At 37.2% G+C, this 72,089-nt stretch overlaps 1 protein-coding gene, 1 long non-coding RNA gene and 1 pseudogene across 2 annotated transcripts; 2 read left to right on the forward strand and 1 right to left on the reverse strand.

Annotated features, from left to right (window-relative positions):
* Positions 1 to 2,683: 2,683 nt before the first annotated feature.
* On the reverse strand, positions 2,684 to 7,833 carry LOC138175796 (class E basic helix-loop-helix protein 41-like). The gene is made up of 5 exons (XM_069106287.1): positions 7,102 to 7,833; positions 6,901 to 6,964; positions 6,492 to 6,599; positions 6,050 to 6,161; positions 2,684 to 5,610 (listed from the first exon to the last, which is right to left on the reverse strand). Exons 1-5 carry the CDS (start codon positions 7,161 to 7,163, stop codon positions 4,433 to 4,435), a joined length of 1,524 nt encoding a protein of 507 aa, XP_068962388.1. The 5' UTR covers positions 7,164 to 7,833; the 3' UTR covers positions 2,684 to 4,432.
* Positions 4,714 to 18,908, forward strand: LOC138175797 (uncharacterized). Its single transcript, XR_011172094.1, has 3 exons — positions 4,714 to 4,845; positions 11,375 to 11,463; positions 18,173 to 18,908. It is a non-coding gene; the product is annotated as an uncharacterized lncRNA (long non-coding RNA).
* A 5,803-nt stretch (positions 18,909 to 24,711) lies between these two features.
* On the forward strand, positions 24,712 to 24,812 carry LOC138175915 (U6 spliceosomal RNA; annotated as a pseudogene).
* The last annotated feature ends 47,277 nt before the right edge of the window (positions 24,813 to 72,089 follow it).

Consider the following 72,089-nt stretch of genomic DNA (forward strand, 5'->3'; position numbering starts at 1 on the left):
ACGAATAGGCCCCAAGCTTACTTTATGTAGGGCTATATAAAGGTATGTTTTACACATAAATGATGCCATATGGATTCCAATTAGCAGCAAATATTAATCTGTTGAATATTACTAGCTACTTGATTATCTCTTATGATTCCAGTTAGCATAAGTGTTTTAATTCAAAACACTCTAAGAACTTTTTTTTTAAAAGTCCACTTATCAATAGTCTCTTTACTGGGAGAATTAAACTATTTCCCTTAAAGACCCAATAAAAATGATCTCTATTTTGGTCAGTGTAGGTACTCCAGCCACTGGTGCAGCTCTCAACTCAATAGTCTTTGAGAATTCCTGTAGCCAAAATAATCATTCTGTGACTGATTTTGTGATTAAGTATACATTGGCCAACTTTAGTGAAGAAATGTTTCTGGACTTAGCTAGGCTGCTTCTCCAACATGAGACATATATTCCCTAGGTACATGCTAAAACCTTCAGTTCTAAAATGATATTCTATTGAACTCATTCAAAATATTAAATGTCTCAATAAGTTTTGATAGAATGCTTTCCCCATGTTGCTTTGATTCTTAGTTTTTATTTACATCCTTTATTTTGATGGCTTCTTTATGTTTCCCATTTTATACAGTCCCATTAATGTCATAAATCAGGACTCTAAGTTCTGGAAAGACTAAGTTTTGTGAGTCAGTCATTGCAAAGTCGGCAGGGGGAGCACTTTTTCTATAAAGCATATAAGTACTAGCCATCATCTGAAATGCTTCTTCTTCCTCTTCTTTTTTAAGATGAGGTTATGAAGTACTTGATTAAAATTAAGAGTTGGTATATCCCCTAAAACAGTTTGGGTCCAATTATGTTGAATCTATGCTTGCAACACTATCTTATAATATGACAAGTAGATATGATGTATTTAAAAATTTTTATAGAAACTAAAGCAATATGTATTATTCCTATAACTCTAATTCTATGTTAAGACCATGTTATAGCATATTTTTATTTTAAGAGAAGATCAAGGAACTAAAATATTCTAGAATTGAAGACAGATATAGAGTGCTGGACTGAAAGGCAGGAAAACATGAGTTCAAATCTGACCTTAGAAATTGTTTGACCTTGGGTAAGTGAATTAATCTCTGTTTGCCTCAGTTTCTACACAGTAAAATGGAGATAGTAATTGCACCTACTTTCCTGGGTTGTTGGGAAGATCAAATAATATTTTAATGCAATTAGCTTTAATAAATACTAATATCATTGTCATTATTATTATTGGTCCCACATTAATAATCAACTAACTCTGTGACCTAGGGCAAGTCACTTACTTCTCTGATCCTCAGTTTCCTCCTCTGTAAATTGCAAATAAGACTAATACTTCTTATTTCACAAGATTTTTGTAAGCAAATAATGTGCAAACTATCAATTATTTTATCAATGTGAATTACTATCATGTGCTAGGGCAGCTAGGTGGCATAGTGGATGGAACATTGGGCTTGGAATCAGGAAGATTCATCTCCAAGAGTTCATATCCAGCTTCAGACACTTACTAGCTGTGTGACCATTGGCAAGTCACTTCACCCTGTTTGCCTCAGTTTCCTCATCTGTAAAATGAGCTGGAGAAGCTAATGTAAAGGCCTGGGTTCAAGTTCTGCCTCTGACATATCCTGGCTATGACTGTGGGTTTAACCCTTCAGTGGCTTGAAGCTCTATAAGACATATGTCTATAGAGCTGAGGCTATATAACACATAACTCTTAGGACTATGTTATATATGAAATGCCTTCTGGCTAGGTAGAGGGAGTTTCTATACTGGGAGTTTTCCCACAATAATCATTCACTGGCACATATATGTTCTAAAATTCTACTTCTCTGCCTTACTGTGGTATGGTGTCTGAATCTCCAAGGGTAACTCTAGTATTTCTTACCAAGCTGGACAGTTTCAAGGATGGACCCAACAACAAAATCAGACCAGCTATGTTTGGAGACATATTTTACCAGATAGTTGGCTACCAAATGATTTCTTTTTCATTAAACTAACTCATAAACTATTTGCTAAGTAATAAACTACATTGGTGAGTTGAGTACTTACAGTATTGAATATATATTGAGTATAGATCTTTTGAAGCATTATGATTATAGAAAACTCTTTGGATTCTTAGAATGTTAAATTGGGATAGGATCCTGATATCAATTGGTCTAGCATCCCTTATACTACAGATGAGGAAACTGAGGCTCAGAAAGGTGAAATTACTTTCTCTACTTCATAGGTCAAGTGGCAAAACCCAGGTCTCCTGATGACCAGTCTCATGATCTTTCTGGATTCATATATAGTAGCAGATATTTGCATGCCTTCATGTGAAAAAAAAAAACACCAAACTCCATGAACATAGGTTGTCTACCCAGTGTAAGACATCCATATAAAAATTCAACTAATTGTCCAAATATCAGGTAATTTAGCACCATACAGACAAACAACCAGGGGATTGATGAAAATTTCTATTTTTTATCCAGATATGTCACTGTCAGGTGGGCACATACCCAAGAAGGTAGTTTTAATAGAAAAGAATGCTAACAAGCAAACTTGAAGCAGTTGTATAATTGAAAAGTCATTATGACTTTTATTTGTGTAATGATATTAGTACTAGTTGTACATTCCTTATGATTTATTAAGATAGGATTTTTAATTATTAGACAACCTCATGTTGCATATTAAATTTTTTATTACTTAGTAAGAATTTTAAAATCACAAAATAGTGTGGAAATATTTAAGTAATAGAATTTATGGAGTGCTGGAAAATACTGGAATATAAAGATCAATTTTTAGTATGCCACATACTAAACTGTTCTAAAACAGCTGGTTTCTTGCAGACAGTATTTATTTTTTTTAATAATTTAAGACAGCATAAGCTTGTACCAAGCATAAGCATTGTAACAAAGTGCAACTTTTCAGCAAATCCTCCCCAAAAGATATTAACTCAAAATATCATTAGCACATATTTTCTCCCTACAAAAATAGCATGTCAGACATCATTAATTGGATGTATTAACAACTATTTACATACAGCCAACTTGTCGGCTAGTAAGATTTAACGTTGTTTAAACACAGCGTTTGAGGCAAACAGTAGCAACAGCAGCAGCAAATGCACCAAACTGACTAAAAGACCCAGATATTTTCTTCACTTATAGTCAGACTGTTGTGTCTCACCTCTTACATAACATTCAAGTGAGATTTCTCACAGTGCTACCTTGGCAACAAACTAAAAATATCTAGACAAGGTCTTGGTTTAAACCTTATTTTAAAAGCTTTCTTTGTGATAATCCAGTATCTGGTATGGTCTCCAGAAAGGGAAATCATAGTAGCTGGAGATAGAAAGGCCTCATGGGGATTTATGCCACACCTTCATAGCATTTTCAATCAACACTGACTAGTTCAAATGTCTCTACCAGCTTTTGGATTGTATACAATTTTAATTTAGGATAATTTTTTTAAGAATAGTAATTTTTTAGGATTTAGCTTTTTCTTAGTTCAGTGCACACAGACTTTTTTTTTTTTAACAGCAAGATTAAAAAACCCAGGAACATAATGATTTAAAACAACAACAGTGTGGGTACAAATGCACTTGCCATATATATTTCTATCATGTCTAAGAGGAAATTAAGGTAAGTCAATTGATTCAAGGTCCATTTCTCAATAAAGTGCTAACAAATTGTACTAAGGGTGCTTCTTGCTTTCTTCAACACACCTTCCCCAAAGTCAAGTGCAAGTCAAGAAGTGGAACCTAGAAACACTATATATATCTATATCTATATATAAAACCACTTAAAACAAAGTGCGACATTTAATTTGTAGAGAAATTGTATCTTTGCTTCTCTTAAAACAAAACTACCCAACAACAGACAAATGTATGGATTCAATAAAGCTAAACATTATATACTGAGTAGCAAATTAAGTCTAAAAGATTCTCATTCCCGATTTGTGGACACCCCACTCAGAGCAAGCAGGAGCTATTTGGGGACAGATACAGTGTATTAATTACCGGATTCTGTAACCTGGCTCCAAGTACCTTTTTCTTTTTTGAGTGTATACCCTCTGTTACAGTTACCTCCATTGAATTCCAGCGGATACTACAGAACTGCTAGAAGTGAAACTTTTCAGCTATGTTAACCCTGCCTTACTCATAAACAATGTTCAACATTTTAAAACTGTCACTGTCCAAATGGAGGTAAAACTTAGTTGTTTTTTTTTAAGACAGTAAACAAAACAAAACAAAAATAAAAACACACCCACAGCTCAGGATCTTTACAGCACCCTGGTTGGGGAAAGGGGGGGGCGGGGGACTGAGGACACACAAGAACTTGAAATCACGCAAACAAAAAAGGGTACTTTTAAGTATTACTGTTAATATTATTATGATTTAACCACCCATCCTTCTTGCGAAATCGGAAAGCTTTCAAGGGTTTTCCTTTCCAGGCTGGGAGGAATCCCCCTGAGAAGACGTCTCCAGGTCCGAGCTCAGCCCAGGCTCTCTGGAGGAAGCTGCGAAGGGGAGGTGGGCGAGGGGGTGAAGGGGTAGAGGAAAGTGCTGGTGGGGGGCCGCAGGAGAAGCCAGTTCCGGAGGCAGGATGGTTGGAGCGGCAGCGCTCGCCTTCTCAGGAGGGGGCGAGAGTACTGAGGACAGGCAGGGGAAGGCAGCAGCGGCCGCGGCAGCTGCAGCAGCCGCCGCAGCAGCCTGGGCTGGAATGCCTGGGTAGAGCAGGGGGATGGGGGCTGCCGCAGCAGGGTACAGATATTTTTCCAGGTTGCTTTTATCCAAGAAAGGCTGCATGTAAGCAGCTGCTGCCGAAGGGGAGATGAAGTAGAAAGGTAGGCAGAAGGGGGCCGCCGCTGCCGCCGCCGAGGGTTGCCCAAAGGGAGTCCCCCCGCCTCCTCCAAAGGCCACCAGGGAGCTGAGCAGTGCCGCGTCGGGTCTCAGCAGGGCAGCGGCCGGATTTGGCCCCAACAGAGCTGCGGCTGCGCTGCCTCCAGGACTGCTGCTGTCGCTGCAGTCCAATTTCAACCTCTTGGGCTCTGGGGAGTCTTCCCCAGGGGGCTCCTGCTTAATGGTGACACGACTTCCTCCAGGGGCATGGTATTTCTCCCCGTCAGGCCGGGCCTCGCCCTCCCCACCATAGCCGCTGTCAGTGTCCGTGTCATTCTCTCCAGCGAGTTCAGAGCTGGGTTGAGTCCTCTGAATCACAGGGACACAGTTTGTCTGGGGCTCCAGCTTCTGCACGGTACAATCCAGAGAGGCGTTCACAGACAAGAAGGAGGAGGGGGGTGTTTCGATGGAAAAGGAGGAGGAGGAGGAGGAAGAGGAGGAGGAGGGAGAAGTAGTGGTGGTGGTGGAGGAGGAGGAGGAGGAAGTGTTTCCTTTGCTCACAGGGACCTGTTGAGTCAACAGCTGGGGGCTGGGTAAGAACTGAGTGGAAACGGAGTGCAAGTGGTTGATTAGCTGGGCACATCTCTGCTCCCTAGGCGTCCAGCTTTCAAACCGGGAAAGGTATTGCATGACTTCTTTGGCGCACGTTTGAAATCCCGAATGGAAAGAATCCAAGTCGGCCTGAATGGGAGATTTCATAGATCGCTCCCCTAGGATGAGGAAGAGAGGATCGGGAATGGGAGGCAGTGGATGAGGGAAGAAAAATGGCAGAAAAGAAAAACACTAATGTTAAAGCATCTGGCTATTACGTGGGCACTGGGCATTGACTACTGTACTGTATGTCTGTCTTCAATAATCAATAACCTGCTAGGTCCACCAGTTGCTATGATATTGGGGGGAAGGGTGTCATTGTGCTGGAATAAAGAGAGAAACCAGGGTGAAGCTCTGACCACTATTTAAAATAAAAATCTGCGTCTTAGGAATTTTGAAATCTTTAATACCAATAAATCATAACTTCTAGTGAAGAAGTTACTCTTTTAAAAAAGTAAGCTTGCTATTCCACGGGAGGGGGGGGGAATCTTCATAATTGCACCTCTATGGGTAAAGAACAAATAAATCCCTGTGTTGTCATTCTTTAGACTGACTTACCATTTTGTAAAGCAATTATCTTCTGATGCTGCTGCTCTGTCAAGGCTGTCAACGCCTTTAAATGTTTCAAAGTTAATTCCAAAACTACTGCTTTCTCCAGATGCCCTAGAGTCTGCAGTGGGGCAAAGAAGAAAGGGGCTCATGATTATTTAACAAAATATATTTGGCTCCAAAGGGTTTCCATTCATCACTGAAACTTAAACTCCCTTTGAAAGAAGTATTTTAAACCTGGCTTACTTATACAAGGCAGGTTAAAAATGAGTTTCCTTTCTTTCTTTCTTTTTTGTGAGCATACATCATTCAGCTGAGTTTGTGGTAAACTTTAACAATAAAACATAAGTTGCTGTCAGACATCAAATATTTACATATATTCTTAAATCTGGAGGAGTTTCTTTACCAGGCTGTTACAAATCCCCATAGGGTAGAAAGGAATCTTCCTTACCGTCAATTTCAGATGTTCTGGCAATAAATCTTTAAGCTGAGCAATGCATTCATTAATTCTATCTCGTCTTTTCTTTTCTATCAATCTGTGTGGTAGTTTGTAGGTCTCCTTAATATATAAAAAATTGAGAAAGAAAAAGAGATCAACATTATATTCAGTCCACCAAGAGCACATACTGTATGACAAGGCAAACCAGATACCCCTTTCTACTGGTCTGTACTGAACTGCAATTAAAATGCAGGTGTTTAACCTTTCCTTATGCAACTTATCTGTCAAGCTACTTAAAATTCATAGTTAGGAGAAGCCAAAAAATTGAAGTATTGTTGCAGTGTAGCCCTTTGCTTTGAAGTGAAGTACCTTAATTAACTATCCAGGCAGGTTATGAAGATCATCAGAAACTTATTCTTACCTTGCTTTCGTCTCTCTTCATTCCTCTTTTGGGCTTACACATATACAAGGATGAATAGTCCAGTCTGCAAAACAGAAATAAGCATCAAATACCAAGTCTGGGAGGATCTTTGCTTTCTCTGGCTTCTCACCACTTTCTGGAGAAGATAAGAGAAAAAAACAGAAGGCGAGACAGATATTCGTAAGGGTGCGTGCACCTTACCCTATAAAATCTCTATGTTCCATTAACTGTCTCTCTTGCAAACGAGAAATTCCTTCGTCCATGTTTGGCAACAGCTGCTGGTTTCTTTTTTGTTGCAATTTTTGGGGTTTCGTTTTCTAATTTGTGGGACGGTGCTCTTGGGAGATCTTGGGGAAAATCTGTGCGCCTCCAGCTCTTTCTCTCCCTCTCCAGTGCAGCAGTGTTTAAAGTGTGAAGCAGTTGGTCTCCCTCTAGCCTGACTCAAATCAATCTCTCTCTCTCTCTCTCTCTCTCTCTCTCACACACACACACACACACACTCACACGCACCCGCGCGCGCGCACACACACACACACACACACACACACTGCTGGTAGTTTGCACTCCTCTGTTCAGTGTTTGGCCACAGGGCACGCGCGTCGCCAGCCAGACCAGCACCCAGCTCACGTGCGGAACGTACCATCCGAGGTCCAGACTGGGGGGAGGGGAGGGGGAGGAAGAAGGAGAGAGGAAGGGCAAAGAAGATGAGGAAGGAGGGGGAAACTGTAGAGAGAAGGAGGGCGAGGAAAGATTGAGAGAAGAGGCTGGAGAGAAGAGGCTGGATTAGGGCCACCATAAAAGAAAAATAACTTTGGCCAAGCTATGCGAGGTGAAGGCAGGAGGAGGCGGGTGGAGAGGACGCGGTACGGGAGAGTTAGGGCTTCCTCCCTCACGGGAATACGACTCCTCTGGCCCGTCATTACGGTGCATTAACATGGCTTGAACTGTTCCACCGCCTGGTGGAACTCTGCTCTCTGGACCTAAGAGCGAGAATTGACGAAGGGTAAACTTCGGCCCTGAAGGGGATTTTTGAGAATTGTTTGCTTAAAGCCCAGAGGTGACAGAGGAAGGGGGAGGCGAGAGGAGACCCTTTGGCTCCGATGGCCTTTCGCTGCCACAGGAACCATTTGTAATCTGTTCCTTTTAGAAATAAAAAATAATAATTAACATTGTAGTCACAGTGTCCGAATGTCGTAATCCAAATGTCTTTCCGCAATATCGTGGCCCTATGCCACCTAAACTTCCCCTAGCACCCGGAATTGCGGAACCCCTAATCACGATAGCCAAATGAGACTAGGTGGCTTGAGTCCCTTTTCTGCTTTTAGTTCCCTGGAGAACACGGGGTGGGGAGGGAGGGGGAACTGGAGGATGCCACGGTGAGGGAAGATACCACAGAAAATCCGCAGAATTAATAATCCTAAACTCTGCTGCCTTTCAGGGACTGGGCTGTAGTTGTGTGCCTCAGCCCTTCTCCCATCTTCTGCTCATGAACACTGGAAGTGTGCACAGCCCACGTTTTACAACCTCTGGCACCTAAAAAGCCTCTTTCCTTAAGCCTGTCTCAAACTGGTACAAGCACAGGGCTAGCAACGTGATCCGACCGGCTGCTGCCACATCACTGTACTGGGAGCCCGTGCTGGGCTCGCCTCCGTTGCCGTCGCTGTGCTGCCACCGCCTCCTCTGCTGTACTCCAGAGAGAGGGGCGGAAAAAAGAAAGCCTAGAGCGCCTAAACACAAGCCGGATTACCTTTTCCCTAGAGCGATCCCCAAGAAAATGACTCACTGCTAGTGAAAGTAAACTGGGATTTGCGTTTAGTTGAGCATTATCTAAGCCTCAGATGCAGCGCAGCGGCTATTTGGAAGGGGGCGAGTAGGTAAAGAGAGGACATCTCGGAGTTGGGGGCGGGGGCTCCAAAATGAAATCACCCATTATGAATCCTGAGGCCAGTAACTGTATGAAAGCCAGTCAAGGAGTCTTCCTTCTTGCTTCCAGTGTGATGTTTACATTCTCCCCAGTCGATCTCCGAAGAAATTAATCATTGCCTGGGAAGCAGGATGAAAGCTAATGTAGGAATAAGCGGAAGGAGCGAGGTCTATTGCTACGTCCCGACCCTGCTCTGTGTATGGGTGGCAGGGACAAGATCTGGGTCGCTGGAAGCCGCGTCTGGATGGAAATCACGTGCCTGCAGCAACTTTTTTTTTTCACCTCAAGGAGCCGCCGCTGCCATCGAATCAGCCTGTCCTGCTGCAGTCACCCAGCCTCAGTAAAAAAAAAAAAACAGCTGGCTTGATAACCAGGGTGGCAATAGGGCTGTAACCAAGGCTCATCCTTGTTTGAGAAAATTCTTTAATGAATCCTGTTAATTTGTCCTAAGGGGTTTTTTTTTTTTATTCTAAGGTTTCATAAAAAAAAAACACTATAGTGGAGAAACTTTTTAACCCTTTCATTCACCGGCCATGCCTCCCTCCCCAAATCCTAGGTGGTTTGGTGATAAATTATATTTTGGGGGAGAGGGCTAGTTGGGACTTCAGTTAGCATTCTTTTGTCATCTCAATTCACTACAAAGTAAGAGAAACTGGAGTATTGCATACATTTTCCTCACAAAATAAAATCATTGGCAAAGCCTTTTAAGGCAAATATTTCTGAATCAACTCAAAGGTTCAGGTTAGAGAGCACAGTGAATTTATGTTTGGAAATTTATTGCATGGAAGTGAATCCCAGAGTATACAGTAAAAAATAATTTAAGGGCTGGATTACTGAATCCTTTTCATGAATGGAGAAGCCAAATACATAAATATAAATGTCCATAGTAATGAACAATAAATGAAAGTTTGTTTTTTAAAATAAGATGAAAAGAAGCTGAATTAATACATATGAGTTTAGCTGAGGGAGGAGTTGAGGAGAGAATAATTGAGTACATAAAGTATTCTATTCAGAAGCACATGGCTGCATACAGGACTTTTGTTCAGAAACCTCTGGCTGTATACCTGGTTTTTCACTCTGGTATCCTTCCTTCCTCCTCAGTAAATGGGTCTTTTATTTTTTTTTTCCAAATTCTTATTGCTCCTTGACCACTTCCATTTATCCTTTTAAATTTCTAGCATCACCTGCTTCAGTGTTATTTTTCTGAATGGAGAGAGAGGGCCACGAACTGCTGAGCTAACTTCAGGAAGGGGAAAATACAAGAAAAAAATAGTTAGGAACAGGTTCTTATCAATCTCAAGCTCCTTGTAAATGATGGAAGGATAATTTATGAAGTCATACACTTTGATTTGGAAGAGAAATACCTCATTTTTACAAATGAGGAACCTGAGATGCATAAAGGTTAAATGAGTTCTTCAATGTGGATTAGTAATGACAGCTAGAACTCCAATTTGACTTCTGATTTGCAGTCTGGGATTAATAATAAAATGGAGATAAGTTGTCAGAGGATCCTTTGTCAGATATATTGTATAGGTGATTTAATTAAGGCTTTCATCTAATTCAATTTCATAAAATACCTACTATAACTGTTGTGGTATAAAAAATGATGAACAGATGGACTTCAGAAAAACCTCATAAAGACTTTTATGAACTGATGCTGAGTGAAGTGAGCAGAACCAGGAGAACTTTGTATACAACAACAGCCATGGTGTTCGATAACTGATTTTGATAGACTTAGCCCTCTTCAGCAATGCAAGGGCATAAAGCATTTCCAGAGGGCTCATCCACATCCAGAGAAAGAAATACGGGAGTTGGAATTCAGAGCAAAGCAGACTATTTTCTTTTTTGTTTTCTTTCTCATGGTTTCTCCCATTCATTATAATTCTTCTATACAACATGACTAATGTAAAAATGTGTTCAATAGGAATGTATGTGTAGAGCCTATATCAGATTGCATGCCATCTTTGACAGGGAGGAGGAAGGGAGGGAGGGGGAGAAAATTTAAAATTTATGGAAGTGAATGTTGAAAACAAAATAAATAAATAAATTTTAAAAAATGCCTACTGTGTATAAGACATAGGAGAAAAGCACATTTTAAAACAACACTATGCCTGAACTATAGGAGCTTATACCTACTTAAGGGGTAAATAATTTTCAGTTATGTCCTATCCTTTGGACCTAATTTGGGGTTTTCTTGGCAAAGATACTGTAGTCATTTGCCATTTCTTTCCCCAGCTCATTTTGCAGATGAGAAAATTGAGGCAAACAGGGTTAAGTGACTTGCCCTGGGTCACATAGCTGGTAAGTGTCTGTGGTAAGATTTGAACTCACTAAGATGGATCTTCCCAGCCCAGGACACTATATCAATGGTGCCACCTGGCTGCCTGTATAAGACTTACAGTTAAATATTGTATTTACCTTATATTAACCAGGTAGAAGGTGATGGGGTCAAAAGAGATAATCAGACAAAGTTCTCGAGGAATTTTTGAGGAGATAAAGAACACTTTCGGCTTGGTGGTATCCAGTAATGTTTGTTTTTTTTTTTTTCAGAAGAAGCATCTGATCTGAGCCTTGAAGGAAGAAAATGATCCCAATAGGTAGAGATGAAGTAGAAGTGAATTCCAAGCATGGCATGGAAGGTATGCTTGGAGGGGCGGGGGGGAACAGTAATCTGAATTCCCTGGAACTAGAATGTGAAAGGGAATGAAGAGGGTGATGAGTTTGTATTTTATCCTGTCAACTTTTGGTTTCCAAAATAGGGGCCAGGACACCTTGAGGGGAGTGATAGTAACTCCCTACATAATGTCATAAACCAATTGGAGGGTAGAAAGACCAGTTGAATATAATCCTCAATTCAATAGTTATTTCTTGGCCTTGTCTACAACACAATCATACCAACTCTTATAACTCAATTCTCTCTTCTCTACTGTGAAAGCTTTTAACCTTCCTATTCTGAGTAGGGGCAGATATAACCTAAACTAACCCCTACCCACAACAGTTCTGCCTTCACTCCATAACTTTAATATCACTTTAAGACTGCAACAGGCACCCTTTCAGTGAGAGACAGAAGCATACAGAATGAGTCAGCATGAATGGGTTATGACCTATGTCAGAGATACCATTACATTATCTATTTCTTCAAATCCACCTATTTTTCAAGGCATCACTATCCTTAGTCATATAGATTTACATACCTCATTGCCATTTTCAACTCCTCACAATCCTTCACTCCATCTCCCTCTATCAGTTGCCAAATCTTTTTATGTAACCCTCACCTCTCTTGCCCCTGTCTACAATCTGTTCACAAAGCTGCCACCTAAATCAGACCTTCTTTACCTTTTGTCTAGATTATCTTCCTATTTGGTCTCCCTGCTTCTAGTCTCTCCCCATTCTAGTCCATCTCCAACATAACCACAGTGGTTTTTCTAAAGCACAGGTGTGATAATGCCACTTTTCTCCCCTTCCTGCCCTCCCCCCCCCCACATTCAGTAAACTACAGGAGCTTCTTATTGCCATTAGGGTTAAATATTATTTCATCCTCATCTTATCCTGCTAACATTTTTTTCTGTGCAAGTTTTTAAATGCACATAATCATTAGTATAGTGATATATGCATGCAATTTGTAAATAAGTAAATATACACATCTTCAGTTTCATGCTCAACAACCTTTTGATGAAAGAGATGCATTTTTTAAAAGTTTGGAGACCACTTTATAGGTAATAGGAAGCTACATGAAGGCATCTGTTTAGGAAGGTGACATGATTCGACCTGTGCATTAGGAGATTGTTTTGGCAGCAGAGTAGAAGATAGACTCTGTGAGTCTATACACATCATCTCTCTTTCTTTTTTTGAGGGGAGAGGGCAGGGCAATTGGGGTTAAGTGACTTGCCCAAGGTCACACAGCTAATAAGTATTAAGTGTCTGAGACTGGAGTTGAACTCAGGTCCTCCTGACTCCAGGGTCAGTGCTCTATTCACTGTGCCACCTAGCTGCCCTACCACCCCAAGGCTACAATTGAGCATAGATTTATTTATATATAGGTATTGATATATACATATGCATACACATGTATACACATACATACATATATATACACATACATACATACATAAACATATACTTTCCCTAAGAGATTCTACTCCTTGTTTTTATGTTTATGTATATCTCTTTTTTCCTATCTCTCCCAACTCCTCTACTTTACTTCTACCTACTACCTTGTCCTCTTATTATTTAACCTACCCCCCACTCCAGATATGTCTCCTTTACCCTCCCATTCCCCTATATCTAAACACCTTTTTGTACACCCTTTGACCTATTCCATCCCCCTCACCTCTAAAGCTCCCTCCCTTATCCTCCCATTCCTCTAAATCTAAACACCTTTCTATACCCCTCTTTTAACCTATTTCCTCACCCTCCCCTCTAAAGATCCCTCCTTTATCCTCTCCCCTCTCCCTATCCCCTAGAGTTTTATTTCTTTTTTGCTTTTTTTTTTGGAGGGGCAGTTGGGGTTAAGTGACTTGCCCAAGGTCACACAGCTAGTTTTTGTGTTAAGTATCCGAGGACGGATTTGAACTCAGGTCCTCCTGACTCTAGGGCTGGTGCTCTATTCACTGTGATACCTGGCTGCCCCAAGAGCTTTATTTCTTTTTTAAATTTAGAAGACGTTTTTACTCTTCTAGACCTATATGTATTTTTCCCTCTTAAGCCCATTCCTGATGAAAGTAGGTTTCCAGAACTAACAGTCCCCCTCCCCCATCTAATTCCTCTGTATTGGTTCTTCCTCTTGTACTTCATTTGTATAAGATAATTACTCTTTCAACTGTTCTTGAATGGTTTTACTTTTTAACGTCATATACTCAGGTCTACTCCAATCATTCTTATAAGCTACCTAATTACTAGTAGCACTCTTAGACATAGGTTTTACATTTTCCATACATAAAAAGTAAACATTCTAACCTTATTTAGTCCCTTGAAATTGGTCATTAGTATGCACATTATATTTCTCTTGACTTTTATATGTCAAATCTTCTACAGAGCTCAAAATATGTAAATTCTTTATCAGTTGAGGAAGATCTGCTGAAAGCAAAGGGGTTACAAAATGGGCCCCTGCTAGCCTACAATTAGATAACTGTGTGATGCTTTGCTTTTGATTAAAAATTCTCAGCTTCGTTCTTTTAATAATTGAGAGGAAATGGTTTCCACTTGTTTTTCTATGGTTCAGTAGTGAAATTACTACCTAAGAAGAATCTAATGAAATGGAATCTTTCCCCCAAGTTCCTCCCCCTCCCCCAACTTGTGTATTCTTCTAAATCATACAGTCATTATATTTATCTTGCAACTTTTGGAAGAATCTATATTGTTTTATTGTTAAGTCTTAGATTCTCAAATGAGCAGAGAATGGCTAAGTTACTGGAACTCCTGAGGGACTCTATTTGCTTTCTTGGGTGTGGCCAGTTCTCCTGGAGAGTAGATTTAGGACCTGGGTCCAGACCTGAACTACCAAAGCAGCCTGAGAAGTATTCAAGCCTCTGGCCTTCCTATTTGGGATATGGTGTCCTATGCCAGCACCATATGACTGGCATTCAGGAAAATAAAACACCATGAAGTGAAGTATACCTGGATGGTACTTTTTTATTTTTGTTAAGTATGAAGATTGGAGTTATGATAATTTTCTTAGTATGCATTTATTATTCTTAAATGCAGGAATATTGGGAAAATTTCACAGAAGTCTTTTTCAAGTTGATTTTTAGTGCTCAAATCAAACCATGGATAGAAATAAAATAGACAAAAATCAGGAACTGACTGGTGAACTCTGCATCATTACAAAAAATTGTCATAAGAACATGGTTCCAGTCAGGTTTTTGTCCTCTACCTCTGTCTCTCCTCGGATCTCCTTGTCTTCCTCAAGACCCACTGCACTGGGTGGGGAAGGTTTCTTGTCATGAGGAGTACCACAGTAGGGTGATTGATGGAAGGTCAAGAAGCAGAACAGATCACCAGGAACTGTATATAATTTAAAAATCCTCAAGTCATTGTTTGTTGAAAGTACTAGGTTAATATGCAAAATAAGGGCTTCAGGTTCCCCATTGTATACTCAACAAAACGGTAGTACAGCACAAGTAGTACAGACTTCTCTATTTCATTTGTGGCTTTGCAAAGGCTGCTAATTATCATGTTTGCTAAATATCATTTAATGGAATAATTCTTTGTACTTAGCTTTATAGTACTCTGCAAATATTTTACATATTTTTTAATCATCACATAAGAACAAGGGGTATTCATACTCAAAACATATTCTTTTATATTTAAATCATTAAGATTCATAATGTAGACTGTAAGATCCTTAGGGCACCTTCTATCTTTTGCTTTTTATTTTTTTATCCCCAGGGCTTAGCACAGGACTTGGCATATAGTAGGTGCTTAATAAAGGTTTATTGATCTAAGCACAGGGTAAAAAAGAAATGCAAAACTCTTCCCTCCTTGGGGAAGATGGGGTAGTCATGAAGGAGACAACATACAAATAACTACGTGTATTATATGTATATATATATATTTGTATATATATACACACTCTCATAATTGGAGATAATATCAAAGGAAAGGCACTAATAGTGTGGCTTGAAGGCATGAGATAAATAAAATCTTTTTCTAGGGAGATCTCTTATTAGACCCTGGAAGCTTGTAGACCAATAACTTCTCCACAGCATTCCCAACAAGTGATCACCCAGCCTTGATAGCTCTGATTGTTAGAAAGTTTTCCCTTCTTTTGAACCTAAAATACATAATTAATATATTACAGAGGTACAAAGATTATTAAATAGTATCTGAATGAAGTTTGTTAATAACAGGGGAAATCAGAAAGGTCCTCATGGAGAGTGTGCCATTTGAGTAAGGCATGAATTCAGTAGAGGGAGAGAGGCCTAGAGAGCAGTATAAGTACAGGGAAAGTAAGAGAGCCATATTATGAACTTAGGAGCAAAGCTCAATCTATTGAACAGATCAGAAGTTTATAACCAGAGGACTGTGAACTTTTAAAAATATTTTGACAATTATATCTCAATATAATGAATTTCCCTTGTAATATTTTGCAGTACATTTATAAACATTATTTTGAGAAGGAACCCATAGGTGTCACCAAAAGGCATCTATGACATGCAATAAAAAGATAAAGAACCCTAGGATTTAAGAATAGAGTTCACACATGGCAACAACATGAGGAGGTGTAGAGTGGTTCTGGAGTCAGAGGACCACAGTTCACTTGATTTGATACCTGGGGAATCCTGGGCAAGTCGCTTAAGTCCCTGAGTCTTGGTTTCCTGTAAAATAAGGGGAGTAGATTCATTGACCCCTATGGGCCCTTTGTGCTCTAAATCTATGCAATGAGTCTGGAAAGCAAAACTTGGGCAAGATAGTGTATGCTGGCTAAAGTGTTACTTTTTTTGGCATATAGTAGGAGACCACTGAAAACGTTTGAACCACATAATGACCAGATTTATGAATAAGGGAAATTCTCCTAGCAGCAGCATGAAGAATGGATTTTAGAAGAGGAAGAAAATTAAGACCTGGAGGATATTTGGGATGTTCCAGACAGGTGTAATACAATCTTCTCCTAGGGCAGTGGCAAACAGACCCCAGAAGAGTGAGATGGATGTGAGAGATATGGAGAGGTAGAATTGGAAGGGATTGGTTAACTGATGGCATAGAAAAGGTGAGGAAGAAGGAAGAGTCAGAGATAACCTCAAAATTTCAAATATGGAGTGAGAGCATATATTAAAGATTTAAGGGGAAAGAGTTGGTTTCGGATATGGTGAGCTTCTGTTGGTGGGATAGCAAGATGGAAATGTCTTGTCAGCAATTAGAGTGTATTATTATCATAGATTCAGAGCTGAAAGAAACTTTTCAAGTCTTCTATTCCATTTGTTACACTGGCCACCATGACCACTACTACTGCTTGCTTAAGGTATTACATTGCCTTACATTTCCCTCCTCCCCACAAGTTCTCTGGTAACCTAAGGGGTTCTGGAGATATCTATGCCCTCTGTAATGGTCTTCACTGATGGTGTTTCCCCAAGTGTACTGTGGTGGGTGCTTTGTATCCCAGTTCCACTTAACCACTAATAGAATAGATTTTACAAAGCAATTTGTTTCAAAGGTATAAACCAAATATACAAATAGCTTAGCTTAGTTTCTATAGAGCACAATGAAGTTCAAGTTCCAAAACACCCACTGGTTTAGAATCCCATGACTTCTCCAGGCTTCCCTGCCAGGCTGGCTGAATGCAACATCCCTCCTGGAATCTTGCTTCTAAGATTGCCATGACTGGAACTTGCTGGTCCAGTGGGGATCACTGCCAGCACATGAAACTGAGGACAAAATAAAACAGACAAATACTCCTAGCCACAGGGTCTAAGAGGAGTGGGGGAAAGGTACTTCCATCCCGATTCAGTTCATGGTGCCCACACTGTGAGTTATATGTGGTCCTTACTCTCTGGACATATCAGGAAAGACAGCATGGAGGAAAGAGCATGAGGCAGAAATAGCAAGGGCCTCAGTTTCACAAGTTCTAATTATGCAGCCAGTCAAAGGAGGCTACCTCCACCTACACATGGTGCAGGATACAATATTGCGAGCCTCTGTGTTAGATGATCTAGGCACATTCCAAAGGCAAGCCCCCATCACATATTGTTTTACAGATGAGGAAACTGAGCTACAGAGAAGTTGAGTGGCTTACCAAAGTCACACAAGTGGCAGATTCAAACCTAGGTCCTCTAACTCCAGAACCAACATTCTATCAATGATACCAAAGTGAGTTGCAAATCTGAGACTTCACAGAGAGATAGGAAGATTAGAAATGTAAATTTGGAAATCATATGCATTGAGTTAGCAATTAAAACCTTAAGGTTGAATGAGCTTGATCAAGGAAAAAGAAGAGAAAAGGTCAAAGACAGTCCCTTGGGCAATACACATAGTGGGAAGTAGATGATGCTCTAGTAGTCAAAAAAAGGAGACATAAGAGAAGAAGTAAAACCAGGAGAGTATGGTATCTCTGTAGTTAAAGAATCAAAAATTCTATAGTTGTAGGGAATGATCAACAATGTCAAGAACTACAGAGAGGTCAAGAAGTATGAGTAACTACCAAACAGGCCATCTGATATGACAATTAGAAGATCAATCATGACTTTTGAAAGAGTAGTGGACACATAAGTAGTAAGGAGAGAATAGGGCATTTCTAGTAGGTATTTTTTCCTGTGGATTAGTAATGAAAGGGAAGCATACGATGGGATGGTAACTGGACAGGTCAAGTGGGAGGTTTTTGTTTTGTTATGTTGTTTTTTTCTTTTTTTTTAGGACTGGGAGATGCTATGTTTGCAGGTACCTGAACAAAAGCCAACAGAGGATTTATTTCATCTTGTTCTCACCATATGTCAGGAACACAGGATGCCAAACATCCAGAACAAAATTGAAAAATTCTGTCAATAATTCAGCTTTCAAAATTTATTTGTACCGAACAGCTTTAGGCATCTTTGGTATTCTGAATGCACTTCTTGATATTTGTTTTGCAGAGCAAATACTCAAAGTGAGGGGATCAAGTTTTTACATTGGTTCTAGTAGCTGCAAGTTGTCTCCTCATCCATTGACTGGTAGTCAACATATTACATGTAGTGAAACTAAGGTGTCTTTCTGGTGCTTTTCTTCCTGCAGGAATTATGAGATGCCTTAGGGAGTCACCCCAGTAAGCCTTCAGTTTAATAAGAGAAAATTTACCACAGTGTATAATATAATTGAAGAAAAATGTAAGTTAAACTGGAGCCTCCATTTCCCTATGTTTTTTAATGATGTTTAAAACAGTTCCACTTTATTTTTTACTTAATTTTTTTCATTTCTTTGGTTTTCACATCACTTTTATTTTCAAATATCCTTTCTTTTCCTACTTAGCAAGACTTAGCAAAGAAAAAAAGGTAGCCTATTCAAATATGCAATGTTCCAAACCCATAATTTCTCACCTCAACCGATTCATTCTAGTTAGTGTTGTACCCAAATCACATAACTTGCCAACATTTTAAAATTCCTCTCATGAAAACACTATGGATTCTCTTTAATAACCATCACATTAGTAATTTTAAAAATGTTTTGAAGAATTGAGCATAAAGTATTCTTAAAAGTAAATACTATTTGCAATAAGCCACAAAACACAAAGTGGATTTTCTAAACTACAGAGAAAATATCTTGAAAGTGACTTCTGAAAACAGTTCACATGTGAAATGTACTTCAAGTTATAGAAGGTAAAATTCATTCCCACTTTATTTTTTTTTTTAAAGAAATTGGGGTTAAGTAACTTGCTCAAGGTTACACGGCCAGGTGTTTCTGGGTGGGTGCTAAGTGTCTGAGCCCGGGATTCGATCCCCAGGTTATCCTGACACTGGAGCCGGTGCTCTTATTCGCTGTGCTACCTGGCTTCCCCCTCATTCACACTTTAAAGAAAATAATAGACCAAATAAAATAAATTTGAAATTTAATCTTAGCTGCAGAATACCAGAGACAATTCAGATTGGCTCTTGAGAGTCAATTTTGTTGTTTTTTTTTTTTTTTTTGCAGCAGCAGTAAGTCATTAAACTTCTGCCTCAGTTTTCTCAACTGTAAAATGAGGCTAATAACACTTACCTCACAGGGTTGTTGTGAGAATTCTTTCTCCTTTCTCTTCCCCTATAGAATCAAGACTAGGAAGGTATAGAAGTGAAGTGAGTAGGGGTAATGATCTAAGAAAATACTTACGTTGTAGAGATTGGAGATACTGGTGAAGATAAAGAAGAGGTGCAGTAAAAAGATAGGAAATTATGCTTGGGTAAGGGAATTTTTGAATTTTCAAAAGTGAAATGCTTGTGAGAGATGGTGAGATAAAAATTGTGACTATACCTGTGTGTGGCTGTAGTTGAGTGGAGGAGTGGGTCTTAGGAGTCACTCTTGAGAAAGCAGGAGGTCTTTTGAAAGAACCTGTTCTCCTTTAATGGGTAACAAATATGTGGAGATATTTGTAAGCAGAGCAGTATTTAAGTCTTTAGGATGCATCTTGAAAGTCTAATTCATAGAAATTGTGTTCTATGTAAATTTGGCAGAAATTAATAAGAATACTAATAATGATAGTAATAATACCTGACATTTTACATGGCTTTATTTTGTATAGGTTTTACATATTTTTCTCATTTGACATAAACCTTTCACATAGATACTGTAATTCACAATAATATTAACAACTAATTCATATTGACCTTTGAAATCATTGAATAATCATATAATTGAGCTTAGTTAATGAGACTGATCTTTATACAGTAGGGTCTTTGTATGAAAATGATTCAAACTAGATTGCATTCAGATGAACTTTTGAAAACAAAAAGGTGAGTGAGAAAATTGAGACTTGGGGTCTAAGATACTTATGTAGGCTGAGAAAAGGAGGATACAAGGTTTTGGTTTTTGTTGTTTTAAGCATTCTCCCCTTACATAGAGAGAAGAGGAGGAAAAAAGAAGAACTTATTTGAGCAGAGCCCATGAAGAAGGTTTATGAAAAGAGAATGAGTAGTGGAGGTGAAGAACTAAATGAGTATTTCTTAGACTGAGTACCACAGGTAAAGGTTATTCATTCAAATAGATAATGTGAGAGAGTTGGGTGGCAGAGAAGGGATATCCTGTCACATCTAGTCTGAGCAAGGGAAGTGTGTGTCAGGTGGGGATGGGGATAACAATAAAACTGGAAGCAGCAGATGTGGGCTTGGGTTAAGAAGCTGAGGGTAGGATATTGTCCATGAAAGAGATGGAAATCATGTTGTGGTAAGAAAAGAAATCACAAAGACCTAAAGCTAATTTTTAAAAAATGTAATGCAATATAATTAGATGGAGGAAAACACAAATTTAAACAATTATAACCTTAAATGTTAGTGCTCTAAACTGGTACAGATAACAAGAGAGTGTGGCAGAATGGATTAGAAAAAAGAGTCTCACAATTTGCTGCACAAAATAAAAATATTTATAACCTAAAGACATATCTGGACTTAAATTGAGGTTCCAAAATAAAATGTGTTATATTTTAGGGAAATCCAAGAAAGTAGTCTTGATATTGGGAAAGGTAAAAGTCAAAATAAACCTGCCACAGAGAAGAAAGACTCTGTAAATATGGAAATGGTATCAATATTTTTAGCAATATTAATTATTAGTCAATAAATGCACTGTAAAGTATAATATCTAATGCAACAAAAACTTTGATAATAAGATGTTTGTATATGCTTTAACATCATTCTTTTAAAATTTTATAACAGAAAAATAAATACAATAGAAATTATAGATCTGAATAGAATTTTATAAAAATCAGATTTGATAGACTTATGGTGATTATTCAATATTAAAGAATTATTTTTCAACATTACACAGTATTGCTCACAGAAGGTGGTCATGTGTTAGGCCAGGAAAAAAGTTATAAATGCAGGACAGAAATATTAAATAATTCTTAACAGATAATAGCATATTCATATAGTATTCAGTAAAGGAAACAAGATCTAGAAACCTAAGTGGAGACTAAGTAATAATATCCTAAATAATGAGTGGGTTAAAGAACTGATCATGCAAACACTTAATAAAGTTTCCCTAGAAATGTTTTTTATCTTTGAAAATATGCATTATACAAAGAAAAAGAGACCCTTAAAGAATTAAACATGCAATTCAAAAATTGGAATAGAGAGAAAAGATTAAATCATCAAAATAAACAATGAGAATAACAAATTCACAGTGAATAATGAGTAAATAATAGAAAATTATCAGAAGTTACTAATCACAACTATATGCCCCCAAAATTAAGAAGGAAAGGGATGAATATTTACAAAAATAAAACAAAACAGCAATCAGTGTTTTTACACAAAGAATGAGTAGTCCATAAATGAATTTCCAAACAAGACTCTTTCTGTACCAGATAGTTAAAAGATTCACCAAAATAGAAGGGGGAAGCATTGTAACATGGCATTCCCAATTTAGGAAACAAATATTGCTGATACATAAGTCAGGAGGGGATAAATCAAAGAAAGAGAACTATGCACCAATATAACCAATGAAGTAAAGAAAAAAAAACCCATATAATTTTAGCATAATTTGTAATGTAGAAACACTATAAATATTTCATCATTTTAATAACAAAAGCAACAAATCTCATATGAATATATCAATACATGCTCTCTCAACTGTGGACAGACAGAAAGTCATAACAAGAAATAAGTTAGAAGACATTAAAAAAGACAAAATAGAATAAATTTTTGTTAAATAAAATTTAAAAGCTTTTAAGCAAACACAATCAATTCAGCTAGAATAAAAAGAGACATTGTGAATTAAGAAAATAAAAATTCTACATCAAACAAATCTATAGGGAAGCCTTCCTACCAAGATTGCTGCCTGAAATGAGTCAGAGTGCACAGCTCTCCCATAATTTCTGACCAAACAATAATCAAGAAATCCAATGAGAAACTGTAGTGACTTTTTCCACCCCTAAATTTCACAAAAATTTAGCCCAGGGCAATAAGAAAGGGGACTATCAGTAAAGCCAGTGACAGAACACACAAACAAATCCTAAGCCTCTCAGAACAACTGAAGAAAACATCAAAGATTTAATTATAAACCCACAGAAGGGTACTTGGAAGCTCTGAGGAGCAGTATTGATTAATTGTTCTAATATTTCTGGTCATCTCATGGAGTCATTGATTTTGGGGTTCTATTCTAGTTTTCAAGTAGTCTGTTACTTGGACAAAGTTTATTTCTTTCTCCTCCAAACAATTCTTCCTCCATTTTTTCCTTTTAAGAGTTTTGAATTTTTCCTTCTGACTATGTAAAGTGACCATTCTCTGCCTCATTTCTTACCTAGCCTTAATCAATGAGTGGGCATTGCCTCAGTGAAACTGAAATCTGTTAAAGAACTTAACTTAAAAAGGCCAAGGTCTCCCCCCTGCATCTAGGGCCATCTACAGTTATCCTTATCTTACCATTGGACCCAGATTTTACACAGCCCTCCCTCACTTAAATCCAGTTCCCTTGCATGTCATGGCATCACCTCCCTTATGTCATGGTACTCTTTGAGAGACAAATATCAAAAACTTTTATTTTGTCTTTCATGTTTTGTTTCATTTCTTCTAGGTATTCTTGTAGTCCTTATGGAAAACATTTTTCTTTTCTTTTTTTTTTTTTAAAGCAATCAGGGTTAAGTAACTTGCTTGGCCAGGTGTTTCTGGGTGGGTACTAAGTGTCTGAGCCAGGGATTCGATCCCCAGGTCATCCCGACCCTGGAGCCAGTGCTCTTACTCACTGTGCTACCTGGCCTCCCCTGGAAAACATTTTTCTTTGAGTTTTTGCATGTAATTATTATAGATTCATGCATTTCTTTTTAGGTAATCTCTAGATTGTGTGTGTGTGTGTGTGTGTGTATGTGTGTGTGGTCATTTAATTAGAGGATTGTCAAGTATTCCTGACGAAAAGACCAAAGCTGAATAGAAAATTTGACTTTCAAGTACAAGACTCAAGAGAAACATAAAAAGGTAAACATAAAAGCATAATTCTAAGGGATTTAATAAGGTTAAACTATTTATATTCCTATTGGGGAAGATGATATGTAACTCTTAAGAACTTAAAAATTTTTAGGGCAGTTAAAAGAGTTTTCATAGAGGGCACAGGAGTGAATCAATAAGAACAATCTCAAAAATAAAAATAATAATGATCTAATAAAAGGAAGAGTGAGAAAGCGTTATGCATTGGGAGCAAGGGGAAGGGAGTGGAAGAATAGAGAAATTATCTCACATAAAAGGGGTGTGCAAAGAAGAGCTTTTACAGTGAAGGGGAAAATGATAGAGGAGGGTGATGGTCAATATGTAAACCTCACTCTCATATAAATTGATTCAAGGAGGGAAGAATGTATATATACACTCAACTGGATCTAGAAATCTATCTTACCCAAGAGGGAAGTAAAAAGAGAAAGGGATGAAGGGTTAGGGAGTGATAAGCAGAGTAAGGTAGAGTAAGGAAGGCAGACTTTTGAGGAGGGACAGAGTTAAAAAAGAGAGGATAAACAAAAGAAAATAGGATAAAAAAAATGTACAGCTAGTAATCATAACTTTGAATATGAATGAGATGAACTCACCCATAAAGTGGAGCAGATAGCAGAATGGATTAGAAACCAGAATCTAATAATATATTGTTTATGAGAAACACATGAAACACACACACACATACACACACACAGAGTTAAATTAAAGACCTAGAGCAAAATTTATTATGTTTCAGCTGATGTAAAAAGGCAGCAATAACAATGTTGATCTCAAACAAAGTGAAAGCAAAAATAGACTTAATTAAAAGGGTTGAGCAGGGAAACTACATCTTAATAAAAGAAACCACCGACAATAAGGTAATATCAATACTAAACATATGTGCATGAAATAACATAGCATCTGAATTCTTAAATGAAAAGTTAAATGAGTTATAAGAGGAAATAAAAAGTAAAACTATGTGAGTGGGGAGGGAGGGGGTCAACTTTCCCCTCTCTGAATTAGATAAGTCTAACCATAACATAAATAAGAAAGGTGATAAGGAGATGAATAGAATTTTAGAAAAGTTATATATGATAGACCTTGGGAGAAAAATTTAATGGGAATGAAAATAAGTAAACCTTTTTCTCAGCTATATATGACACCTTCACAAAAATTTACCATGTGTTAGTGCATAAAACCTCAGAAACAGAGAAAAGGAGAAATATTAAATGCTTGCTTTTCAGACAATAATGCAATAAAACTTATATTCAATAAAGGGATATGGAATCACAAATTAGAAATTAATTGAAAAGTAAATAATCTAATCCTAAAGAATAAGTGAACCAAGCAGGATATATATTGAAACTGGAATTATATAGAGAAGATTAGCATGACCATTGCACAAGAATAACACACAAATTCTTGTAACATTCCATATTTTTATAAGAATAAAAGCCATTCCCCAATTGATAAATACAGTCAAAGGACATGAACAGGCAGTTTTCGGATGAAGAAATCAAAGCTATATATAGTCATATGAAGAAATGTTCTAAATTATTATTATTGATTAGAGAAATGCAAATTAAGACAACTCTGAGGTACCACCTCATATCTATCAGATTGGCTAATATGACAGAAATGGAAAATGATAAATGTTGGACAGGGTGTGAGAAAACTGGGACACTAATGCACTGTTGGTGGAGTTGTGAACTGATCCAACCATTCTAGAGAGCAATTTGGAACTATATACAAAGAGCTATAAAACTGTGAATACCTTTAGATTCAGCAATACTATTACTAGTCTGTATTCCAAAGAAATCATAAAGAAAGAGAAAAAGACCCACTTGTACAAAAATATTTTTAGCAGCTCTTTTTGTGGTGGCAAAGAATTGGAGTTGGAGATGATACCCATCAACTGAGGAATGGCTAAATAAGTTATGGTATATAAATGTAATAGAATGATAAGAAAGGCAGATCAGAAAAACTTGGAAAGGCTTAGATGAACTGAAGCAAAGTAAAGTGAGCAGAACCAGGAGAACATTGGACATAGTAACAGCAACACTGTGTGATGATCAACTATGAATGATTTAAACCCTCTCAGCAATATAATGATCCAAGACAATGACAAAGGACTCATCATGGACAATGTTATCCACATCCAGACAAAGGACTGACAGAGTGTGGATGTAGACTGAGGCATGCTGTTTTCACTTTTTTTTTTCATTTTTTCTGTTTCTTCTTTTATTTTTTATTTTTGGCCTTTATTAATTCGTTTGTTTACTTTTAGTTCACAAGATTCAGTTCCACAATTCCTTGAGTTTCAAATTTTCTCTCCCTCTCTCCTTTCTCCCTCCCCCCCATTCCACGGTGGCATACAATCAAATATAGGATTTGCAAATACTTTCACATTAGACATTAGTCAGGTTATAAAGAAGGACTGTATCAGATGGAATGAACAATGGGAAAGAGGAAACAAAACCAAGCAAGAAAAAGAGCAGGTAGTTTGCTTCAATCTGGATTCAAACTCAGTTCTTTCTCTGGATGTAGACATCTCTTTCCATCATAAGTCTTTTGGGGTTGACTTATAACCCTGCTTTTCTGAGAAGAGTCAAGTCTATCAAAGTTGGTCGTCACACATACGTTGTGTCTGTAATTGTGAACAAATTTCTCCTGGTTCTACTCTTCTCACTCCGCATCAGTTCCTATAAGCCTCTCCAGGTAAATATGAAGTCCATCTGCTCCTTGTTTCTTATAGCACAATAGTATTCCATTACATGCATATACCACAACTTGTTCAGCCATTCCCCAATTGGTGGGCACCCCCTTAATTTCCAATTCTTTGCCACTACAAAAAGAGATGCTATAAATATTTTTGTACATATGGGTCTTCCTCCCACTTCTATGATCTCTTTGGGGTACAAGCCTAGAAGTGGTATTGCTGAGTCAAAGGGTATGAAATTATTTATAGCCATTTGGGCATAATTCCAGATTGCTCTCTGGAATGGTTGGATCAGTTCACAACTCCACCAGCAATGCATTTGTGTTCTAATTTGTCCACATCCTCTCCCAGCATTTGTCATTTTCCTGTTTTGTCATCTTAGCCAATCTGACTGGTGAGATGTGGTGCCTCAGAGTTGTTTTTATTTGCATTTCTCTAATCAATAGTAATTTAGAGCATTTTTTCACGTGCTTACACATATCTTTAATTTCATCCTCTGAAAACTGCCTGTTAATATCCTTTGACCATTATCAATTGGGGAATGACTTGTATTCTTATAGATTTGACTCAATTCTCTGTATATTTTAGAAATGAGTTCTTCGTCAGAGACATAGGTTGTAAAAATTCTTTCCCCATTTTCCACTTCCCTCCTAATCTTGCTTACATTGGCTTTGATTGTACAGAAGCTTTTCAATTTAATGTAATCAAAATTATCCATTTTATATTTTATAATGCTCTCTAATTCTTGTTTGGTCATAAAGTCTTCCCCTCTCCACAAATCTGACAGGAAAATTATTCCTTGCTTTCCCAGATTGCTTACAGTATCAGCCTTTATACCTAGATCATGCACCCATTTAAACTTGATTTTGGTATATGGTGTTAGATAATAGTCTATGCCCAGTTTCTTCCATACTATATTCCAGTTTTCCCAGTAGTTTTGGTCAAATAGTGAGTTCTTTTCCCCAAAACTGGGGTCTTTTGGTTTATCAAAGTGGATTACTATAGTCACTGACTGCTGAGTCTTGTGTACCCAATCTATTCCATTGATTCACTATTCTATTCCTCAGCCAGAACCAAGTAGTTTTAATGACTGCTGCTTTATAATACAGATTGAAATCTGCTATAGCTAGTCTATCTTCTCTAGCATTTCTTTTCATTAATTCCCTTGATATTCTGGACCTTTTGTTCTTCCAAATGAATTTTGTTACAATTTTTTTCTAGCTCTATAAAGTAGTTTTTTGGTAAATTGATTGGTATAGCACTAAATATGTAATTTAATTTAGGTAAAATTTTCATTTTTATTATATTAGCTCTATCCAGCCATGAGCAATTGATGCCTTTCCAATTAGTTAGATTTGACTTTATTTGTGTGAAAAGTGTTTTGTAGTTGTGTTCATATAGGTCCTGGGTTTGTTTTGTCAGGTAGATGCCCAAATATTTTATAATGTCTACAGTAACTTTAAATAAGATTTCTCTTTCTATCTCTTGCTGTTGAATTTCATTAGAAATATACAGGAATGCCGAGGATTTATGTGGGTTTATTTTATATTCTGCAACTTTGCCAAATTTATTTATTATCTCAAGTAGTTTTTTACTTGATTTTCTAGGATTCTCTAAGTATATCATCATATCATGTGCAAAAAGTGATAGCTTGGTCTCTTTGCCTAATTTGATTCCTTTTTCTTCTCTAATTGCTACTGCTAACATTTCTAGTACCATATTGAATAAGAGGGTTGATAGTGGACACCCTTGTTTCACCCCTGATTTTATTGGAAATGCTTCTAGCTTCTCCCAATTACATATAATACTTGTTGATGGCTTTAAACAGATGCTACTTATTATTTTAAGGAAGGCTCAATTTATTCCTATACTTTCTAGTGTTTTTAATAAGAATGGATGTTGTATTTTGTCAAAAGCTTTTTCTGCATCTATTAAGATAATCATGTGGTTTTTGATAGTTTTATTGTTATGTTTATTGTTGATATGCTCAATTATACTGATGGTTTTCCTAATATTAAACCATCCTTGCATTCCTGGAATAAATCCTACCTGACCAAAGTATATTATTCTTGTGATAAGTTGCTGTAGTCTTTTGGCTAATATTTTATTTAAAATTTTTGCGTCTATATTCAGGAGGGAGATTAGTCTATAATTTTCTTTCTCTGTTTTATCTCTTCCTGATTTAGGTATCAGTACCATATTTGTGTCATAAAAAGAATTTGGTAGGACTCCTTCTTCACTAATTTTCCCAAATAGTTTGTAGAGTATTGGAATCAATTCTTCTTTAAATGTTTGATAGAATTTACTAGTAAATCTGTCTGGCCCTGGAGATTTTTTCCTAGGGAGTTCCCTGATGACTTGTTCGATTTCTTTTTCTGAGATGGGGTTACTTAAGTAATTTACTTCCTCTTCAGTTAATCTGGGCAACTTATATTTTTGTAAATATTCATCCATTTCACTAAGATTGTCAAATTTATGTGCATACAATTGGGAAAAATAATACCTAATTATTGTTTTAATTTCCTCTTCATTGAAGGTAGATTCACCCTTTTAATTTTTGATCCTCATAATTTGGTTTTGTTCTTTCTTTTTTTATCATATTGACTAAGGGTCTATCAATTTTATTGTTTTTTTCATAAAACCAGCTCTTAGTTTTATTTATTAATTCAATAGTTTTCTTAATTTCAATTTTGTTCATCTCTCCTTTGGTTTTCAGTATTTGTAATTTAGTATTTAATTGGGGATTTTCAATTTGTTCTTTTTCTAGCTTTTTCAACTGCATGCTCAATTCATTGACCTCCATTTTCTCTAATTTATTCATGTATGTACTCAGGGATATAAAACTTCCCCTAAGAACTGCCTCTGCTGCATCCCAAAAATTTTGGTATGTTGTCTCATTATTTTCATTCTCTTGAATGAAGTTACTGATTGATTCTATAATTTCTTGTTTGACCCACTCATTCTTTAGGATTAAATTGTTTAATTTCCAATAAGTTTTTACTCTATCTTTCCATGACCCTTTATTGCATATGATTTTTATTGCATCATGATCCAAGAAGGATGTATTTAATACTTCTGCCTTTCTGTACTGAATTGTGAGGTTTTTATGCCCTAGTACATGGTCTATCTTTGAGTATTTGCCATGAACTGCTGAGAAGAAAGTATATTCCTTTTTATCCCCATTCAGTTTTCTCCAGAGGTCATATCTAGCCTCTGTAAAATTCTATTTGCCTCCTTCACTTCTTTCCTGTTTATTTATTTAAAAAGCAATTGGGGTTAAGTAACTTGCTCAAGGTTACACAGCCAGTTATTATTTCTGGGTGTGGTGCTGAGTATCTGAGCCCGGATTTGATCCAGGTCATCCCGACACTGGAGCCGGTGCTCTTACTCGCTGAGCCACCTGGCTGCCCCTTTTCTTGTTTATTTTGAGGTTAGATTTATCAAATTCAGAGAGGGGGAGATTAAGGTCCCCCACCAGTATAGTTTTGCTATCTATTTCTTCCTCTAATGCCCTTAACTTCTGCTCTAGGAATTTGGATGCTATACCACTTGGTGCATATATGTTAACTAATGATATTGCTTCATTCTCGATGGAGCCTTTTAGCAGGATATAGTTTCCTTCCTTATGTCTTTTAATTAGATCTATTTTTGCTTTTGCTTTATCTGAGATAAGGATTTCTACCCCTGCTTTTTTTACTTTAGCTGAAGCATAATATATTCTACTCCAGCCTTTTACCTTTACCTTGTGGGTATCCCTTTGTTTCAAATGTGTTTCTTGTAGACAGCATATTGTAGGATTGTAGTTTTTAATCCATTCTGCTACCCTCCTCTATTTTATGGGAGAGTTCATCCCATTCACATTCACAGTAGTGATTACTATCTGTCTCTTTCCCTACATCCTATTCCCTCCCCTGCTTATGTTTTTGTTTCTTCCTTCTCCCTTCCCCTCCTTAAGGGTTTTCCTTTTGAGGACCACCTCCCTCAGTGTTCCCTCCCTGTGACCCCCCCCCTTCATTACCTACCCTCTCCCCTTACTACTATTTCTGTCCCTTTTACTTCCTTCCCATTCTTATCCCCACTGTAGCCTCCTACTGCCTGTAGGACACAATAGATTTTTATACTTATCAGAGTATGTTATTCCCCCTTTGACCCCAAACCAATGAGAATAAATTTCATACAGTGCTCCTCTCCTTCCCTCCTTTTCCTCCATTTAATCTTTCCTGGATCTGTTCTCCAGGTCAGTTATTTTTCCAGTGAGATATTTTATACTTTCTTCCAATTTTTCAATCTTCATGTTTTGTTTGATTGACTCTTGGTGCATCATAGAGTCCTGATCTTTGATTTGACTGATTCTAATTTTTAGTGAATTATTCTCTTCAGTTAGTTTTTGAAGGTCCTTTTTCAGGGAGGTATTTTCTCCAATTAGTTCACTAATTTTACTTTTTAAGGATTTGTTTTCTTCAGTGAGACTTTTTTTTTAGGTTTGTAGGTTTAAAATTATCTTCTACCTCTCTAATTTGAATTTTAAAATCTTTCTTGAGCTCCTCCAAGAATGCTTTTTGGGCTTGAGACCAATTCATATTTCCATCTGTGGTCTCAGGTGTGGACACAGAGTCCATGGTGTTTCCTTAAAGTGATTCTTCTTGTTCTGAATAATAGGATTCTATAGTCTTTGGTCTTGCCTTTGCAAATTGCTTCTGGTCCATTGTAATTGCCTATTTCCTGTCCTTTGTATTTCTGCTCCTGGAGTACAGAGGGCTCTGACCCAAGCTTCTCAGGCTGGGAGCTAGGTGCCTGGTTGTTGGCTTTGTGTGCTGTAGCCTCTGGGTGTCTATTTTGAGGCAAAGGGCAGGATTCTCAATGTTTTCCCTGAGTTACTCTGAGGCTCAGAGAGTAATCTGTGGGGGAAGGGGTGGTCTGGCTGCTTCAGATTACTACTTCTATGCCCCTGGACTACAGTTCAGGCAGACTTTTGCTAGTCAGGTGAGGTGAGGCTTGTTGGGACCCCTCCTGCTCTTCTCTTCAGACTCCTCAGTTACACCCTTTCTCCATGACTCCTAAACCTGAGGCTATTTCTGCTATTTCAGAATTTTACTCTGGGTGGAACTCTGGTTTATCTCTGGGTTTTCTTGGTCAGGGAGGGGGGAATCGGAGCAGCCAGAGTTTACTTTGCCATCCTGGTCCATGGAAAATCAGGCAGGTGATTTTTAAACTTCCAGGCTGGGGGCTGATAACCCCAGGAAAAGTGCTATCTCTGCTGTGGGCCCTGAGCTTTCTCTTACCCAGCTCCAGTGGATCCTCCCTTCCTGTGGTGAGATGCTGGTGAGACGGCTGCAAATTACCCTTGGGGAGGGCGAGTCTGGTGGCTGGGGCTCCTTCTCTCTCTGCTGTAGACTGCTCTCTAATCCGAGCTGCTGCAGCCCTTGTGTGCTCAGTGCTCTCCCTGCCCCATCCCACGTGGACACTTTCCTGGGCTGGATTCTGCCACACTCTGTCTCCCAGTGAATTCTGACACTTCAAAATCCATTCAGATTTACTTTTTAAAGTTTAGTGATGGAATTCACAGAGGAGCTTAGAAAAGTTACTGCTTCTGTTCCACCATCTTGGCTCCACCCCCTCTGTTTCTTCTTTTACAACATGTCTAATATGGAAATATATTTAACATAATGGCACATAGATAACCTATATCAAAAATGCTTTCTGTTTTAGGGAGGAGGTGGTGAAGGTGAGAAGAAATAAATTTGGAACTCAAACTTAAAAATAAAGAACGTTAAAAATTGTCTTTATGTGAAATTGGAAAAAATAAAATGTTATTTGAAAACAAGAATAAATGCATCAAAGAACAAATAATACAATTATTAGTTTCATTATAAATAATGACAACAATGAAATATACCAAAATGTGGGATACAAGTAAAACAGTATTTAGGGGAAAATTGATATCTCTAAATGCATGCACCAATAAAAGAGAGAAAGAGCAAACCAACAAATTGGGCATGCAAATAAACAAAAATAGAAAAAGAACAAATTTAATTTCCCCAATTAAATACCAAAATGACATCCTGAAAATCAAAGAAAAAATTTATAAGATTGAAAGTAAAAAAAAAAAACCCTGTTGATTTAATAAATAAAACTAAGAGCTACTTTTGTGAAAAAATAAAATAGATAAACTATTGGTTAATTCGATTATTTAAAAAAGGAAGAAGAAAAACAATTACTAGTATCAAAACTGAAATGCACTATCAGTGAAGATGATATTAAAACAATTCTTAGGAGTTATTTTGCCCAATTATATGCCAGTAAAACTGACAACATAAGTGAAATGGATGAATATTTACAGAAATATAAATTGCTCAGATTAGCAGAAGAAATAGAATTCTTGATTAACCCTTCTTAGAAATTTTCTTTAACAAGTCATAAATGAGATCTCTAAGAAATAACCCCTTGTGCCAGATGGATTTACAAGTGAATTCTACCAAAATATTTAAAGGACAATTATCCTAATATTATATTAGTATTTGAGAAAAAATGGCAATGAAGGAGTCCTACCAAATTTGTTTTATGACAGAGCTATGTCCTCTAAAACAGGGAAAGCAAAAAAAAAAGAGATAAAGAAAACTATAGACCAATTTTCATATTGAATACTGATGCAAAAATTTTAAATAAAATACTAACAAGGAGATTGCAGCAATCTATCACAAAGATCATACACTATAAGCAGGTGGAGTTATTACCAGGAATGCAGGGCTGGTTCAATATTAGGACAAGTGTTAGCATAAGTGACCATATCAATAAACAAAACCATCAAAAAACATGTAATTATAGATGCAGAAAAAACTTTTGACAAAATACAACACTCATTCCTATTAAAAACACTAAAATGCATAGGAATAAGTGGAACTTTCCTTAGAATATGTAGTTTCTATCTAAAATCATTAGCAAGCATTATCTGTAATGGGGATAAACTAGACACCTTTTCAATAAGATTAGGGTGAAACTGGGAAGCCCATTATTACCACTATTATTCAATATTGCACTAGAAATGCTAGCCATAACAATAAGAGAAGAAAAAGAAGCTGAAGGAATAAAAATAGGCAAAAAGAAAAAGCTATCACTCTTTAAAGGTGATATTAATGGGATACTTAAAGAACTGTATAGAATTAACTAAAAAAAAGTAGCTGAAACAATTAAGACTTTTAGAAAAGTTGCAGGATAGAAAATAAATCCACATAAATCATCAGCATTTGTATACATTATCAACAAAATCCAGCAGGGAGATATAGAAAGAGAAATTCTATTTAAAATAACAGTAGACATTATAAGATGCTTGGGAGTCTACCTGTCAAGATAAACTCAGGGGCTATATGAACACAATTACAAACTAGATGTAAAACAATTGTAGAAATATTAATTGCTCATGGGTAGGTTGGGCCAATATAATAAAAATGACAAATCTCCCTAAATTAATTTACTTATTTGGTGACATACTAATCAAACTACCAAAGAATTATTATATAGAGCTAGGAAAAATAATAACAAAATTCATCCGGAACAACAAAAGTTCAAGAATATCAAGAGAATTCATGAAAAAAAAACATGAAGGAAGCAGTCCATCAGCTCCAGATTTCAAACAATATTATAAAGTAGTAATCATCAAACCAATCTGGTACTGGCTAAGAAATAGAGTGGTGGATCAGTGGAATAGATTAAGTACATAATACACAATAGCAAATGATCATAGTAATCTAGTGTTTGATAAAGCCCAAGATCCAAGCCTTTGGGGGCAAGAGTGCACCATTTGACAAAAATTGCTAGGGAAACTGGAAAGTATTTGGCAGAAACAAGGCATAGACCAACATTTCTCACCATATACCAAGATGAGGTCAAAATGGATGCATGATTTAGACATAAAGGTGATATCATAGGCAAATTAGGGGATTATGGGAAAATTTATAATTGTATAATTTATAATAGTTTTATAATTTATTATAAATTAATAATAATTATATATAATAATATAATAAAAATTATATTATATAATTGTTTATAATTGAACAAGACATAAAGAGGATCACAGGAAATAAAATGGATAATTTTGACTACATGAAATTAAAAAGTTTTTGCACAAACTCAGCACATCTCAAATGAGAAGGAAAGAAGGAAACGGAACAAACATTTACAAGTTTCTCTGACAAAGGCCTCATTTCTTGAATGAATTGAGTCAAATTTATTTTTTTTTAAAAGCCCTTCCCCGATTTATAAAAAGAGGTCAAAGACATCAATAATCATATGAAAATGCTCTAAATCATTATTAATTAAAAAAAAGCAAATTAAAACAACTCTGAGGTAGAACTAAAACTAATAAGATTGGCTAACATGACAGAAAAGAAAAATAAATGCTGGAGGAGATGTGGATAAGTAGATACACTAGTGCACTGAATGCAGAATTGTGAACTGGTCCACCCATTCTGGAGAGCAATTTGGAACTAACCTAAAAGGCTGTTAAATTCTGAATACCCAGAGGCGGCTAGGTGATGCAGTGAATAGAGCACTGGCCCTGGAGACAGGAGGACCTGAGTTCAAATTTGGCCTCAGACACTTGACACACATACTAGCCATGTGACTTTGGGCAAGTCACTTAACCCCAATTGCCCTCCAAAAAGCAAAAAAAAAATTATGAATACCCTTTGATCCAGCAATATCACTACTAGGTATGAATAACATATATCATAGAAAAGGGAAAAGCACCTATAGATACAAAAATATTTATATCATCTCTGTTTGTGGTGGCAAAGATTTGGAAACTGAGGGTATGTCCATCAACTGGGGAGTGGCTTAACAAGTTATGGTATATGATGGTGGTGGAATACTATTGTGCTATAAGAAATGACAAAGGGAATGGTTTCAGAAAAACATGGGAAGACATATGAACTAATATGAAGTGAGGTGTGCAGAACCAGGAGGACACTGTATACAGTAACAACAATATTGTAATTATGATCAACTGAAAAACTTGACTACTCTGATCAATAAAAGGATCTAAGACAACTTCAAAGGACCCCAAAATACTATCCATCTCTAGAAAGAGAACTAATGAATTCTAAGTGTAGGTTGAAGCATACTTTTAAAATGTTTTTTATGCTTCTTGCTTTTTATTGTTTATTCACAACATGACTAATGTGGAAATATTTAATACGTGACTTCCCATGTGTAATTATATATGATATAATAAAATGATATAATATTGTTTGCCTTCTTAATGGGTAATAGGTAGGAGGAGGAAGGGAGAGTATTTGGAAATAATTTTTTTAAATTAATGTTAAAATTTAAGTAATTAAAAACAGGACAGTGATCTAGAGAACACTAAATTGACCACACTCACTTCCAGGGAACTTCAGTCAGGATCACATAAGACTTAACAGCTTATACTAAAAAATCAGGAGAAAATTTTGAAATACAATATTTTATAGGACAAAAGACATAGGCTTATAACCAAAACATCTTATTCTGAAAAGTTGAGTATAATCCTATAAGGAAAAAATGGATTTTAAGGAAATAAAAGATTTTTCAAGCATCTCTCATGAAAAGACCAGAACTAGGAATTTTGACATGCAAAAACAAGAATCAAGAAAAATCTAGAAAGGTAAATAAATGTATTTTGGTCATTATAAAGAGCTATGATGTTATGCTAACATTGCAACAGAGGAAAGAGAACCAATTGTTCCTTCAGAACCTTAATGTCTTCAAAGGGTATTAAAGGAGATAAGAAAAAAATAGAGCACTTGTCATTGAACTGATTCTGCTCTGAGGATTGAAGAGGGGAGAGCAAATAAAGTAAGTAAAAGGAGAAAGTGGGGGTAGAACTTGCTATTTCTCATATTTAAGATAGATGGGAGGAGTATACAAACATGGTGGGAAGGATGGGGAGAGCAGGCATCAGAGGAACCTTACTCTTATGTAAAATGGAAAAAAAAGAATTGAACACATACACAACCAGTTTGGAGCATAAATATATCACAATGGACAGAAACAAGTGCAATTGGGGGGCATATTAAGAGTGATATAATACAGGGAAAGGAATAGACTCAATTCTATTTCTAAACTTCATCATTCTGAATGGAGAATTAAAAGGGGGGGAGCAAAGAATCATAATCTAAGGGGTTCCTTGTGGCATATGAATGCAATGGAATATTATCACATACTTAAGAAACTATGAAAGAGGTGATTACAGAGAATTCTGGGTACTATAATGGTACAGTGAAGTGAGCGACACCAGAAGAATAATTTATACAAGGACAACAATGTTGTAAAGAAAAACAACTTTGAATGACTTAAAACTCTGATCAGTTCAATGATCTATATCTGCAATGCAACCATCTCTCCAGAGGACCTATAATGAAACATGTTATTTATCTCCTGACATAGGTGACAGATGATGCAGAAAGAGATACAACCTTTCTGGATGTAGTCATTATGGGGATTCATTTTGCTTGATTATGCTTATATGTTACAAGGATTTTTTTTTTTACCTTTTCTCTATTTAAAGAAATTGAGGATGTTCTTAGGAGGAAAGGTACACTAAGCCATACTGTTTAAAAATAAAGCAATCCATTGAAACTTTTTCTTACATGTACAGAAGAGAAAAGAAGGAAGACCAGAATGACAGGACACTGTTGAAAATAATGTGTGGGGGGGTGGCTAGGTGGCGCTGAGTAAAAGCAGCCCTGGAGTCAGGAGGACCGGAGTTCAGTTCAGCCTCAGACACTTGACACCCACACAAAAAAAACTAGCCATGTAACCTTGGGCAAGTTATTTAACCCCAATTGCCCTCCAAAAGGCAAAAAACAAACAAACAAACAAAAAACAATGGGTGGAATTTACTATATACTTAAAAACTCCCAAGAGTTTTGAAATGGAGATACATAGTTTCATATACATCCTCTTTTTCTACTTTTCTGTCTGTATGGTGATACTGTTTTGTGGCATTAAAGTGCAAAATTTTAAATGAAATTAAAAACAAATTTATGGGTGGCATGCAAGGAGTGTATTTGTCTAGGGCACACATGTACAGGGGCTACTCACCATGCCTTCAACATTGCAGGGCTATTGATGTATTCTGGCAATGTCACAGCAAGCTTTCTTTATGCTGGGATCATGTGGTATTCAGTCTCTGCCAGGTAAATAGTCTCTGTGGAACATATGGTCAGTGTGCAATCTCTTTTGGCATGGATCCCTGCTGGAAATGCATGGTTACTGTTTGAAGGTGCTCTATGAATGTTGCAATAACAACCATTCACTCACAGGGTAGCTCCACTGGGAAACATTTATTATGAGTATGTAAGTAATAATGTGATTCAGTTCTTTTAAAGGTATGTTGTTGGTCAGTCTTCAAAGATACATTGTGTGATACCAACATTTGGTTTCTTGCTTATAAACTGCCATAAAAGACTAATTCTTAGTACGCCTATCCCCTTTTTTGTCACTCTATTACTGAAACTCTGCAGATGAAAGCAGATCATAGAGGACTGACGAATATTTTACAAATTTTACTTTGTTTCCAAGGTTGCTGTAGCAAAAGTATTCATTGTGCAGTAACCAAACTATTGATGTTACAGTTAGGTTTTTCCTTAGATAATCAACTAGGTCTCTCACCAGCATCCAGTTTGAAGTCTTTCTAGCATTGTAAAACCTGCTAGATTTATTGACTTAGCCTTTTAGAGCCCAAGACCACATCTATACAATGATGAGGAATTGGAGTAGAACTTTCTGGAACTCTTTCTCTATATAAATATTTACCTCATTCTGTTCATTTCAGTTGAACAAGTATTAAGTTTATACTATGTGTAAGGCATCATGCTAGGAACTAGGAATACAAAGACAAAAATGAAATTGTCCCTGCCCTCAGAAAACTTACACTCTATAGGAGAAATTCATCATGAACACAATTAAGTATTAAAAAAAATAAATAGAATGGGAGAAGGGATAAATCCAAGAGTTCTAAGAGAGTTTGTGATGGGAGAAAGCATTAACATTTGGTGGTATCAGCAAAGACCGGAAAAAGAAGTTAGCACTAAAACTTTGCCTTAAAGGGTCTTTAAAAGTTAAGTTGAGGATCGATGCAATTTAAGCATGGGGAATGGTCTCTCCAAATGCATTGAGGGAGGAGAAATAATGTGAATTTTGAAGAGGAGTAAATAATCTAATTTGGTTGGATAATACAGTATTTGAAGCATAGTATGAAATATTACTGGAGAAGTATGTTGGTGATAGATCATGGAGGGATTGAATTTTTAGGCTAAGAGGTTTTGATTTTGTCTTAGAGGCAATGAGGTAAACTGTTTTTGAGCAATGCAGTGACATGATCAGACCTGTGCCTCGGGAAGGTGACCTAGGCAGACATGTGGAAGATAGAGAGGTGGTAAAGAGACTTTAGCAGGCTATTGCAATAATCCAAGTGAAAGGTAGTGATGACCTGGATTGGTGTAGAGTGGTGGGAATCAGGCAGGTGGGAAAGATTTTGTGAAGTAAGAAAGGTCGGTATGTGGGGTGAGAGATAGGAAAGATCAAGAATGATCAAAGTTCTGAACATGAGTGACTGGGAGAATGGGGTTGACCTCAATGGAATCTGGGCTATATACCTAGCACAAGAAGGAAAGAGCATGATTATATAGAATATAAATAGCTCAGATAAATTTTCAAATAATAATTAGTGAACATTCATATAACTCTTATGAGAATAAATAAAACCTTGAAATAAGTACTGTTCTTTTCTCCTCTATCTTATCCTTCTTGCGCTTGCCTAGCAATGATAGGAACAATTTTAAGGAAAGCAGAAACACTTCCATTTTTCTATCTCCTTTGCACAATGAATTGTTGGCAAGTCCCATGCTGGGTTGCCCTTTCATGCAGGTGAACCAGACAGCTGCCCAGGTGTCATGATTTGTGAGTTATTACACCAACCTCTCTGCCACAAAGAATTTCTCTCCTCCTACTAGACTTGAAATTCCCCTCATTAGCCTCATAGATTTAGGTTAGACAAGGAAGGGGGATTTCAGAAGATCTTGCTTTTAAAAAGGTGTTTCAAAATGCACGTATTACTGTGAAGGGGAAGACTTTGTAGGAGAGATGTAGGAAGGACTTGAGTGGGGAGGGTAAGTGAGTATAAGGAGGGAAAGAAAGAGAAGACAAGGAAGAAGATATTCTAGGTAGAGAAGACAATGGTAAGCAATCATATGAAGGTAGAAAATGTGAGGGGTATACTCAAAGGAGATAGAGAGCATCAAATTCATCTTTGCTTGAAGGAGAGTGATAAAAGATAAGATTGGAAGGGTAGGTTAGGGTCAAATTGCTGGAATCCTTGAATGATGAAGTTTAGACTTTGCTTTCAATATTTAAAATAAACATAACAAGTGTGTGTAGTGTGTGTGTGAGAGAGACAGAGAGACAGACAGATAGAGACAGAGACAGAGAGACAGAAAGAGGCAGAGACAGAGGAAAACAATGGGAGGAGAGAGAAATACAGGCGTATAATCAGTTTTATGCTTTTGGCAACACCTATGTCCTGAAATATTTTAAGCTCATTTTCATGTTCTTTCAAGCATGCTGTGCTAAAAAAATCTATGTCAGGCAAGGGCATAGACTCCAAATGTTATTATATTGTACACTTTTTAAAAAGCATGCTACATCATTAGGAGATTCTCTGTGTTGTACTGAAGTGTGACATTTCCATTCTGAAATCATCTTTAAACTAAATGAAGACTTGACAGGAATCAGAATGGCCAAACGGCTAGATTTGCCCAATCATTTCTAGCTAATCTAGTGCAATTACCATTCTCATCTATATTGTCACACAGTCCTGCTGAGCGCAATGTTCAACTGCCCTGATTTTTCATCAGAAATTCTCTTTATTCCCCCTCCAAGCACTATTCTTGATTAAGGGCTGCAATTTGGGGAAAAAAAGACCTTAAGCAATGTCAGACTTTAAAGTAATAATTAATTTTTCATTTGGAATGTTTATATTATATAGGAAAGTACTTACTATGAATTGATAGATTTGATGTTCACTTTCTTTACTTCATAATGACCAGCCTTAATTTGCCTATAGATACAGTAAAGTTTATATACTTGACAGGAAGAATATTATATCTGTGTGTTTGTGCAGGGGTATCCTGAGAGGTTTGAGGTATCCCTAATGCCATTGACTCAACCCCCCACCAACTTGGTTCCTCTCTTGTTAAATGCCAGTGAATGATTAATACCCCAGTTCCATTTAACCACTTAACATCAATTTGAAAACATAGCAAAGAACAAACATAAAATTTCTCCCAGCACCTCAGGGCACACTCTTCCTTGTACCACTTTTGTCTCTAGGATGAGTATGCTTACTCTTAGCTGGTTTCTATATAATATTGATCCCACCAAGTTCACATCCAGATACAGTGTAACTGCCAAATGAATCTTGGTCTCAGCTGCTGCTAGACTAGGTCTGAAGGTCACTCCCAAACGTTACTCTTTACTCCTCAGGAGCATTAAAGCACATTAAAACAGAGCTGGCTCAAAATTCGAATTCTAGGACAGCAGTTGAGTACCTCTCCTGACCTTTTGAAACCCAGAGGTCAGAATCTCCAATTCCTTCTCCTGAAACAAAAAATAATAAACAAAGAGGAGAACTGATGCTCATTTCATGGGGCCATGTGGCACAGAATACTGCACCTGGAGTCAGGAAGACTTGAATTCAAATATGACCCTAGACTTTAGGCAAGTCAATAATACTTTGTCTTTCTTAATTTCCTTAACTGTAAATTATAAATTGATATTAGCACCTACCTCTAAGGGTTGTTGTAAAGCTCAAATGAAATAACATTTGTAAAGCACTTGACATGGTTCCTGACATATAGAAGGTACTAAATAAATGTTTTTTCTTTAGCTCTTTTTTTCTCCATTCCTTCCTTCCTTCCCTCCTTCCTTCCTTCCTTCCTTCCCTCTTTCCTTCCCTCCTTCCTTCCCTCCTTCCCTCCTTCCTTCCCTCCTTCCTTCCCTCCTTCCTTCCTTCCTTCCTTCCTTCCTTCCTTCCTTCCTTCCTTCCTTCCTTCCTTCCTTCCTTCCTTCCTTCCTTCCTTCCTTCCTTCCTTCCTTCCTTCCAGATGAAGGCTTGTTAATGCTTTTTGATATCACCCCCAGTTGCAGGTACAGAGCCAATCCAGAAGTTATTCTTAACCATGTGGTTAGCAGACCAGAATCAGTTAGAGAATGTCATTCTCATTTCTTTCTAAGGCACATCCTTTACACATCATTCTCCTAGAAACAGGTTCCCCAGGCTTTACATAGGACAGATATTGTCAGAGGCTGTCTGTGTTAGTTCCCATTACAGCTGGAATGCTCTCCTTCCTTGCTTCTTCCTGGTATATTTTCTAGCTTTCCTTCAAGGCTCAGCTCAAGTGCTATTTTCAAACCAGTTTATTCTGATCCTTCTAGTGTGATTATGCCCACTTCACCCTCCAGATATGTACATCTATATTTAAGAGACAAATATAGTCCCATGATCTAAATCAGGGACAGATAAAGCAAAGAGAGACACTTATAGATGAGTATCACTAAGGAATATTGATCAAAAAATATATATTTTGATTGGGAAGTGAGGCAATTAAGATTAAGTGACTTGCCCAAGGTCACACAACTAGTAAGTATCAAGTGTTTGAGGTAGGATTTGAACTCAGGTCTTCTTGACTCCAGGGCCAGTGCTCTATTCACTATGCCACCTAGCTTCCCCTATTTAAAACTTTTAAATAACATACTAACAAAAAAATATGTACCAATATATACACAAACTATTCATTATGATCAAATTGGATTTATACCACAGATCCAAGACTTGTTCAGCATTAGGAAAACAATAAAACAAGATTAAAAATACATCTGAAGCCACATGATATAAAAATAGAGTAGGGATAGGGCCTGTACCTGTGATTTAATTGTGATAGGGAGCTCATTAGAACGCCTCTCCAACTTGTGATCCTACAGAGCTGGCCAGAGCACCAAGAGGTTAAGTGCCCTACCCAGGGTGACACAGATAGTATGTGTCAAGAGGTAAGGCTTGAACCAGATCTTCCATGTTCTAAGGCTGGTTCTTAGGTAATTATGCCGTGCTCCTTCACTTATGATTATGTCAATAGATAGAGAAAAAGTTTTGACAAAGCATAATAGTTACACTAAAAAATTCTCTTGAAGCATAGGCATAGAAGGACATTTAAAAATATGGTCAGGTAGAAACAGGACCTCCACGCAGCTCCAGCTCTTACCACCTCTAATCCATGTAAAAGGAGACTCTGAACAAACTTTGGAACTACAGAAACCACAAAATGACACAGAGAAACTAACTTCCCACTGAGGACAGCCCAGCAGGCTGGCAGGAAGCAGCCAGCACAGCACTCTGGGAGCCCAGCCCAGTCCCACACAAAGGTTTTAGCCCCAGGGTGGGCCTGACCAGCTGCCAGCTGGAGGGACTCCAGATCACCAGCAGCTGTGGTGGTCCATAATTATCAACACATAGATGCTAAGGACAAAGTGAAAGGTCAATGCAGGACTTTGGGACCCAGTAGCTGGGAGTGCATTGGCTTTTGCCCCTGGGGTGAGAAGCCACGTGGCAGCTTCAGCTCCTGGCCTGCAGAGTGTAAGTGAACCAAGTGACCAGTCTGAGAGGTAATTGCTCTTGCTTTAACCTGCTTGGATCTCAATTGCAGTCTAGGGTGGAGGTCCTGGGGTGTGTGACCAGCTTGCACGAGTGTGTGGAGGCTTCAGAGAGGGCACCCAACTAATACCTCCAGCAGCTGAAAAAAAACTCAGCATTTGGTACGAAACTTCCCTGTCTGGTAGCAGAGTCCTACTGTGGCAAAAAGCCCAAAAGTCAAGTAATTGAGTGGCAACATGACCAGGCAAAGGAAGCAAAGCAAACAGAAGAATCCAACATTAGACTCCTATTTTGGGGACAAAAAGGATCAAAGCAAGGAACAGGAGGAAGACAGTGAAGTCAGAACTCCTGCACCAAAAGCTTCAAAGGAAAATACGAGCTGGTTACAGGCCAGAGAGGACCTTAAGAAGCAGATAAGAAAAGTGGAGAAAAAATTGGGAAGGGAAATGAGAATGATGCAAGAAAATTACGAAATGAGAGTCAACAGCCTGACTGAGGAAAATAACACCTTAAAAAACAGACTAACTCAAATGGCAAAAAAGGCTCAAAAAGGCAATCAGGAGAAGAATGCCTTAAAAAGCCGAATTTGTCAGATGGAAAAAGAATCTCAAAAGCTCAATGAGGAGAATCATTCCTTCAGAATTAGATTGGAGCAAATGGAAGCTAATGACTTTATAAGAAATCAAGATGCTTTTAAACAGATCCAAACAAGTGAAAGAATAGAAGGCTATGTGAAATATCTCATTGGGAAAACCACTGACCTGGAAAATAGGTCTAGGAGAGATAATTTAAAAGTTATTGTACTACCTGAAAGCCATGATCAAAGAAAGAACCTAGAAATCATCCTCCAAGAAATCCTCAAGGAAAACTGCCCTGATGTTTTAGAACCAGAGGGCAAAATAGAGGTTGAAAGAATCCACTGATCACCTCCTGAAAAAGATCCCCTAAAGAAAACTTCTAGGAATATCATAGGCAGGTTCTGAAATTCCCAGATCAAGGAGGGAATATTACAAGCAGCCAGGAAGAAAAAATTTGAATATTGTGGAAACACAATCAGGATAACCCAGGATCTGGCAGCTTCTACACTGAGGGATTGAAGGGCTTGGAATATGATATTCTGGAGGTCAAAGGAGCTGGGATTAAAACCAGGAATCACCTACCCAGCAAAACTGATTATCATGTTTCAGGGGAAAATATGGTAATTCAGTGGAATAGAGGACATTCAAGCATCCTTGATGAAAAAAAAAACCAGAGTTGAATAGAAAATTTGACATTCAGATACAAGAAGCAAGAGAAGCATGAGAAGGTAAACAGGGAAAAGAAATCATAAGGAACTTATCAAAGTTGAATTATTAACATTCCTACATGGAAAAAAGATAATTGTAACTGATGAAACTTTTCTAAATATGAAAATAGTTGAAGGGAATATATATATATATATATCAGAGGGTATACGGGCGGATGAATACATATGTGAACATGTGTATATATGTTTACAGGTATACATAGTTAGAGGGGACAGGACCAATTTAATAGGAAGGGATGATACTTAAAAGGTGAAATTAAGAGGTGAGAGAGGAATATAATGAGAGGAGACAGGGAGAGACAGAATGGGGTAAACTATCTCATATAGAAGAGGCAAGGGAAAATGGTTACAATGGAGGGGAAGAATAGGAAAGCAAAAGGGAATGACTCTCTTTGAATTTTGCTCAGGGAGGGAATGAAATACACACTAAATAAGGTATTTCACCCTACAGGAGAGTAGGGGGAAGGGGATGAGAGGGGGGATGATGGAAGGGAGGGGCAGGCTGGGAGGGAGGGAAGTTGGAAGCACCCACTTTTGAAAAGGGATGGGATCAAAGTAGAGAATAGAACAAGTGGGAGGTGGGATAGGAGGGAGGGAAATATAGCCAGTCTTTTACAATATATCTACTATGTTAATGTTTTGCATTAGCTACACATGTACAACCTATACTGAACTGCTTATCTTCCTAGTAAGTGTGGGTGACAAGGGAGGAAGGGAATGAATCTGGAATTCAAAGTTTTAAAATCACATGTTTAAATACATATATATATATATATATATATATATATATATATATATATATGTGTGTGTGTGTGTGTGTGTGTGTGTGTGTGTGTGTGTGTGTATACACTATCATTAATACTATTTTACATGTAATTGGGAAATAAGATATACAGGCACTAGGGCATAGAAATCCACAATTCCCTACTGGAAAAGTCGAAGGGGGTATGGGAGAAGGTATGGGAGAGAGTAGATTGGAGGAGGAGATATCCTGTGGGACTGCTATTTTGGGGTGGTGGGTAGGGGAAAAACGGGGAGAAAATTTGTAACTCAAAATCTGGCAGAAAGGAATTAAGTAAATCAGAAGTTAATAAAGCATTTGAAAAATGAAAAAAAGAAAGAAAATAAATAAAAAAATAAAAATATGATCAAAAGAATATCAAAAGCTAGCATTGTATTTATGGAGAGAAAGTTTCCTCAATAAATATGAGTAAAACAAGGATGCCCCATTTTCCCCACTGTCATTTGAAAGGCTAGGAATTTATAACACACACAAAGCAGAGGCACAAACATAGGTAAAGAGGAGACAAACTTGCTTATTTTCTGATGGAATGATGGGTTACATGTGTAAGGGGTAGGGATATTGTTCTTGTTTCTATAAGTTTTTTTATGTCCACATGGATTCATAGGCAGGCAAGAATAGACATCTCTAACATCTTCTTCTCCTACCCTTCTATAAAGGAGGCTGATTTATACCAAAAGGGGAAGCAAGAGGCTGGGGCTAGAGGCTGGTCATTCTGTTCTTCTTAGAGAGAGGGGGTATTGGGCTAGAATTATATTTATTTGATCCATTAAATATTGTTAGAGTTTGATGTAGAGGCAATATATGGGAGTTCCCATTCAGTGCCTACTATATTAATAGACCAGGCAGGAAGCACAAATCAAATAACAAAATATTTTATTAGGACTTAGTGGCAAAGTAAACTCCCCCCCCACCCCCCACCCCCACACAAGAGAGTCCACTTTTCTATAATTTACCTTATGTGGGAGAAGGGTTTAGGGCTTAAACCTATTCCTCAAACAAATCCCTAGATAACTCCCAGTCTGAGATGAAGGAGGGTTTGTACATCAGTGCCAGGGATAGCTTGAAGACTACTCCTTGAGACATTATTGCTCCATCTCCTAGCAGCAAATTATGCCTCCTGAAGCTTTCTGGCAATCAGGAAGTGACCAGCTCCTGCAACTGTTTCTGTTGGGACTTGCAAGCTTTCTACCTTGATCCTGCTATTGTTGCTGCTTTCAGCAGCTGAAGTTTCATTATTGCTGTCGTTGCTCTTTATAGCTATTGCTGCCACTATTGCTTCAGGGAAGTGTCATCACTCTTTTGAGTGACACCACCTAGGCCAGCATGCCTCAGGGCAAGTCAACATTTTTTTTTTTGCTCTACTGTTAGTCAGCCTTACTGTTGCACCAAGGCCCACTTAGATTACTGTAAGGTCTCCAGACTCACCCTTCTCAACAAGATCCTAGCCCATTTTCTTGGCTTGGTTAAATAATTGAATTTCTATTCACCTATTCCTTGACTCAGAATATAGAAAGTGTGTCCCTCACCTGGTTGGTATCTCCTGCTGATTTTTTTTTTTTGAATTTGAGAATAAGCACTCACTCCATTTGCCTTTTCAACTCCCTAATAAATAATGCAAACCATACAAACTTTCCTTGAAGCTCCCCTGGGAGGGGAGGGACTAAAGCTCACAAACTCTGGTAGTAATCTTGGTATCATAGTGAAGTCATTTCACCTTTCCACTGACACAGATTACAAAACAACTTGTTTTATAGTTAAGAATACAAAATCATTTTCCATACATTATTCATAGTAAATACCAGTAGCTAATTTTACAATGATAAAACTGGGGCGTCAAGAAGTTTTAATGATTTACCAAAAGATTGCCTATTGAGCTACTGAGTTAGCCAGCAGAATCTAACAGAAAAAGCACTGTATTTGTGTTTGTGATCTGTCACTTACTGACTCTGTGACTTTGGGCAAATCAGTTAATCTCTCTGAGATTAAGTATATTTTTTATAAAATAAGGAAGATATAATGTGCCCTACTTACTACATGGGTTATTGTGAAACTCAAATGAGATAACATAGACAAAACACTATGTAATCATAAAATTCTATATAAATGTTAGTGATTATTTATTATTATTATTATTTCCGTCTTCTTTTTCTCATCTAATTCTGTGGAGTTCAGAGAAATGGCCTTTGAGACAAATTGAAATCCTATTGTTCTTTTATATTTAATTTTCTGTGAACTCTTACACAGGTGAATAAAATGACTGTTTTTTAAAAGTTAATACTAGTATTAAGATGTGAACTTTAGGGGCAGCTAGGTGGCACAGTGAGTAAAACGCCGGCCCTGGAGTCAGGAGGACCCGAGTTCGGTTCTGGCCTCAGACACTTAACACCCACACAAAAAAGACTAGCCATGTTACCTTGGGCAAGTTACTTAACCCCAATTGCCCTCCAAAAGTAAAAAAAAAAGATGTGAGCTTGATTTCTGTAGTCTTACTGAAAATATATTCGGGGTAACTCTAGTAGCAGGGGAATGATGACGATGATGGTGGTGGTGGTGATTATGATGATGACTGCTAACCCACATTCAACAGTCCTATGAATATCTCCCCACACTGGGTGACTGACTCTACTGGGATATGTAGGTGTATTGCAGTATATGAGCAATACCTCTCAGATGCTCTCATGGATGAATACACCACATCCCCACCTCTCATTTTGCTACTTATTCATTACCTTATAAATTCTTTTTCTCTCATTGGGTTTAAAAGCAATCCAGCAGGTGTGATCTGTAATTACCTTATACATTACTTAAAATGTAGTTAATTCAGTTCCACACAGAATGACACTTTACTTATGTTTTCTCAGAAATGTCTGTTCATCTCTCCTCTAAATGCAATAGTTAGTTGCATTTGCCTCAGAATGACAATTAAAACTTCTCAAGTTTCCCACAGAAGTTCTCCTCAGAATATCTTCTCCACAGAATAAAAGTTAACTCACTTCAGTTCTCATCAGGACTCAGAGACAGATTTCCTCAATTCCTTTATGAAATGGCAGTTAAACATAGTTTTCTCAAAGGGTCTTTGCAGCCTCTCCAAGATGACACTTAACTCCTCAAGTTCATCACGGGTTTATTCTAATGACAATTAATAGTCTAGATTCCTCACAGACTGTCTCCAGTGGCAGTGAACTGACCAAGTATCTTCAGGAATAGAGTTGTCTCTGTCTTCTCTCAGAGCTTCACACAGGATTCTTTAAAGATAACAATTAACTGTCAGTCCCCAAGATCCTTTAAGAGTTATTATCCCCATTTTATAGTTGAGGAAATGGGCAAACAGAGGTGAAGTGACTTTCCCAGGATCACAAAAGCTAGTAAGTACCTGAGATCAAATTTGAACTCAGTTCTTCCTGACTTCAGGTCCAGTGTTCCACTGTACCACAGATGCCTCCCCCACCAGAAGAAAGTGCTATTTAGGGGTGGCTAGATGGTGCAGTGACTAGAGCACCAGCTCTGGAGTCAAGAGGACCTGAGTTCAAATACCATCCTCAGAGACTTAACACAAATATAGCCATGTTACCTTGGGCAAGTCACTTAACAGAAAGAAAGAAGGAAAGAAAGAAAGAAGAAAGAGGGACTTACACTATTGCTATTGATCATAATAGGCTTGTGGAAGCTTATTAATGTACACAAGACATTGGACCACATCTTTCTTCTTATATTTCTTTTCCCCTTTGAGGCAAAGGACTTTATATGATAGAGAGTCATGAGTTGAAGCTACTGATAGTGACAGATTGAAAAGAGACTCAATAGTAATTGTGGGCATGGAACTGAAAACAGAAACCACAAAATCTGTGAAAGAGTGAGCCATAGATAGGAGCTATTATCTCTAAGAAGAGGAAGGGATAGATAGCATGATTGTCCTTAAAGGGTTTTGTAATAGTTGCGTAGGCAAGCAAGTAATATGGCAACAATAGAGGAGTGGGTTAGAAAGAGGAACTGTGGAGTCAGAGGGAGAAGGCACACAGTTCCTAATGAGTAAGAGGAGATAGAGTGTAACAGTTATGTAATGAATCAGGAAGGGAAGGAGTAGGTAGATTAAAAAAAACATTTATTTTATTGATACTTTTAAAATTTTTATTTTACTGGCATTTCTAGATATTCTGCCCCTTCTTGCCCAATGAGCCCTCCCTCATAAAAGACAAAGTCATTTAAGCAAAATCTACTGGTGTCTCCTGAAACTATAACCAACATTATGCACCTACAATATCTGTATTTCCATTGCTCTCTGAATGTTACTCAGTTTTAATTTTTCAGAGATAGTGCTTCATGACTGACAGTCATAAAGCAACATTGGTAGAATACAAGTATTAAAAAAGTAGGTCTTCAATGTTTTCTTAAATCATAATATCATTCTATTATATTCATATTCCATAATTGGTTCTGTCATTGTCCAGTTGATGGGCACTCCTTTTATTTCTAATTTTATTTTGCTGCCTCAAAAAGTGCTGCTATTATAAACATCTTGGTATATATACATCTTTTCCTTCTGTCCTTGTATATACCTCTTTGGGGTATATACATACAATGGCATATTAGCAAATGTTTGACAATGGCTCTCTTGAAAGAAAATGTACACAAGACATGCTTTTAAATTTATTCTTCATTATTAGCATTTTCTCCATCACTTTCTTAAGTGTAGATCAATAAAATAATAAATCAAGCCCTGATCTGCAGCATTTTCTAATTTTAGACTGAAAATTTAACAATAGCTCATGAGAGTGTATATGCCCAGGTGTAGGAATATCTGTGAAAGAGAAGATGGAAATTTAAGGTGAGGACACAGAAGTACATTAGGATGTAAAGGTTTTGCCAGTATAGAAGTTGAAGATCCTCAAAAATAAAACAGAATCAGGCATTAAGAACAGGAGAAGTTGGGATGAGAAAAGCCAAAATAAGACACCTGCATAGAATGAGGACAGTGCAGAACTATCACTGGGAGCCAGTTTTTTTTCTTTTAAAAAAAATTTTAGAGGGGCAGCTAGGTGGCACAGTGGATAGAGCTACAGCTCTGGAGTCAGGAGGACCTGAGTTCAAATCTAGCCTCAAACATTTGACACTTACTGGCTGTGTGACCCTGGGCAAGTCACTTAACCCTGATTGCCTAAAAAAATTTTTTAAAGACAAAAAAACCCCACCCATTTCCATGTACACAGCACAACATAAACAGAGGATTCAATATAAAGCCATGAATTTCCATTTGTACTGTTTACTTTTTTTTTAAAAAATGTCATAAATACCATACATGATTTTCAAAGCTACCCTGCTGTGCTTCCTTCTAAGTTTCCTCTTGTTATCTACTGGGTGCTTTTTTTTCTCTCTCCCTCCTTACCCTACCCTAGAGAAGGTGTCACACACACACACACACATGTGTGTGTTTGTAAAACCATACTATACATACTTCTACTCATCAGTTCTTTTTCTGGAAGTAGATAGCATCTTCGTTCATAGGCTCTCTTTTGCTGATTTAAGTATTTTTTTTTTTAGCTTTTTTTTTTTTGGAGGACAATTGGGGTTAAGTGACTTGCCCAAAGTTACACAGCTAGTTTTTGTGTTAAATGTCTGAGGCCAGATTTGAACTCAGGTCCTCCTGACTGCAGGGCCGGTGCTCTATTCACTGCGCCACTTAGCCCCCCTGATTTGAGTATTTTTGATATTTAAAATGAATTAGTTATTCAAAGTTGTTCTTAGATAAAACTTCTGTTAATATTTACAATATTCTCTTGGGACTGGTCATTTCACTTTTCATTATTTCAAGCAAATCTTTTCCATGTTTTTTTAAAACTCAACCAGCTCATCATTTTTTATAGCACAGTAGTAGTCTTTCAGATTGCTTTTCAAGTATTGCTTTTCCAAATTATATACCACTGCTTGGTTAGCCATTCCCAATTGAAAGACATCTATCATTTTAGCCAGTCTGATATATGTAAAGTGATATCTCAAAATCGTTTCAATTTGCACTTCTCTAGTCAATAATGATTCAGAGCATTTTTAATGACTATATATGGTTTTGATGATTTCTTCATCAAAAACTGCCTGTTCATATCCTTTGACCAGTTATCAATTGGGTAATGATGTGTATTCTTTTAAGTTTTACAAAGTTCTTTATGTATTTGAGACATGAGAATTTTATCTGAGAGTTTGTCTATAAATTTTTTCCCCTGAATTTTCTCTTTTCCTTCTAATCTTTTTTTTTCCCCTTTTGGAGGGCAGTTGGGGTTAAGTAACTTGCCCGAGGTTACACGGCTAGTTTTTTTGTGTGTGGGGGTGTTAAGTGTCTCAGGCCAGAACTGAACTTGGGTCCTCCCGACTCCAGGGCCAGTGCTTTACTCACTGCACCACCTAGCCGCCCCTCACTGCGCCACCTAGCTGCTTCTTTTCCTTCTAATCTTGAATACATTGGTTTATGAACAACAATCTGTGAGTAGGGTACATTGGTTTTATTTGTACATAAATACAATCAAAATTATCCATTTCACACCTCACAATGTTCTTCATCCCCTGTTCATACATAAATTGTTCTTCTATTCAACAAGTCCAAGAGTTGGTTCCATATTTTTCTCATTTACTTCTGATATCTCTTGGGTCATATATGCACATATTCTTGTCCTTGTCTTGGTAAATGGTTTAAGATATTGGTCTATGCTTAATTTCTGCCAGACTTCTTTTCAGCTTTCCCAACAATTTTTTTAATCAAATGATGAATTCCTCCCCAAAATTAAATCTTTTTATTTGTCAAACATAATGTTACTATGATCATACTGTGTATTGTACGTCTACTCTGTTCTACTGATCTACCTTTCTATCTCTAAGACAGCTCCATAGTTTTGATAATTACTGCCTTATTATATATTTTAAGATCTGGCACTGCTCAATTTCATTTATTTTTTGGTTAGATTTTTAAAATTCTTGATCTTTTATTCTTTCAAATAAATTTTGTTATTGTTTTTATATGTCAGTAAAATAAAGGGTTTTTTTGTAATTTAATTGGTAGGACATTGAATAAATAGGTTAGTTAGGTAAAATTGCATTTTTATTTTATTGGCTTTGCCTATCCATGAACAATTAATATTTCTCCTATTATTTAAATCTGTCTTTATTTGTATGAAGAGTGTTTTATAATGATGTTCATTTAGTTCCTGGGTCTGTTTTAACAGGTATACTCTCAGGTATTTTATACTGTCCACATTTGATTTAAATGGGGTATCTCATTATCTCTTCTTGGAGGGTTTTGTTGGTGTTATATAAAAATGTTGATTTATGTAGGTTTATTTTATATGCTACTACTTTGCTAAAAATTATTAATTTGTTCAGTTAAATTTTTAGTTGAATCTTTAGGATTTTCCAAATATATCCTCATATCATCTGCAAAAAGAGATAGTTTATTACTTCATTTCCCATTCTGATTCCATCGATTTTTTTTTTTTTGCTCTTATTGCTATTGCTAGAATTTCTTTTTTTTTCTTCTTGGAGGGCAACTGGGGTTAAATGACTTGCTCAAGGTCACATGGCTAGTAAGTGTGTCAAATGTCTGAGGCCGCTGGAGTAAGTCTGCATATACCCATCATATGTCTCTCTATTTTCTTCTGGTAATCCTCAGTTCTGGGGCAGCTAGGTGGTGTAATGAATAGAATTCTGAGCCTGGAGTCAGGAAGGCTCATCCTTCCAAGTTCAAATCTAGCCTCAGATACTTACTAGCTGTCTGACTGTGGGTAAATTACTTAACCCTGTTTGCCTCAGTTTCCTCATCTATAAAATGGGCTGAAAAAGTAAATTGCAAACCATTCCAGTATCTTTGCTAAGAAAACCCCAGGGGTCAGCTGGGTAGCACAGTGCATAGAGCACCAGCCCTAGAGTCAGGAGGGACCTGAGTTCAAATCCAGTATCAGACACTTAACACTTACTAGCTGTGTGACCTTAGGCAAGTCACTTAACCCCAATTGCCCTGCCTTCTCCCAATCAAAACAAAAACCAAAACCCCAAATGCAGTCATGAAGAGGTGAACATAACTAAAAAACAACTGAACAACAATAACAACCCTCAATTTCAATTCTTTGGAGATTATAGTGTTCCATGACACACAGACATAAAATTGCCCAAAGAATGCTGGTATTAAAAATATAGGCCTTCATTTCAAGGAAAAATTTGGAGTCACTAAAAGAACTTTGCACATTCTGAAAGGTAATTCAATTATTAGTCAAATTCTGGGGCAAGATCATGGTTCATTTTGCAATATTTACCCAAAATATGAATATTCTTGTGGATCAGTCCTGTAAGTTGTCCATCTAATTGCATATCATAATTTGGACAATAAACATTCTTTAGCTACTTTTTTCCAGTAAAGGATTAAATTCTTTTTTAAAATTTTATTTTGTTTATTATTTTTTAAATAATATATATTTTAAACATTTGATTTTAAAACTTGGAATTCCAGATTCTTTCCCTTCTTCCCTCATCACCCAACCTTACTTGGAAGATAAGTACTTCAATATAGGTTGTACATGTGTAGCTATGTAAAACATTTCCATAGTGGATATATTGTAAAAGATTGACCATATTTCCCTCTATCCTATCCTGAACCCCCCTTGTTCTATTCTCTACTTCGACCCTGTCCTTTTTCAAAATTGTGTGCTTCCAACTTCCCTCCCCCTCAACCTGCCTTCCCCTCCATCATCCCCTCACTCATCCCCTTCCCCCCTACTCTTCTGTAGGGTGATACCCTATTTAGTGTGTATGTCATTCCCTCCCTATTCCAATTCAATGAGATTAAGGTTGACCCATTCCCTTTTGCCTTCCTGTTCTTCCCCTCCATTTTAAGTTTTCCCTACCTCTTCTATATGAGATAGTTTACCACATTCTGTCTCTCCCTGACTCCTCTCATTATATTCCTCTCTCACTTCTCAATTTCACCTTTTAAGTATCATCCCTTCCTCTTCAATTGATCCTGTGCCCTCTGTCTATGTATACCTGTACAATATATACACACACTCACATATGTATTCATATGCACATGTACCCTCCTATATAGACATATATATACATATATGTATATATATATATACATTTATATTCCCTTCAACTATTCTCATACTGAGAAAAGTTTCATAAGTTACAATTATTGTTTTTCCATGTAGGACTGTAAATAGTTCAACTCTGATAAATTCTTAATTTCTTTTCAGTTTACCTTCTCATGCTTCTCTTGCTTCTTGTATCTGAATGTCAAATTTTCTATTCAACTCTGGTTTTTTCATCAAGAATGCTTGAAAGTCCTCTATTCCACTGAATGATGATATTTTCCCCTGAAACATGATACTCAGTTTTGCTGGGTAGGTGATTCTTGGTTTTAATCCCAGCTCCTTTGACCTCCAGAATATCATATTCCAAGCTCTTCGATCCCTTAATGTAGAAGTTTCCAGATCCTGTATTATCCTGATTGTGTTTCCACAATATTCAAATTGTTTCTTCTTGACTGCTTGTAATATTTTCTCCTTGATCTGGGAACTCTGAAACCTGGCTATAACATTCTTAGGAGTTTTCTTTTGGGGATCTTTTTCAGGAGGTGATCAGTGTATTCTTTCAACCTCTATTTTGCCCTCTGGTTCTAAAACATCAGGGCAATTTTCCTTGAGAATTTCTTGAAGGATGATTTCTAGGTTCTTTTTTTTTTGATCATGGCTTACAGGTAGTCCCATAACTTTTAAATTATCTCTCCTGGATCTATTTTCCAGGTCAGTGGTTTTCCCAATGAGATATTTCACATTGCCTTCTATTTTTTCATTTGTTTGGATCTGTTTAATAGTAACTTGATTTCTCAAAAAGTCACTAGCTTCCATTTGCTCCAATCTAATTCTGAAGGAATGATTCTCTTCAATGAGCTTTTGAGATTCTTTTTCTATCTGGCAAATTTGGCATTTTAAGGCATTCTTGTCCTCATTGTATTTTTGAGTCTCTTTTGCCACTTGAGTAAGTCTATTTTTTGAGGTGTTATTTTCTTCAGTCAGGTTGTTTATTCTCTTTTCATGATTTTCTTGTATCATTTTCATTTCTTTTCCCAATTTTTCCTCCACTTCTCTTAATTGCTTTCCAAAATACTTCTTAAACTCCTCTATGGCCTGTAACGAGTTCATATTTTTTCTTGGAAGCTTTTGGTACAGGAGTTCTGACTTTGTTGTCTTCCTCCCATTCCATGCTTTGATCCTTTTTGTCCCCAAAATAGGAACCTAAAGTTTGACTGCTGTACTTGCTTTGCTTCCTTTGCTTGCTCATGTTGCCACTCAATTACTTAACTTTAAGCTTTTTGCCACAGTAGAATTCTTCTTCCAGAGAGGAGAGCTTTGTCCCCAATTGCTGGGGTTTTTGCAGCTGCTGGAACTATTAGTTGGCTGCTGTCTCTGAAATCTCCATATGCTCTGGCACACTGGTCATGCACCCCAGGACCTCCACCCTAGACATCAATCCAGATCCAAGCATGTTAAAGCAAGAGCAATTACCCCTCAGAATGTTTGCTTGGTCCCCCTACAATCTGCAGGCCAGGAGCTCTGAAGAAGCCACAGGGTGGCCACAACCACACCTCAGCCACTTCTCCCTCCAGGGGCAGAGGCTGGACTGCACTCCCAGACTCCCTGTTCCCAAAGTCCGCAGTGCACAGACCTCTCACTTTGTCTTTGGCATTTATGGGTTGATAATTTTGTAAACCACCACAGCTGCTGGTGATCTACTCTCCCCATGTCCCTCTAGCTGTGGTTGGTTGGGCCATCCTGAGGCTAAAACTGTTGGGCTGGGCTTGGCTCCCAGAGTCCTGTGATGGACCCTTCCTGCCGGCCTGACGGGATGCCTTCAGCAGGAGGTTTGTTTCTCTCTGTCGCTTTGTGGGTTCTGTAGCCATAAAGTTTGTTTAGAGTAATTTTTTATAGGTATTTGAGGTTATGGGGGGAGTGCAGGGATCTTTCCTGCTTCTGTGCCACCATATTGGCTCCTCCCCCCAGTTAAATTCTTTAGAGTGATTTTTATTTTGACCCAGAGCTGTGATTTTATAGGTGTAGAGTTAGGAAATTCCCTCTACTCCTGAAGACAGGCAGCTATTCTGTAGTTTAGTCATGAAGTTGCTTTTGGGTGCTGTGAGGTCAAGAACCTGTCCAGGGTTCCATAGCCAGTATGTTGGAGGCAGAACTTGGAGGCCACACTTCCTCATAGTGACTTCCAGTGTCTTCTGGGGCTTGATGCAGCATCAACTGAAAACAAGAGCATCTGGAGAAACTCACTATCTATAGGGAACCCCTCTTCGATTTGGCCTCTGCACTGCATCTCATACCAAAAATATTTGGTGATTATCAGACTCCCTGTTTTAGGCTTTGCTAGATTATAGAGTCACTGTATCTTGTTTAATTCTCGTATGCGTGGGAGACATCTTGCTGGAACCTTCATGGTGGTACTTTGTTCTACTGAGTCAAATAGCTTTGTATACTTCACAAAGAATAGGCACAGTGGAATTTTTAGTTCTCTATATCTTCCAGTCAATTATGTTGATAAAGATGCTGAGAGTCCTCATTTATGTTAAAGTAAGCCTGCCTGTAATGACTTCATTAAGGTGCCCCTTGATGTTTGTGTAAATTTTTCTCATAAAATTTTACATGGATGTGAAAGTAAGAAATTTGGCTAGAAAAAGACAAAAGGGGGAAAACAAGGAAAATGAAGAGTTTTAACCACAATATAATAAGTCAAACACCATCTTTCTCTCCTTTGACACCAGAGGTACTCCCCTAAGAGGAAGTGATCATTTATTGATTATCATAATACATGCTTGGTGATGATGATATGATGTATTTTCATACTGAGATGAACGACACGGTAAGAAAATGGAGAAAAAGAAATGCAAGATAAAAGATATGTTTCTGACTATTGAATAGATGTCTCATAGGGCAACATAAAAAGAATGAGTTCACAGCAGGATGAATATGGAAGAAGTCCCGGAAGAATAATATGAGTAGTGGGCAAGAAGGATGGCAAACATACAGAATAAACACAATGATTTAGTAGAAAGTAAAAGTGAGAGAAATTTCATAACAGCTGGGAAAAAAGCAACACTTTCAGTGTAAGGTTGTCCTAGAAGCAGCAGACATCACACATGAGAGATGTTCAGAAATGAAAAAGCTAGGTAGCACAGTGGATAGAGTGCTGAATTTGAGTCAGAAAGATCTGAATTCAGATCCTACCTCAGATATTTATCTAGTTATGTGACCCTGTGCAAGTTATTTACCACAGAGACTTAGTCTCAATTTCTTCATCTGTAAAATTGGGTTGGTAACAGTAAGATCTATCTTACAGGATTATTGTAAGGACCAAATAAGATAAGATATGCAGCTAGATAGCACAGAGGATAGAGCACTGGGATTGGAATCAGGAAGACTCATCTTCATAAGTTCACATCTGACCTCAGACACTTACTAGTTGTGACCCTGGGAAAGTAACTTAACCCCGTTTTCCTCAATGTCCTCATCTATAAAATGAAGTGGAGAAGGAAATGGCAAACCACTCCAGTATCTTTGCCAGGAAAACCTCAAATAGGGTCACAAGGAGTTGGACATGACTGAAACAGCTCAACAACATGTCAAGTGCTTTGCAGATGATAATCTTCTATATAAATGCTATCTATTATTATTAAATAGAATCCATTTGGAGGAGTGGCCTGCTATGTACTTCTAATGATTTTCATTGTATTGGTTCTGGAGTCTAACTATAAGTCTGTGACTATTTCTGGCATTCAGCCTGGAAATGGATCGTGATATTATGTGAATTGTACTAAGTCTGGTTGAATATTTCCAGGAGATGAATTGTTTTTCTTGATTCCTATTGTTTTCTCAAAGGTATTCATAACAATAACAACTCTGGAACATATATGAATGATTTAGACACAAGAATAAGGCCTCTAATGGGGAAATAAGCATTTAGTTTACATGCTACTCAAAAATAGTAGCAAAAGAATTAAAATATAGACTTGGACATTAAACATTTCATGTAGACGTGGCATGGGAAGTGGCAGTAGAAAGAGAGAAGTTCAGAATTCTTTTTAACAGCAACAAAATTGTGAGGTAGGCAAAATTCTTCTCCGTTGTCCCCTTACCCTTCCCAATGTTCACTTCTCCATATCCTTGACCCTCAAAGACATATTGTGTGGTGTATTTCATGATTCTCCCATGCCCTCACCCAGTTATTAACTAATCTCTGCTAAGATGATACTGATAGCTAACAGGATTAAGCTGTCCTGACCCTAACAAGGGATTTGCATTTTAATAAGACTCTTGAAAGCCAAAAATAATTTCTCTTTAATGTTGAATTTCAGACTCTAGGTCATGAAGAAATATTTGGGGTTTGAGGAAACTTACAAGGTGCTCATCAAAGCACAGTCTATTTGGAAAGTCAATCCTTCCTTCAGACAGAAATAGCTTTAAAACTTAAATTGAAGGAACACGTTAAGAACTGAAAGGGAAAAAAAAGGACACTAGCTGAGGAGGGATAAAGATTCAAGGAGAAAGGGGAGAATTGGGAGCAGAGGGAAACTGATAAGAAGAGATTTAAGCTAAGGAAAATTTCTAGTTGTTGTTCAGTCATTTTACAGCTGAATCTGACTCTTCATGACTCCATTTGGGGTTTTCTTGGCAAAGATATTATAGTGGTTTGCCATTTCTCCAGCTCATTTTATAGATAAGGAAACTGAGGTAAACAGTATTAAATGACTTGCGCAGGATCACACAGCTAGTAAGTATCTGAGGCTACGTTTGAACACAGGTCCTCCTGACCCCAGGCCTGGCACTGTATCCACTGCACCATGTAGCTACCCTAAGTAAGATAAATTAGTATAACAAAAGAAAAGGTTCATAAAGCAGAGAAAGGATGTTTGATGTCAAGGTGCCAATAAGATGAGGTGAAAATAAGGTGGGAAGAACGACAACTTAGTAGCTGAAAACAGTTTACCAAAGCTGTTCTCCAGCAGAACTGTCAACAAATATGATAAAGGACTTGGGATCTTCTTTTTGGAAACAATGGAGAGCAAGGGGAATTTGTAGTGACCTATAGAGAATCTGTGATGTCTGTATTTTTGCTCCTGCTAACTAGTTCTTATCTATAAGTATCCATCCCAGAGAACAAGGCAAAAAAAAAAAATTGGAGAATATCTGAACTTTAACAGGAACAGGTTTCAGACAGAATGAAGTATTCCTTAAAAAAAAATGGAAAAATGGCTTCAATGTGAAACTAAAAATGGAAAAGGATGAAAAAGGCAGAAGGTAATTTTGACCAGTTTTGGGAAATTAGAATGTAGAAGATTAGACCTGGGGAGAAAAAGAAGGACCATATATCACTTGGAGAGAAGTAATAAATATGAAGTATTTCCCAAAGAGGAAAAAGTTGTTTATCTTCCAAGTAATGATGTCATGGATCTGTAGGTGCTATCAATGAGAGATTATCTAATAGGAAGAAAAAAAATTATATTGGCAGTGAGGGCTGATGACTCCCTGCTTAAATTTTTGGAGATCTGTTTACGATAGAGATCTGCTGTCTGCCTTAGGACATGTATCTAGAAACATGACAGGAAGTTTCCCAAACATGATCACACCAGATTTCTGTTACCCACTTTTGGTGATCTACATGGACACAAATGGTACCATCAGAAAACTCTAGAGAACATAGCTAAGGATTTCAAAGGCTTGGGCAATAAATTGAGGACTTTAGGGCCATGAGAGGCATATGTGAACTCACAGATATCACTGAAACTTGGATGGGATGGGACCCATGACCAGAATATAGTGTTGAAAGTACACTTTATTTAAAAGGAAGAGGGTAGGTAAAGGGAAGGAGAGTGGAAGGCTTGAGTTCAGGTCAGATTATGCTCTACTTCACTTTTTTCACAATTACAGTTACCAAAAAAAAAAAAGTTAAGTGGTATTAATTATGACTGGAAATCAAAGCCAGTGGTTAAAAAAAAGCCTCAAGCTGATCCTATTTCTATCTACCCCATCATCCCCTACTACGTCCTAGTTGGGAGTTGGGTGTGTGTGCATGTATGTGTGGAGATTCAGAGGACTGGTTGATCAGTAACTTATAATTAATAAATGAGTTTTAAATTATATTTTATCGTCCACAAGTCTTTTGCACTTTAAAACTTTGAACCTGAGTGGTTAGACTAAAACCTAATCTGGCCTTGACTTATAATACGTTAAATACTTGAAGATAGTTAGGATATCCACCCTCAACTCCCAGACCTCTCTGACTCCTCTTTTCTCCTAGTTAAACATCCCAGTTTGTTCAGCTGATCATCATGTGGTGCAGATTCGTGGCCCATTAGCAATCTAGATGCCCTTACTTGGACATTCTCCAGCTCATCAATGTCCTTTCTAAACTGTGACATCCAAACAATACTCTAGCTATCATCTGATCAGGCCACAGAACAAAAGGATTATCACCTCCTGATATCATGGGAGCTCTGACTCTCAGTGTAGCTCAAGATCACACCACCTCTTTTGGCTGCCATGTCACATTGTTGACTTACTGAGCTTGTACTCAATTAAAACCCATTGTTCTTTTTCAGAAAAAAAAATTGCTGATCATGAATTTTTTTAACCCAAGCACCAAACTTTATACTTAGCTCTATGGAAGTTTATTTTATTAGATTGATTCGTGATCACTATAAATATACCTTCATGGTGCTCAATTGCAAAATATAACAGACTTTCCATATAGAAGACATAAGTGAAACATTTATTCAGACACCAGAAAACCCATAGCAACATAGAAGTTAATGCGCCACAACATAGCAGAGAGCTGCACCATCCTTTAGTCTTCCCACAAATCAATATTTGACCAATATTTACTCACGAATCTATCTGTCTCCTTGGCTAAGTGTGCTCTCCTCCCAACCATCTATCTGGCTCTGACTACCAGCTTCCTGTGGGCTCTGCTACACCCTTCATCAAACTCCTCCCACCACAGGCTCCATGTGATTACATTTAACCTATTAGGGAGCAGAGTGTATTTTCAAAGCAGGGAAGGTCTTTAAATTCCCATTACCATTTCAGACTGTCAAAATATTTTTTTTCAATCTGCCATCTAAGTAGACTATCTTTGTGGAACCCACAAATTTGAGAAATAGATCATCTAGGTAACTGGGTGGTACAGCAGATAAAGTGCTAGACCTGGAATCAGGAAGACCTGAGTTCAAACATTTACTAGCTGTGTGACTTAAGACAAGTCACTTAATCCCTGTCTACCTCAGTTTCTTCATCTGTAAAATGTTAATAATAATAATACCTACCTCTGAGGGTTATGAGGATGAAATGAAATATTTGTAAAACATTTTCCAAATCTTAAAACACTACACAAATGCTAGGTATTATTAACAATAATAATATAATTATGATCTATATCTTTATCCAACTCACTTATTAAAATATATAGATCCCTGGGGCATTCCACTGGAGACCTTCTAAATTCACACCAAACCATTAGTGACTACTCTGTAAATCCAGTCATTTATACAGCACTGTCTCTTTCTAATTGAACTGATATCTTGCTCATATCTCTCCATATTTTCTTCAGAGTAGCATGAGATACTGTATCAAAGGCATTGCTAGTATCTAGTTAAACTATGTAGCATTTAGTAGCCCTAGTTTGATTAGTATGGCACTGAATAAATGAATTAATTTAGGTAAAATTGTCATTTTTAATTATATTGACTTAGTCTACCCATGAGCAATTAAAGTTTTCCCAGTTGTTTAGAATTAATTTTATTCGTGTGAAAAGTATTTTATAATTGTGTTCATATAGGTCCCTGAGTTTGTCTTAGTAGGTAGACCTTCAAGTATATTATATTGTCTATAGTTATTTTAAATGCAATTTCTCTTTCTATCTCTTCTTGCAGGACTTTGTTGATAATATATAGAAATGCTAATGCTTTATGTAGATACATTTTATATCATGCAATTTTGCTGAAGTTGTTAATTATTTCATTATATGTTAATTATAGGATTCTCTAAATATAGCATCATATCATCTATAATGCATGATAGTTTTGTTTCCCCGTTGCCTATTCTAATTCCTTCAATTTCTTTTTCTTCTCTTATTGCTATAGCTAGCAATTCTAGTACAATATTGAATAATGATGATGACAATGGGCTTCCTTGTTTCTCCTCAGTTTCCTGATGATTTTAGATAGATACCACTTAATTTAAGGAAAGTTCCACTTATTCCTATGAGTTTTAGTGTTTTTTTTTAAATGGGAATTAGTATTGTATTTTGTCAAAAGCTTTTTTTTTGAATCTACAGAGATAATCATATGATTTTTATGGTTTTGCTATTGATATGGTCAATTATGCTGATACTTTTCCCAATATTGAACCAGCATTCCTGGTATAATTCCACTTTATAATAGTGTATATTCTTTGTGATAGATTGTTATAATGTCCTTATTAGCATTTTATTTATTTTTTGCATCAATATTCACTTGTGGAAATTGGGCTATAATTTTCTCTCTCGGGTTTTATTCTTCCCAGTTTAGGTATCAGCACCACATCTGTGTCATTAAAGGATTTTGGCAGAACTCCTTCTTTGTCTATTTTCCCAAATAGTTCATGTAGGACTGGAATTAATTGTTCTTTAAATGTTTGGTAGAATTCACTTGTGAATTCATATGGTCCTGGGGATTTTTCCTCAGGGAGTTCATTGATGGCTTGTTTAACTTCTTTTTCTAAGATAGGGTTATATTCTATTTCTTCTCTTAATCTGGACAATTTATATTTTTGTAAAAATTCATCCATTTCACTTAGATTGTTAGATTTATTGGTATAAAATTGGGCAAAATAACTCCTAATAATTTCTTTTACTTCATCTTCATTGGTGGTGAATTCACTCTTTTCATTTTGATACTTTTAATTTGGTTTTGTTCTTTCTTTTTAAAAATTAAATTAACTAATAGTTTAACAATTTTATTGTGTTTTTTTTTCATAAACCAGGCCCTAGTTTTACTCATAAGTTCAGTGATTTTCTAATTTTAAATTTTGTTAATCTTCCCTTTGATTTTCAAGATTTGCAATTTGGTGTTTACTTGGGGATTTTTAATTCTTTTTCTACTTTTTTTTTAGTTGCAGAACTAATTCATTGATCTACTCTTTCTTTATTTTATGAATGTAACATAAAATACAAATTTTCCCCAAGTACTTCTTTGGCTGCATTCCATAAATTTTGGTATGTTGTCTCATTGTTGTCATTCTCTTTAATGAAATTGATTATTTCTATGTCCTTTGACCTATGTCCTGTGTCCTTTGATCCACTCATTCTTTAGGATTAGATTATTTAGATTACTAATTATTTAGATTACTAAATTATATTAGATTACTTTCCAATTAATTTTAGTCTATGATTTTACATCCCTTTATTGAATATAATTTTTATTGCATTGTGATCTGAAAAACATACATTTAATATTTTTGCTTTTCTGCATTTGTCTGCAAGGTTTTTTAACCCTAATACATGGTCAGTTTTTGTGTAGGTGCCATATACAGCTGAGAAAAAGGTATACTCCTTTCTATTCCCATTCAATTTTCTCCAGAGGTCTATTATATCTAACTTTTCTAAAATTCTTTTCACTTTTTAAACTTCTTTCTTGTTAATTTTTTGGTTAGATTTATCTTGTTCTGTGAGGTGAAAGTTGAGGTCTCTACTAACAATAGTTTTGCTATTTCTTCTTGTAATTTATTTAACTTTTCCTTTAAGAATTTGGATGAGATGCCAAATTTGGTGCATATATGTTTAGTATTAATATTACTTCATTGTCTATGGTACCTTTAAACAAAATGTAGTTTCCCTACTTACCTCTTTTAGTTAGGTCTATTTTTGCTTGCTTTGTCTGAGATCATGATTGCTACCCCTGGTTTGTCTGTTTGTTTTTTTTTACTTCAGCTGAGGCATAATAGATTCTGCTCCAGCCTCTTTCACTCTGTGTGTCTCTCTCTGCTTCATTTATGTTTCATGTAAAAATAAAAAGTTGTCAGATTCTGGTTTTTAATACACTCTGCTATCTGCTTCTGTCTTATGGGTAAGTTCGTCCCATTCACATTCACAGTTGTGATCTCTAATTGTGTTTTCTTCCATTCCATACTCTCCTCTCCTCTTCTCTCCTCTCTTCCCCTGTTTTCTCTTTCTCCCTTCTCTTCCCTTTCCTTTCCCTCCTCCCCTGCCCTCTCTCCCTTGCTAGAAGAGAGTATAAGTGAGGCAGGGCTGTGCAAAATCACCAGCCTCTCTCTCTCTCTCTCTCTCTCTCTCTCTCTCTCTCTCTCTCTCTCTCTCTCTCTCTCTCATCTTGTCCCTCCTCAAAAGTGTACTTTGCTTCTAGCCATTGCGTCCCTAAATTTGCACTCCCCTTTATCACTTCACTCCTTTTCCCTTATCTCCTTCCCTTCCTGTTTCCTTGTTGGGTAGCTCACATCAACATCTCTATGTCTATATTTATATACATTCTTCACTCTTTGAACCAATGAGAACAAGTATGACATTCTCATATAAATGAGAATGATGTTCACTTATTGATTATCCCCCAGCACCACCATTTCCCTCTCCACTGTAAAAGCTTTTCTTTGCATCCCTCTTTTATATAAGAAAAGTTTTCCCTTTTTACCTATCCCTTCTCCCTTTTTGCAGTATACCTCTTTCTTCCCCTTCCATTTTTTTGAGATTTTCCCAATATAATCATAATCAACTCACATCCATACCCTCTATCTATGTAAACTCCTTTTAACTTCCCTAAAAATGATAAAATTCTTAAGAGTTACATGTATCATCTTCTCATATAGGAATCTAAACAGCTTAATTTATTGAGTCCCTTATAATTACTCTTTCATGTTTACCTTTTTATGTTTCTCTTGAGTCTTGTGTTTGAATGTCAGATTTTCTATTCAGGTGTGGTTGGTTCATCAGGAATGCTTGAAATTCTTCTATTTCATTAAATATCCATTCCCCCTCCCCCACAAAGGATTATATTCAGTTTTGCTGGGTAGGAGATTGTTAATTGTAATCCTAGCTCCTTTGCCTTCTGGAATATCATATTCCATATTCCTTTAACTTGGAAGTGTTTAATCTTATGTGATCCTGACTGTGGCACCATGATATTTGAATTGTTTCTTTGTGGCTGCTCAAAGTACTTTCTCTTTGACCTGGGAACTCTGGAATTTGGCTATAATATTCTTGGAAGTTTTCATTTTGGGATTCTTTCAATTTCTATTTTACCTTCTGCATCTAAGTTATCAGGGCAGTTTTCCTTAATAATTTCTTGAAATATGTCTTCGCTCTCTTCCTTTGATCATGATTTTCAGATAGTCTAATAATTCTTAAATTATCTCTCCTCAATCTGTTTTCCAGGTCAGTTGTTTTTCTGATGAGATATTTCAAATCCCCCCCCCCACCATTTTTTCATCCTTTTGATTTTGTTTTATCATTTCTTGATGTCTTATGGAGTCATTAGCTTCCACTAATTTTTAAGGAATCATTTTCTTCAGTTAGCTTTGGTACCTCCTTTCCCATTTCGTCAATTCTACTTTTTAAGTAGTTCTTTTCTTCAATGATGTTTTGTGCCTCTTCTACCATTGGGTCAATGCTGTTTTTTATTGGGTCTCAGTTCAAGTCACATTTGGTCATTGTTTGTGCTCTGATGACTCAGAGTGAGTGTAAATAGCAATTGGTTCTATTTTGACCAGAAACTCTAAGGTCTTCCCCTCCCAGAATGATTATATCTGACTAGGTAAAAGAGGCCATTCTTTGCCTCATTTCTCACCTAACTTTAATCACTGAATGGGTATTGACTTAGACAAACTAAGACCTAGGAAAGACCTTAGCTTAAAAAGGCCAAGGTCTTCCACTGCATGTGAGGCCATCTCCAGTCATCCTGATCTTATCTTATCACTGGACCTAGATAGCTCCAGAGGAGAGAGTGAGGCTGGTGACTTTTCACAGCCCTGCCTCACTTAAATTGAATTCACTTGCAATTCATGATATCACCTTCTCCAATGTCATGGTCCTCTTAGAGAATGAAAGACAAACAACAACAATTCTGGTTTTTAAAGTGTTATTTTCTCCAGTAATTTTTTGCTCGTCTTTTACCAAGCTGTTAATTCTCTCTTCATAGTTTTCTTGCATCATTCTCATTTCCTTCCCTCAATTTTTCCTTTACCACTCATCTCTTTTTTTTTTTTTTAACTCTTCTAGCAAGGCTTGTTGGGCTTGGGTCCAATTAGCTTTTTTTTTTTTTTTTTTTTTTTTTTGGTAGCTGTCTTCTCATTGTTTTCTTCTGAGTTTATGTCTTAGATTTTCCTGCCACCATAGTAGCTTTTAATGATCAAATTCTTCTTATTGCTCATTTTTTCCAACCTATTTCTTGATCTTGAACTTTATATTAAAGTTGGGCTTTGCTCAACCTGGATCTGGGGAGGCACTATCCCAAACTTCAGGTTTTTTCATGCTTCTATTTTCAGAACTAAATCTAGAGGCCTAGAAGAAATTCTTCCAAGGTGGTATGATCCTGGGAGAGGTATGATCACTTTTCTCCTAGTCTGCACTCTGGACTTTACCCAGGAATTGTACTTGGTCCCCTGTAGCTGCACACACTAGAGCTTCTTTTTGCTGTAGAACTGAGACCAGGGCCCCTGCTTCTTTATGACCCACCACTAGCCCTCCTCTTTGCCCTGGAAATGTGATCCAGAAACGTGTATAGGCAAGGGAGTTACTATTCATCCTAAACTGTACCCAGTACCAGAAAAGGATCCCCCATAATCTCTTTCTGAGGGTGTGTGAATCCTCACCATTTCTAGGCTGAGAGCTCCAAAAACTGCTGCTGCTGCTGTTGCAACAACTCTGTGTATGTGTGATCTCTGGACAAATACCCACCCTCATGTTACAGACTTCACTTGCCCACCTCTCAAGTTTTCTTAGGCTGGAAAAACAGACTGACTTTTTGTTGATTCTGCTGCTCCAAAATTTTTCTTGAGGTATTATTTTAAAGTTGTTTGGATGGGAATATGAGGAAAGATCAATTGGTCAACTGCCCCTCATCTGTCATCTTGGTGTAGCAGCAAGCACCCCAAGCATCCTCAGGGTGGCTGCCCACACAGGTTCTTGGATCTGCTTTGTTAAAGGAAAGCAACTCAAAATGGGTTAACAAGCTTACTTTAATCAGTCAGACATATATCGTTTACCTTGTTCAGGGGAAAAAGGTCAGCACCCCGAACTTCAAAGTATACAGGCAGAATTATCAAGACAGAAACAGATCAAGTAGACAGATTTCCAAACTGTCCAACCATTACATCCATAACCAGTCAACATCTGGGTTTCAACATCTGGGTTTTTTTCAAAGCCAGGGGGCTCTGGACAACAGCTTCCCAGAATCCAGATCAAATCACAGAACACTTCTCAAAGTGAGCCCCCAAAACAAAGCTACATCAGGGCTTATATAGCCTTCTGCAGGCTCAGAGAATGTAACAACCTTATTGACCCACTGGCCAATCAAAAAGTATCTACTGAAAAACAAGCCTCCCACCCCAGGCTTCAGGTGCACTTTAGCCTAGGGGCAGGGAAGATCTTCCAAATTTGCATTCCCATTACACTTGGCTCCCTCTAATTTCATTTGTGAGGGTTTCTTATTCATTCTGGACTAATTTCCTCTGTAGAATTTTAATCCACAGAATTTTACTATTCTCTTTCTGATTCCTTTGAACTCGAGCCTTCCCCAAACTAAGATCATGTTTCAGACTATTCCTGTATTTCATCTCTATTAGAAATATTAAGAATTAAGGGCTACTGGGGCAGCTGGGTGGTACAGTGAGCAGAACGCTGGCCCTGGAGTCTGGAGGACCTGAGTTCAAATCCGACCTCAGACACTTAACACAAAAACTAGCCATGTGACCATGGGCAAGTCACTTAACCCCAATTGCCCTGCCTTCTCCTCTCCAAAAAGCAAAAAAAAAAATTAAATAAAAAATAATAATAAAAAGAATTAAGGGATACTTCTGCACATTTCCCATTAATTTTTCTTTAGGAATCAGTTATTAAGGATTAAATCCAGAATGGAAATTTCATTTACTGGTTTCTCCACCTCCTAAAGTATGAAATTGTTGTTATTAAGGCAAGACATAAAGTTATTATTCTGCTTTAGGAGAAAAAGAGTTCTAGCTGATGTTTAGATAATTTCCATCATGACTGCTCCAGGTTTGTTACAGATGAATTCTTCATCTATTTCATCTTCTGGTCCAGGGGGTCTGTAAGATACTCTGATTACAAAACTTCTTTGTTTTATCCTTTCACTGATCTTCACCCAAATGTTCTCTACTACTCTTGCCTGCTGTATTTTATCTTGCTAATTAGAGTGAGGCAGCTAGGTGGCACAGTAGATAGGGTGGAGGATGGAATATCCAAGTTTTAATCCTGTCTCAAACATTCACTAGGTGTGTGACCCTGGGCAAATCACTTAAACTCCCTTAACTTCAATTTCTTCTTCTAAATGAGGATAATGGCACCTACTTCATGGTTTTGTTGTGAGATTCATTTGTTTATATGAGATGTTACAGGTGAAGCACTTTGCAAATCTTAAGGTGCTATATAAATGTTAGCTACTATTACATACTTTTTAATAACTTTTTTTGTCTTTTTAATAAATTATATCCATTTAGAACCATATTCAAATTTTAAGTTTTTTCCCACCAAATCTTACTGATGCTTATTTTGGGGTTAGAATATTTTGTACATTTTACTTTTTTGGCTAAACTTTGTGCATTTTAGATATTTGAGGCTATGGGTGCATTGCTAATTCCATTCTTGGATTTTGTGCCCTGTGAATTTTTGTATATTCCAATAACTATTCTTCATTCTAGCTACTCTTTTTACACATTCTAATTTGTTGGATTTACATAAGTGCTTTTGTCCCCCTATTCAACCTTTTTATTTAAAGGTATTTTAGTTAGATATATTAGACACCAGACAAATAAATTCTTGCTAGATATTCTCCATCTCTGACCAGAAGATTGTCATTCTTCTATGTTAAACCATTGTTCAGAAATTCAAGTGTCATTATCAGAAACATTTTTTTTAGTTTGCTGTTCATTTTCCAAAGCAGTTTTTACCTTCTCCATCATTTGCCTTCAAAGGACAGCATCAATGAGGCTATTACTTGTGTTCCTGGCCTCATTTCCCCCTTGTCTTCATTGCTTTTTCCCTAGGATTTGTCATTTTTGCCTATGGTTTTTAGTTTCCTTATGTGAGTATCACTTGTGCCCCCTGTGAATCATAATAAGTGAGTAATAGTCATCTGTTTTGACAGGTCTTGGGAGGTTCTCTGTAAAGCCTTGGATACATGCTTGGATGTAGCCTTTGCTATTGTTATCAGGTAAAAAAAAAAGCTGTCTTTATACTTCCTGAAGAGGGAGTCACCAAACATCATTATTCTCTTTTTCCTTACTGGATGATATCACCCTGATAGTACCTATGATTCAACTTTATCACTCCTTGGAGGACAAGATGCTCTTTTCTTCTCCTCCAGAAAAAAAAGCCTCAAATTAAGATTTGGGTTTTGTTTTCTTTTTACTTTAAGTATGAAATGAAGTGGTCTTTCTTCCCTTCTTTTGTATGATTTTTCTGCTCTTCAACCTTTAGATACAATGTGATACAATCAACATTTATTAAACACCTACTCCATGCAAGGCACTATTAAGTGCTGGAGATATAAACAAGAAAAAGACAGACAGTCCCTGGCCTCCAGGAGCTTATAATCTGATATGGGGGAAAATACAGGAAAGCAAGCTGAAAAGTGTGTGTGTGTGTGTGTGTGTGTGTGTGTGTGCGCATGTGCGCCAGAGGGTACCCAGCACAGGGACATGATCAACATAATGGTGGAGGTAAAACCAAACAGGGCAGCTGGTGGCAAATGAAAAAATGTTTGGGGTTTTGAGCCTTCCATAAGGGGAGGCTGTGAGAGGAAGTTTTTGTCTGCCCTCCAATCAAACAGGGGAAAGCAACTGAGCTGTACTGATGAGGTGTTAATATCAAAGTGGAAGCAATGTTTTCCTATTATGTGGTGACAAATTTATTCTGGAAAGAACATAATGATGATGATTAGGGAGCTTGAAACCAAAATGGTGGCGAATGAAGGCCAAGCATCCTCTCCATCACTTCAGATACTTGGAAGATAAACCTTTTTATTTTCTTACATTGAAACCTACTTTCTTTTTCTTGTTGCTGCCAAGTACCTTGAAATCATTTGTGACACCCTAGAACGTGGAGAAACATTTTTGATCTCCTTCATCTTTTTTGTTGGAGTGGGGATTGACTTGAATTTTGAGTATAGGTGGCACTTCCTTGGCAAAGGGGGGAAATTCAAACATTGCCCTCTGGACAAGTCACCACACAGTTTTCTACCTGTCCATCTGATGAAGCTTAGTTTTGTTTTCCAAAAATGCTTGTGGATATTTACAATTCACCTCCTAACCACCTCATTAAGACCTGGTTAGCTTTTAGTCACTCTTTAACAGCTTGACAGCCATACAAATGTTCCTGGCTTTCTTTTATTGGCCTCATTTGTTTTTAGCCGCTTGTTTGTTCACCGGATTTGTCTTATTTACCCATTTGTTTTTGGTTTTTTTACCTTGCATTTTAGCTTCTTCTCATCATGTACTTCTTGTTTAGTCCTTTCTTCTCAACCTTTTCTTCTTGCTTTTGATGGAGCCCTTTTCCTTCTTTGGCTTAACTTGTTCTTCAACTTTCCCATTAGTTTGCTCAAATTTCTCCATCAAAACTTTAATCTCTGGCCTTCAGTAACAAAGATACAACAATAGATAAACTTGTTTCACAATCCTTTGATAACTGACATCAAATGAAACTTAAAACAGGGATCATTCTCATCGAAGGTTTTTGCCATAGAGTAGGAGACCCAGTTTGAGGCTCAAGGCAAGGAGAGATTTATGTGCTTAGAGTGTCATATATTTTATTTAGGTTGGGCTGGTTTCCTTTTTAAAAGGTCTGAGAGGCCATTCATGGAGATCATCCTCAGTTTGATTTCTTGTTCTGTAAGGCATAAAAGGCCTAGCCTATGGGTAGTATGTGTTATAGCTGTTAATGGAATTACTCTGCCCTGCAGAAATACCTTTTTTTGACCTGGCATAGCTGGTTACCTTTAGGAAGTACAGCATCAGCAGTTTCGTCTGAATTACTATCTTTTTTTTTTTCTAAAGCAATTTCTGGGTGTGGTGCTAAGTATCTGAGCCTGGATTTGATCCCCAGGTCATCCCGACACTGGAGCTGATGCTCTTACTGCCGTGCTACCTGGCCGCCCCTGAATTACTATCATTTTAACCTTAGGGATTATATCCTTTTAATCCTTCATTGCCTTCTCATCACAAAGCCTAATCATCACCAAGACTGTCCTAGAGAGGTCCTCCAGACACTCCTTTTTTTTTTCTCTTTGCAGGGGTTTATGCAGGGCAATTGGGGTTAAGTGACTTGCCCAAGGTCACACAGCTAGTAAGTGTTAAGTGTCTGAGGCTGAATTTGAACTCAGGTGTTCCTGACTTCAGGGCCAGTGCTCTATTCACTGCGCCACCTAGCCACCCCTAGACACTCCTTAAAGAGGATATTGTGCTCATTTCATGAAGCTCAGAAACACTGAGGAGTCTCCTAAATGATATATGCAGTCATTAACTATACCCATAGGAAAAAAAACAAGTGATCATAATGTCCAGGCTGTGATAATTAATTGGATGGACTATGGAAAAACTATAGAGCTTTACAGTCTATTATCCAACCATCTATCTATCTATCTATCTATCTATCTATCTATCTATCTATCTATCTATCTATCTATCTCTCTCTCTCTCTCTCTCTCTCTGTCTGTCTGTCTCTGTCTATCCATCTATCATCTATTACCGATATATAATTATCTATCTATTTGTCTATCATAATTGCTGTCAGTCTGTCTGCTTATATATCATTCTGTCCATGTATGGATATATAGAAGGAAGGAAACAAATATTTATTAAATGCTACTATGTGCCAGGTACTGTGCTTAATGCTCTATAAATATCCCATTTGATCATCACAACAGCTCTGTGAGATAGGTGCTGTTGTCATC

The sequence above is a fragment of the Petaurus breviceps genome, unplaced genomic scaffold (genome assembly GCF_028583685.1).
Source record: "Petaurus breviceps papuanus isolate PSGF00001 unplaced genomic scaffold, PetGlider_PUasm1.0 79, whole genome shotgun sequence".
In the NCBI taxonomy this organism is placed as follows: Eukaryota; Metazoa; Chordata; class Mammalia; order Diprotodontia; family Petauridae; genus Petaurus; species Petaurus breviceps.

Bases quoted from the DNA above. Each gene is read 5' to 3' on its own strand.
- LOC138175796 (XM_069106287.1), bottom strand. From the start codon at position 7,163: ATGGACGAAGGAATTTCTCGTTTGCAAGAGAGACAGTTAATGGAACAT. The intron at 6,600-6,900 runs GTAAGAATAAGT...TTATATATTAAG, and splicing joins TGAAGAGAGACGAAAGCAAG to GAGACCTACAAACTACCACA. The intron at 6,162-6,491 runs GTAAGGAAGATT...GCCCCACTGCAG, and splicing joins CAGAACATCTGAAATTGACG to ACTCTAGGGCATCTGGAGAA.